This window comes from Ursus americanus, chromosome 10 (assembly GCF_024610735.1).
Source record: "Ursus americanus isolate L20-20 chromosome 10, mUrsAme1.1.p, whole genome shotgun sequence".
Lineage (NCBI taxonomy): Eukaryota > Metazoa > Chordata > Mammalia > Carnivora > Ursidae > Ursus > Ursus americanus.
In genome coordinates this window covers 3,162,370-3,234,252 of record NC_142136.1, presented here as the reverse complement: position 1 = coordinate 3,234,252, position 71,883 = coordinate 3,162,370, and the positions used below count along the sequence as shown (strand labels likewise).

The window sequence follows — 71,883 nt, the reverse complement described above, 5'->3', positions numbered from 1 at the left end:
GTGATGGGCTTGCTGGTGGCTTCTGGCAGGAACCCCCAGTCACGCCAGCGCACCTCCAGGCTGATTAGAGCAGGGGTAGGGAGGGCTGAGGCAGGGCCCCACCACCCCACCCAGCTGCCCGCTGCCCCTCCCAAGGAAAACAGGGGGGGTCGACCTTGCCTGATGCAACCTCTACAATTCCTGTGGTGCTTAAAATCAGAGGTGGACCCACACAGGGATTACCTGAGGTCACCTTTGTGCTAACAAAGACATCTCTTCAGTGTGCTGAATCGGGGCGATGGCCCTGGGCCCAGAGCAGGGATCGGAGAAAATCACCCGTGGCAACAGCTAGGCAGTGAGTCCTCGGCGACTGCCAGAACTCTCATGAACATTGGATGGAGAGGGAATTCATACGTCATCCAATTTAGAGCAACAACATCAACATCAACAGCTCGATGTTCCAAGGGCTGCAGGGAACAGCCCCTCCCAGTTCTGGGGCGAGCAGCAGCAGGAGGTCAGCGTTCACAGCCCCAGCCCGCGCCCCCCGGAGCCAGTGCGTGGCTCTCCAGCCGTGTCGCTGCACCTTGTGAGGCGGGCCCCGCGGACGAGGCAGCTTTCCCACCAAGCCTGGGCCTGCTCGTCTGAAATTCAGCATCTTCCTCATAGGCTTTGCAAGGGTTCGATGCCAGCGCATAGTAAGTGCCCAGTAAATAACATTCCCCAGCACCATCCCCCTCCAGGCTGCTGTCTGTGCGAGAGCGGAGTCCGTAGCTGAGAAGCAAAGGGCACGGAACAAGGCAACTCATCCCGCCGTGCACTCCGCTGGGTGCCCCAGTGACCGGAGCGTAGACCCCACGGCGGGCCGCTCTGTGCTGGAGCTCCGCGGAGAGGCCAGCTACCCCAGCAGGGGAGTTCTCACCGCACAGCACCCTTGCACACCCAGGAACACCCAGGCAGGGAGAGGCTTCAGCAAGAAACAAACGGCGAGAGCCGCGCAAAAACGAAGCTAGCAGCAGCCCCAGCCCCTTTGCGCCCCAGCATCTCTGCCCAAAGGGATGCAGACACCCAAGGGGCGCTACCGGGACAAGTGTTTCTCACACTCAGGCCTCCTCTTCCAGTGGAGAAGCTCAGCCTCACACGCATGGCCGGAGGCCGTCCGGTCCCTGCTCGAGGAGCAAGAGATGGGCGAGGACCAATGATAGACGGGCTCCTCATTCGTCCCCGGGCCCTGTTAGCAGGCCTGTGATGAGCCAGCTGCACCGGCAGGGGCTGGAGTTCCGGACAAAGCACACGCCCTTCGCATCTCACCGTCTTTATGTGGTAGGCAGTGCGCTGGTTATTTGAAGCAGGTGGTGTTTCTAGCGCCCACAGCGATCCTGACATGCGGGTACCATTGAACCAGTTACCTAGAGAAGAACAATGCGGTTCAGAGAGGTTGAAGGCCTTGCCCAGCTCCATACACAGTGGTACTTAGAACATTCTGTTGGCCCTCCATCCCTTCCCGCAAGGACTCTGAGGGCGGGCGGACGGGCGATGTGGCTATGCACAGAGAGAGCAGCAACTCCTGGGGTTGTTGTCAGGGGAGGCGCTGGGCTGTAGCTCCCACCCCATGTTAGCTGCACCAGCCCCTCAAGCCCCCCCTCCCCCGCCTCCGCCCAGACACGTAGTCAATATAAGTCAGAACATTGTCCTCTATGAAAGTCAGCTTCAAAACAGGTGCCCTCCCCGGGTCATCACCTCCTTGTAGGTCACGGTGTTCCCTGCGGAAATCAGGGGCTGACCCTGCCCTGGGAGCTTGAGACACGAGGACGCAGGAGACAGAACCTGTGCAGAAGCTCAGAGTCAAGCGAAGGAGACACTCAGTCAGCCGGGACCACACTGAGCTGGGCCGCATGTGCTTAGGGAGGTGAACCAGGGGACTCCCGGTAGATACCAGGATGTAAAGGATTCCATCAAAGGAACAAGGAGTGTTCCCCGGGGGAGTGAGCGTAGCGTGAGCATGCCAGCACATGCATGAGCTAACCTGCAGGAGGAACGCTGGGGCCTTAAGAACACAGCCAGCGGGTGTCCTGGCGGGAAGCAAGAGGGCGCAGGTTCCGGAAAACCCGAAGCCCTGGCTTGCCCCGAGGGAGACCCAAACTCCCCGGAAGATGTGATGCCGAGCTAGTGTTTGGGCTTTCCTCCTGAGGCCCTGGGGGCGCCCTTGGGAATGCGGAAGGACAACCCACCAGCGTGATGGACGGAAGGAGCGCGCTAGACACTGGGGGGTTAGAGACCATCCAGGCATGAAGCCGGGGTGCGTGGAACTCCAAACGGAGGCAGCAGCAAGGGGCTGATTCTAGACGAGATCTCTTAACCACGCCAGAGGGGACGTGTGCAAAAACCCCTGAAAATGCGTGCAAACCTTGCATATGTGTGCAAACACGCTTTTCCTCCTAGGGTGAAGCTTAGTTCTTAAAGAAGCGTGTGACCCAAGAATGTGTCCTTATCTGATTTTGGAGACGCTTGGGCGTTTCACGGCTAGGCCTGGGCATTTATTGGATGACGCCAAAGGGGTAGGAGGGATACGACATTGCTCCAAGCTTCTGGGTCCCCTACGGGGTGTCTAAGGACCAGAAGCCGATGCTGCTCTAGTTATCTGAGCCTTGGAGAAGGCGGGAGTCAGGAGGTGCCCCGGTGCGCCCCCGTCACAGCTCGGCAAGTCTTTACGCGGCTTTATTTGGGTTAATGGTTCAAGCACTGAGCAAAGCCATTTGAGTCCGATCTAGGGAAGACTCGTCGGCCCTGTTCCTTCACACACCTCCCCTTGGAGGATCCAGGTTTCAGCCAGAGGCCGGTCCTGGCACCGCGAGAATGTGATGCAGTCTTCCCAGGTCAGGGTCGGAGACCTCGGCCCAGGAAATGAGGCACAGTCTCAGCCCCAGGCAGCACCGAGCAGCTTCTGAGCAGCAAGATGGCCTGCTCCCGGCATTCCAGAGGTAGCCTGCAGTGGGGACAAAGGAAGCACAAGAAAGCCAGGCAGCCAGCAACTCCCCTGTCTACACTGCTTTCAGCTGCTCCTAGCTGGCCCCAAACTACTGCCTGCCAGCCACCGGGAGCCCCGGGGTGGTTTCGCAGCACGGAGGGTGCATTGCAAATTGAAAACAACAGCCTGCCAGTCAAAGGCAATGTTTTGAAGCACAGAAAGAGGAATACCACTGTGGGGGGCAGATAAAAGGGCTTTTGAGCACCTTCCGAGCTGCTCCCACACAAAAGCGCCTCTGTGCCTTTAAACACGCGCTCCTGTGAGCGTCCGGGGTTTCATAACCTGAATGCTGCCCGCAGTGATGTGGTTTGGAAATTAACCTAGCTTTTCTTCCCACCGCTGTTTTACATATTAATTAAAGTGTTTTCCTCGGATTCAGGAATGCCTGCAGGCTGGCTGGGTGCTGCGCGGCCCGCGTTCCGCCCCTCCCGACGCGGTTGCACAGTTCAAGGATCAGGGTCTTTGCAAGCCGGCGGCCCCCCTCCCCGCCCCCTCCCTGGCGCTGTTCTAGGGAGCACATGCTTTCCGACGGCCTTTAGAAATCATTGCTTCTGCCCCACAACGACCGTGCAGAGCTAACTGAGGGAAGCCAACCCGGGGAAGAAACCAGGGACAAGGCATCTGACTGTTTCCTCCACTCCCCTTCCCTCCCTCGGGAGCCTGTTTCTGTCTCTCTTTCCTTTTTCCCCTCCGCCCCCGCAGTGCTGAGAAAACGTGCAAACTCACATGCTCTGAAAGAGTTGTTGTCATTCATGTATTTTTGGAGAGAGCTGGTGGCCTCACGCTGAGGACCCCCAAAAGGTCTGGCCCACCGTGGGGAATTGTTCAAGAGCTCAGATGCGGGCGGCCTGGTCCCCCTTCCAACTCTGCATCCTGATTTGCAGCTCTGAATATCGTTTTTAAACACTGAAGCATCCTAGCGGTACGTAGGATATTCTATAATGCCAAGATCAATTTTCTAGCTGAGTACCTGGGGTTAGTCTATCTGAGACCCAAGATAATAACATTAAGTCATAGTTACTTCCGTAGGTTTTGGTCATTTTGGTTCAGTGCACGCTTTTCAATTTTGCATTGTAATTTGGACTGTATCCATGAAGTTCTTGGATTATGCCAAATAAATATATTTCTTCGGGATTTTAGGCAACCTGTTTATTTCCTAGAAATTCAAGTGTGTGGTGATTTAAACTAGAAAATGCAAAACGTAGGGACATTTGCTAATCCATAGTGAAGGCAATTAAGTTGATATACCAAAGGGCAGTTTATTCCAAAACTTATACAACAGATTTTTTACAGGTGGAGGTAGATACCGGTATAAAGAAGTAAATCCAGCTGATCTGTTGAAAATAAGACCAAGCTACTCTATTTCCCGACTTAGCATTTATCTATAAGATCTAAAACATATCATTGCAAGGGGAGCTTCGCGCGTGCCCGGGGAAGGTGGCCCCCGCACCTTTGATCAGCTGTATCATCAGGAATACCGTCCTTGTCTCCTTGCTCCTTGGAAGTGTATCTCCGGTCCTCCCCTCCTGAAAGTTGCATGTGTGTCCAGCTAGCATGGCCGGAGTCCTGGGTTGAACTCGCTCAATGACAGGGCACGCGGTGTCCCCTCTGACCGTGAGCCCCAAGGCAGAGCCTGCTTCAGGGCTGGAGGCATCAGGGTCCACTGATGTCTCTGCGCTGAGAAGGAAACGGGACTCATCCTGACCGGGGCTTCTTCCAGCTGCAGGATTCTGGAATGTCAGTCCTGTGTGTAACAGAAATGTCCCAGGGGGTCACGACAAAGGGTTCGCAGTAGATGTTCTGAATGCCCACCGCACACCAGCCACTCTTCCGGGGCCTGAATCCCCAGGAGCGGGCAGAGCGGACATCCCTGGCCCACCTCACGTACATTCTGGGAGCAAAGATGGGCAACACCCAGGATAAATCAGCCAGAGGCATGGCGCTGCAGCGGCGGGCACGTAGGAAAAAGAGACGACATAGGAAAGGCGCGTGTGAACTCTTGAGGCAACGGCTGGAGTTTCTGTGTGAACAGGACAGTAGCCACTGAGCAAGTATGCACCTTACCATCCCCGGGACAGTCCCTGCAGCAAGGACTTGGTCTCAGGTGGGGGATCTGGGAGGCAGCCAGGGGGCAAGATCAGCAGGGAGGGGGGAGGCGAATGCAGAGAAACGCAGGAAGGGTGTGTGGATGGGTGAGGGAGCCTGAGGACCCGGGAGGGGTCAGCGGTGGGGAGCTCAGGCCAGGGCTCCCTGGACCGCACACAGGGAGCCACCCCTGGGGAAGGTTTTCAGGACACAGACATTTGCTCTGAGTGAAGTTGGGACACATCTGACCTCTTCAATTCCAAATAGAGAATCAAGGTAAGGCACAGGGTGGGACCCGGTGAGGAAGGAAGCCAAAATCCAGCAAGGGAAGCGGGCCGGGGGCCCCAGGGGCATCACGCCTGCAAAGAGAGCCTCGGGCTCACTGCTGCAGGCCAGCAGGAGGAGCCACCTCTGCTGTCGCCAGCACCTGAAGGATGGAGCCGCCGTAAAGTGGGCTGGGGCGGTGGCAGGACAGTACGGCAGAGGGAGGGGGCTCAGCTTGGACACGTTAAATTCCCGATGCTTGCCCGCCATACGGAGCGTGTTCCAGGAGGCTGCGGGTAGCGGCGTTGGTGGGTGTAGGCAGAGGGCAAGTATGGCTGAGGCCCAAGGCTTACAGAGTGAGGCTGGAGGTGCTGTCAACAAAGGGACAAGCCAAACAGACTAAGTGCAGTGGGCAGAGCTGAGGCAGAAAGAGCAACGAGTGTGTTCTGGAAACCAAGTGCAGACTTGTGTAAGGAGGAAAGGTCGGTGGTGTCAGAGGAAGCCACCAGGTCAAAGCTACCTGACTGGGACATTGAATGGAGGGAGACACATGGGAGGGAGGGAGATGAGATGGAGAGAGATGGGGAGAGATGGAGAGAGATGGGGAGAGATGGAGATAGAGATGGAGAGAGAGATGGGGAGATGGGGAGAGATGGAGACAGATGGAGACAGATGGGGAGAGAGATGGAGAGAGATGGGGAGAGATGGAGACAGATAGGGAGAGATGGAGAGAGATGGGGAGAGATGGAGAGAGAGATGGGGGAGATGGAGAGAGATGGAGAGAGATGGGGAGAGATGGAGAGAGATGGAGAGAGATGGGGAGAGATGGAGAGAGATGGAGAGAGATGGGGAGAGATGGACAGAGATGGAGAGAGAGATGGGGGAGATGGAGAGAGATGGAGAGAGATGGGGAGAGATGGAGAGAGAGATGGGGGGAGATGGAGAGAGATGGAGAGAGATGGAGAGAGATGGGGAGAGATGGGAGAAGGGAGAGAAGGGGGCAAAAGGAGAAAAGGAAGTCAAAGGAATCTCCTTTTGGTTCCCTGTTCATGTGTTTGCCTTCACGACACGGAGCGGAAGTTCACATACAGGGTGGGAATGTGGGACATCCCCCTTCTTGGAGAGAGGATATCTTTGTATCTGCTGCTATTGGGGTAGGAAGTGTGGCTTTGGGGGCTGATTTTCTTTTTCCTGAAGTTATCTTGGCCTTGAGGAGGGAAGGCTGGACCTGCATCCCCCAACTTAAACTGTTACCATATTTCTTGTAAAGTCTTCACATGTTCACAATAATGCGTGCACGTCGTATGAAGTTTCACGTAATTTTCAGGGAATGAAGGAATGCAGGTGGATAGTTTCTCAAAGTGCCCGTAGCATCCGTTAGTTAGGTCTTCTAAAGACAGACCCAAGGCCCCCCGATGAATAGGTTTATTAAATCCAAGCGGCCAGAAAAAAAGTGACCCACACTTTTGATATATTTGCTGGTGTTACCTGTCATCATATCTTGGAAGAACAGACCTGCCAAAACATACAGAACAGAGTATAGCTAGGTTCCCCAAACTGGCCGCAAAAGTCATTTATCAAAATCCAAACTCAGTTCTCTGCAGTGCGGCCTTTTCATACCAACCCACGATTCCACGAACATATGATTGCAAAGACCCAAACATTCACATTCTTGGAGAAATCCTGAAGCATTGGTACAAACACTTTCATCAGCGAGAGGCCGCCACCCCACCAGATTTAAGCTCCCCGAAAGCTGTTGGCCCCTTAGTAACCACGTGGCATAGCTCCCCTGCTACTCTTTCGGATATTTGCACATTTCTGCAAGGATTATCCCCGAGTTATAAAACCATAGCTACCACCGTGCTCCTAATCATAACATATTATTGTGAGTCCATGTTCTGAATATTTGCAACCCATGAGAGTCAAGGTTCGTGGCAGGGGGGACAGTCACTCCTTCCTGCTCTCAGAGCAGAGGGATAAAACAGGTGCCCCAGTTCAGAGGCAAGTGTGGGCCAAAAAAGTGCCAAGTGTCAGTAATGGGTTCAAGGACACCGGGGAAGTCTTCGTGGAGGAGGTAACAGTGGCGGAGGGTCTGGGAGGACGGGCCAGCTAGCTTTCACCAAGCAGAGCTAGGGGACCGGGGACACGGGAGCCTGCAGACATGGGGTCGGATTGGTGGCCGGCTGCTGTGGCTCAGGGCTGGGCCATCGGGCCATCACGTACCAGGCTGCCATGAAGTCTCTCGGCTGGAAACACTGAAGTGTGGGGTTGGGACTCTATTCAGCAATAGGGGGATCTGAGGTTTTGTATATGAAGCAGTGACGTAATCCAAGCTGAGCAGCGGGAGCTGGCCACGTGGCAGAGGTAACCCCCTCGCCAGAGACTCCGACAGGAAGGCCCGCCTCGTAAGCAATGTGTTACCAGTGGGAATGGTGGGGGCGGGGGGGGGGATGTTGCAGGGACTCCTCCAAGACCCAACTCGATGGCTGTGGGGAGGCCCCGGGGGGCTGCAGGAAAAAGCCGGGCCCTCTAAGTTTTAGCCTCACTGACTCAGGGAAAGTGGTCGGGAGGTGGAATTCGTTTCCAGGGATGACAACACTCCGTTTCTGGACCTGTCAGATCTACGATGCCGCTAGGGACAGCAAATTCACGCATGCCACAGGCAATGGCAAGGGCAGGGTCAGGCTTCTGGGACTGGAGAGGCCGCTGCAGGGGGGCTGAAACAGCAGCCACAGAAGGTGCTCACAGAGCAGGAAGTGGAGGGCCCAGAAGGTCCTTGCTGGAGTCTCGGGGGCCATGAGATTTCAGGAGCAGAGGCAGCAAGGGGTGAAGGATGAGGGTAGCTCAGCCCCCGGAGGCCCAGCAGAGAGGGCGGGGAGCTGTGCTCGCAGGTCAGAAGGGCACAGACTGGGCTATAAGCCCTGCCTCTGCTCTGCCCTGCCCCCCCCGCAGCCCTGCCCCTGCCCCTCCCAGTTCCCAGCACTCCTACCCCTGCCCCGCCTTGCCCCCTGCACCCCTGCCCCTGCCCCGCCCTGCCGCGCCCCTTCACCCTGGGGCTGGTGTGGCTCTCAGGCAGCATTCCCTCCTGCACTGGCTGCAGGCTGTGTCGCGGGAGGCATGGGATGCCAGGGGTCTGATGCGGGGCCTGACCCGCGCTGGCGTCCGAAACGCTTCTGTGACTTCACCAAGCAGGGATGGACGGGTCCTCCTCCAGAGCGAGCTGCTCAGGGGGCGTGAGCTACTGTCTGGGTGATTCCCAGGCTGTCATCACAGCCACGTCAGGGCCGAAGCCAGATTGCAGAGGGGTAGACAGTGACGGCGAGGAAACGGACAGATGGACGGGGCTGCCTCCCCCACCTGGACAACGCCTTTCTGCGCCTCGCAAGTTGCAGCGGGCAGCGGATGTCTCGGACGCTTTCCTGGGCTCTTCAGGGCAGAGTTCATGGCTGCAGCCTCCAGGGTCTCCTGGCCTTTGTTCTTTATGCGAGGTCCCAGTGACACAATCCAGTCATGGGTTTGCCACAACGCCGCCTGCAGGGTGAGACTGGGGGCCCCTCGGCAGGAAGATGCCCTTGTGCTTGTGCTGAGACCAGGGTGCAGACCAGGGCAGAGGAACAGAGCAGGGCTGAGGAGCAGGAGGAGGAGAGGTGTGGCCAGGAGGAGGGGTGGGGAGGGAGCACAGGCCTGCAGAGGTGAGGACCAGCAGCACGGAGCCGGGTTAGGACCACGAGACAAACGTGCTGGGGTGTCAACAAAAGAGAGGACTAAGAAAGCATCGGTTAAGGTCTACACTGAGAGTAGAAACTACAGATTTGACGGGGGGGGGGTTATCTCGGGTGGGGGAACAGGGTCATCTGGGTCACCTTTCCCAGCTTTGGTGGCTGTGCCCATTTGCCTCAGGATAACTGTGGATAGAAGACAGGTGAAGCCCTGGACGGAGAGCAGAGGGCAGGTCCCACTGGCTGGGGTACAAGTTCAAAGGCGTGCCCGCGGCCACAGGAGGGGGCAGGCCGACAGCTCCAGCATCGAGGGGCAGAGACCCATAAATCTTTGCCTTTGCTCTGAAGGGTTTGCTTTGAGTCTGTGAGTCAGCTGGGTGACTGCTAACCTGGACGGGCTCTCTTACAGTTTGAGAGGACCGGACTGGCTGGTGTCAGCTCCGCGTGGCCCAAACACGCACCTGGGCTTCCTCCCCGTGGGGGCGGGGTGCTGGGAGACCAAGGCTCCTTGGCGACGAGGTCTGGGACATCCCTGTCACTCCTTCCTCATTCCACTTGCCACAGCAAGTCACAGCCCGGACACACGCAGGGCAGGAGCCTCACCGCACGGACTGGGGGCTGGTTGCGGGGCAGGGCCGGAGGCTGGGCACAGGGAAGAATGGGGGGTGGCCAGGCAGGGGGCTTCCGAGTTTGGAACCTTGGCAATGGGTCACCTCCGTCTCCTGATGAGGCCTAAGGAGCGGATCTTGAAGTTGCCAGTTAATACAGAATGTCACTTAGTGAACGGCATACAGGATCTCCAGGGCTTCGCATGCAATTTAATGCTTGTCACTTCTGATCAAATGAATGAATTTTATGAAAGACCGGTGGCCCGATACAAGGTGATTAGTATGGATATTTGCTGAATGAACCTAATTCCATTATTTAGGAGACAATTCACACATGAGGAAAGCGAGGCCCAGAGAGGCCAGCTAATCTGCTCAACGTCACACAGGACGAGAATCTTCTTCTTGAATCCTGGTCTGTCCTTCCTCCTTTTTATTCTTCGTTTATTACTTTTTTTTTTTAATAAGTGATGGAGAAAGAAGACTGATTGAAGACACAGTAACTTTAAGTCACATAATAATTTTTACTTAACTTACCTTCCCCCTGAAGTATTGTGGCTCCGAGTCAACCTCTACTGCATGAAACGGAGTAGCCCGTAAGATCAGGAACCAGATTCTACGCCACTTACTTAACTCAGTGGTTTGGGAAATCAAACCAAGAAAGCTGTGCATTTATTTTATAACAAATCATACGCAATTTATTTCAGCCTCAGAATGTCCCGTAACAGCCAAGTCTGTATTTCCTTCAGATCTTCTCTCTAGTTCCAGTCGTCAAGAAAGACTTCAGTAAAAGAGGATCCTGCGGTTTGACTCTTAACCTGCTTATCGGTATTTTCTTTCGTCAGGAAACAAGTGGGGATCCCTTCCCCAAACTGCACGATGGCCCTTGGCTAAGAACAACCCCAGGCCACAGACGAAGGGGGTTGCAGGAGGCAGCCAGGACAGACGCAGGGGCTCCAAGAGCAGCTTCCTGCATATGAGCAGAAGCCACAGGTGATCTGATGAGAAGACACCTGTCACAGCCAGCAGGAGTGACAGCAAGGGACAACTGGAACTGGATTTACAGGTATCACATTATAAAGGAAAATGTGGGTCCTGTCCACCTTCTAAAGGATCCCATTCTCATTGGTTATATAAATTCACAAGTTGATTGTATTTAAAACTTTCATGTCTGTGTGAACGTTGAGATATGTACGTACACATTTTAATTCAAATAAACGGGTAAACATTAATTATCTAATAAGTAATTATTTTTTCCTTTCCCATTTTCAATTGCTTCCGTGACTCCAAAACATTTAAAGGGAAATTAACGTATTGATATATTGACCTGTATTGGTGTGGATGGGCATGGCGGAGGGTCAGCCACTTGTCAGCCGTGGGAAGGCACGTGGATGCTGCCTCAGCCACTGTGAGTGGTCCGGCCTGGTTTACCTTGTGTGCCTCTCACTCAGGTGTCCAGAGAAGGGGGTGGGAGGGGGGAAGAGCTCGAGGGGAGACACGTGAACTACGGGGGGAGGTGGTGAGGAGGCGTCGGATTAGGGGCAGGTGAAAACACCAGGATTTGCTGAAGGATGTACTGTGGGTGCGGATGGAGGTGGTTCCCAGGTTCTTGGCCTGTGTGTTTGGTGGGCAGGGTGCCCCGTGGTGCGGCAGGGAAGACGGGTGGGCAGGACGGGCTCTGCTAAATAAAGAGTTCTTTTCTGATCATGTTGCCTCCCAGGCCTGTGCAAGACAACCAGGTGGAGATGTTCATGAGATCTGTCCTCGGCGTATAGATGGAATTTGGGACCCCATGACCTTGTGAGATGGCCATCCCAGATTTCATGCTGCGGAGGTGGGGGCAGTGAGGAGGCTGGAGAGAATGTTGGGCGAGAACAGCTGAATGGAGGGTGCCGGGGGAATTGCCGGTCCAGGCACGAATACGATTGGCTCTTCCGATCCATGGAGCATGCGGTGTCTGTGGTGCGCTCAGCACCTCAGTGTGAGCTCACCAGTCACGGTTCCCTCACTACCGTGTCACGGGTTATCTTGTCATTCGGGTTCATTAGCCCTATTCCTAGGGAAGGAGGGTTTGAGGAAGAACGGAGAAGGGAGGAGACCCTGACGTGAAGAGTTAGCTCCTCGTCCTACACGCTATGCTTTGTATCCTGTGCCCCTTGCTGCCCCAAGGATGGGCCCTACAGCATCAGAATCCCCCCCCCACCGGGGGCTGTTAGACATGCGGGGACCAGGCCAAGCTCAGACCCGTCCAGTCAGATTCTGCATTTTAACACGTTCCCGAGGGAGTCTGTGCACACTAACAGTTGAAAACCAGTATCATGCATTATTAAAACACATTCACGTGGGTCTTTCCAAAGAGAAGCTTTCAAAGGAGCTGACCAGCGCCTCACCTTTCAGGGAAAGGCTCACTGACCTAGTTCAGGTGTGCACCGAACCCCGAAGGGAACACGTGCACACAGCCCCTTAGTGGCTGATGCGGCTTTGCTCACCCTTCAAAGAGCACCTGCAGGCCCGTTCACGGGGCTCTGGGCACCGCAGGGACCCTCAGAGCTCTTCCCTCCACCTGCTGCTCAGGAAGGGGGTCATGCCCCTCGCCACCGCCGGCAGCCCACCGCCATGCACGATGCGGACCGAGGCTTTGGGTTGGCACCCTGCACTCCGGGATAGTCCCCTGCAACCTCCGCGTGTCAGAGACCGCGTGTCTCCGTGTCCTGGCTGTGACCGCCACGTGGATGCTTGTGGCTCAGCACCTCACGCACTTGTCATGGGGACACTTTACAAACGTGGCCTTCTGCTCCGATGGCCACAAACTGAGCAGCCTCAGGACCGCAGAACTCTGCCGCCCACAGCTCTGGAGGCCGGCATCCCGACATCGGGGTGCTGGCCCCACTGGGCTGTGCTAGGGCCCCCTCTGGGTCACAGACCACGTCTGTCCTCATGCAGGGGGACTGGCAAGGGAGCCCTCCAAGCCCGTTTGACAAGGAACTAGTCCCACTCGGGACCTCATAACCTCATAACCTGTTGAGGTCTCAACAAATTAATCTGGGGGTACACACATGTTCAGTCTACAGCAGCAAATACAGATTAGAAGTTGTTTGATAGGAAATAACACAAGAACTATTTCAATAGATATTTTAAATTTACTTACATGGGCACTTTGGTGCCGATCAATAATTACAAGTCATGCCTTGCCTACCTGACCTTGAATGCAAGGGAAACATAGTGAAAATTTTTCTTTGCTTCCCCAAGAGAGTAGTTTAGAGAGCCGGGTAATGGAGTGTGGGCCTACAGACGGGGTGAGGGCAGGAGATCCCCTTTCCGGAGAACTGCTCTTAAGCCATCACATGAAAGTGCACCTTGCATCCATCTGGCCTCTGCATCCCGGCTGAGTCACCAGGTACACAGCGGTGGGTGGCCGCGAGCCTTCACGCCACGCATGGGCCTCCTCGCGCAGCCGTGCGCGGCCCTTAGTGTAGACACTTACTCCCGGGGCTGAGCGTGGTTGCAGCCACACCTGGATGCCTCCAGGTAATCAGGAGAAAACTTTTAGTGGAAGGGAAACAACATACCTTTGAAGAATCGGAATGTGTGTGCAGAAGGAGGCGATCACCCTCTTTGGAATGAATCAGCTTTGCTTCCTGTTGGGAAAGTGTGCAGGGGAAGGGAAAAGTCTCTCGTGACGGCTTCCTGCTGTATTCAATTAGCTTTCTCGAGGACGCCGAAAAGAAGGCTCCATGAGCGGAGCCAGGATTTAGGAGATCCTGGAGGAAAAGCCCCGGGGGAAGTGCCACCCTGCAAACGTGGTGGAACCCGAAGTAGGGTATGACATGATCACCTGAACTACATGCAGGGGTCCTATTTTAATTTTATGTCGCCGGGGCCAGAGTTAGAACACCGCCCTTCATGTGCAGTCTTTGAAAGTGCACTAACTTTGAGTAACTCCTAGGGGATTGTGATGAGAAAAGGGAGTGCACGGCTCTCTGAAGGCTGAGCCTCCGGGGCCTCTGTGCCCTCGGTGGGGCGGGGACGGTGGTATTGGCCACACGGGGCTGGCTCAGGCGGCCCACCGGACCAGCACGTGAAAGCAGGAAACGGTGACTTAGAGCCAAGAGCTTTGTGTTTTCAGAATATGGACCGGACGGCAGGGAGGAGTACGAGTTGCTCTGAGAGCAGAAAACAAAGTCTGGGCTGCCTGCCAGGGAGGAGCGGACATCTCCAGCGGGTCCTCGAAAGCTCCGGCGGCTGGTGGGAGCGGGCTTCGCATAGCCCATCCCTTCTCGTGCCCCGCGGGGAGGAAGGGCCGAGGGTGGGTTCCGTGCTGGGGTAAACCGGATGCGGCGGGGCAACCCTAATGGAGAACCGCAGGACGGAGGAGCGAGCCAGGCGGCACCGTCCAGGGCTCTTGCCAGCAGATGCCCTGGCGGCCAGGAGCTCCTTCTTGTCCGGGTTCCCTCACCGCTCATGCTCATTAGGGAGGGCCTGGCTCACTCTCAGCCTGAGGCTTCCCTCCTCCTTTGCAAGGAGTCTGACAGGTGCGTGATAGAGCTTTGCAGAGAGGGACCCCGTGTATGTCGTCTATGCCATTGCAAGTTCACTGGCCTCTGTTGCTTTTTAGGGGAAACCTGCCCACCCACACCCAGCTCGACATGGCTAAAAACCAAACCTCTCACCTTACAAAGTTGCTGTGGGACTGACTGTTTCTGGACTTCCTCTGGCATTGCTGGGTGGTGGAGTGAGATGCCCTACAAAAAAAATACACAGCCAGAGAGAAGACACTTTCCTAAAATCTTATCTTTGCTTGTTTTAGCAGGACATGCCCACCTGCGTTCCTCACATGGCAGTGACTCTTCCTCATCCTGCGAGAACGGGTGAGATCGTGACAATGTTTTATGCTTTGCTTTCTTGGGACAGCATGGATGTTTGTAACAGATGTCACTAACGATGATAACACACAAGACCCCAACAATGTGAACCAGTAACTGCATCCGTGGAGAAAGAAACTATGAAGCCTGGTAGTTTTCGATTATGCTGACTCATGAAATTAACCCTCTGAGACATGCGGTGATGGACACAGAAGATCAGGACCCCGCTGGCATGGGGCCTGCCTCATTTCAGCTCTGGACCTCACTGGAAGCCCTCTGGGTGACTGGCCAGTGATGACATGGCTGCAGGTGCTGTCCTGCAGTGGAAACCAGCGCAGCCGCTGCGGACGCAGACAGCGGCTCATAGCACATGCCCACGTGCAGTGACCGTGCTCGTCAGCCCCGACAGCCTCGGCTCCCACACGCTACCTCTGGCCATGTCGGTGAGAAGGGGGTCACTGCACCAGCAGCTCTGCTTCCCGCGGAAGCTCAGGGGCCCAGGGAAACTGAGGGCTTTGTTGAGATGGCAGAACCGAGGGGCTTCCCCAGCAGGAACCCAGTGGCGAGGACGTCACTGCTGCCTGAGGCCTCGCTCCCAGCCCTTCTGGTGCTTCTGCGGGCGTAGCCCCCACAAGGAGACGTAGTGTTTCTGCTCATGTCCAGCCTGCCTCTGTCCTTCCCGTTCTCCTGGAATATATACTCACCCCAGATGCATAGCCCTTCGAAGCTGAGGGAGGTTTCTGTCATCTGCTTAATGCTGTTCATTCTCCTATTCTGCCCATTCTCTGCGTGAGGCAGTAAAGCAAAGCTCTTAACCACCATAATAAACCTTGATAGATTATTTGCATAACTGGTTCTCATCTAAACAAGAGAATTAAATAGTTCACTGAAAACCTGAACAGGTAGAGCAGGGCCCGAGACTTTGGCCTCCTTGTTTCTCCAGTATGCCAAGCATGTTTCAGCCCCAAGGCCTTTGCACATGCTGGTGCCTCAGACTTTGACGCCCTTGCTCTGAATCTCCACACAGAGGGCCTCCTCAGGGCTTTGTTCAAGGGTCACCTTCTAAAAGAGGCCTTTTCTAGCCACCACAGACGATAACGCTCCCGCCATTTCCCCCAAGCTAGCCCTCTCCATATTATTCCCTGTCTTGTCTGTCTCCATGGTTGGTGACATGTTTGTCACCAGAAGCTCTGCGAGCGCTAGCAGCAGGTTTCCTCCCCACACGGCCTCCAGCGCCTAGAAGAGCGCCCGACAAGAAGATGCACAACGAACCTTGTTGAAGAAACAGATGGTGGAGAAAGGAAAGGTTCTCAGCGACGTGTTTCAAATACACAGGCACGTATAGTCACCTGGCTTTTCAGTCACTTGAAGGCAAACCCCTTCACAGCCGGATGGGGATGGTCATGCTTCTCTATGTCTTCTGAGTGGGAAAAACTGGGTGAATTTTCTGGTCTAGTGATTTCTCGTCATGAATTCGTGTCGAACGGATTTTCCCGCAGCTGAGTGAGGGACCAGAGCTGAGGGTGTCCTACCAGAATGGAGGTCCGTGTGTCATCTTAGTCATTTTAAGCGCGTGCATTTTTCCCTGAGAAAGTGGAGGTGTTCTCACGACATGAGATTACACAATTGTTAACAGACGTATCCCTGTGTATATGTCCTTTCCAGCACCGCGTAGGGCACAGCAAACACGTGTTAGTTAAACCGTTACTCTGCTATGGGTGATGATTTTGGCGCTTGTCCACAAGCAGCACGAGCCTTTGGACTAAGCCCTTCGTGCAGTTTAGAGCCATGTGATTTTAAAAATCCTTGATACCTAATAAAAGGTATATATTGTAAAAATCAAACCACATGATCAATACAAAGGAATTAATTAATACAAAGGAAGCAGGTGTTTTTGAAGTCAGATGTACATACATGATGTGTCTCCCCCTCTTTCTCAGACTGAGAGCCCCATTACATTTTGGGGTGCAATGGCCCCAGTTCAAAATCTGTTCCCCAGCTTCTCCGGAAGCTTCTACATACGTCTAAAGTCCAGCCTGTGAGACTCAAGCAGAAGGTTCACTTATAAAGCAGCTGACTTTTTTTTTGCATGTCCCCTTCATCATTCTTGTTGCAAAAGCACTTGTGATGGCTGGAGCTGCAGAAGCCACATTGGACCATGAAGAAAACCTGAAGACAGAAGACATGGGCTAGGGGTGGCAAAGCTTAATGACAGAAGGAGCTGTGATCCTGGGGAAATTCATGAAAACACCATACCAGCCTTGAAATGTCCACATGGGGTCTCATTTTACCTGAGAGAATAAACCCTTCTTTGTTTGAACCATTGGTGTTTTGGCTTTTCTGTTCTAGGGTGCTAAATGTAATTCCTACACATGCTAGGTATTGAGGGAATACTGGGATTGAATATCAGTCACTTACTATAATTCAGAAGATATATTTTAATTCCCTGAGTAATGTTATGCATTCATAAAGCCAATACACAAGGTAAACTTTGAGAAATAATGCAAGTATACAGTATAATCATTCAAAACCCGTGAGCTCGCTTAGACTGGTACTGCTTCAGTAGTGCACAAGACAAAAGTGTTCATTCCAAATATCCAGCAAACACTCGTTGAGCCTACTACGTACCATGCGTTGCATTAGCTTGACCGAAGCACAGTGGAAAAGGCTGGCACTTGGAATGAGTGCCTTGGATTCTGACTCATTGCTTATGAGCTGTGTGACCCTGACAGGTTGTGCAGTCTCTCTGAGGTTCCGTGCTCTGGATCCTACTAAGCCCTTGGGGGTTTGTGAATCCAGAGATGTGAGTAACTAGCTCTGCTTAGGTAAGTTGAAAATAGGTTGTGCTGTCAATAAGACTGCTCACCCAATATTTCTGGATTTCCTCCTTCTGATAACATGGTGGTGCTGCTTCCCATCCCCTTTGAAGATGTGGCCATAGCATGCACTTTGGTCAATGGCAAATGAACAGAAGTGATCTGTCTCACTTCTGACTGCTAATTTTAAAAAGCGGCAGGCAATCTGCATTGTTTCCTCTGTGCGGTGATGCTGGGAGCCAATCCGTGTGCCTCCATCCACCCTGGTCTCCTGTGACTACCGTAAGCTAGACCTCGTTCCTCCCTCCACCCACTCACAGTGGAGATGTTCCTCTGAGAAGTAAGCCTCTGAGATTTGGGGCTTGCTTATCACCACAGCATCACCCAGCTTATCCTGACTGATCCAGGTGATGCTATCTGTCTTGAAGCCTGAGCACCAGTTTCCAGGGAAAGAAGGAGCCCTCAACGCTCTAGGATAAAGGGAACAGAATCTTAAAAGGATCCATGTTGGTAATGAGTTCTGCGTAACTGTTAGCAGAGAAGCAGAAGCTGAGTCTGGTTAGGTGGATGGGGGCGGGCAGAGTGTGTCGTCTAAGGCACCTTTCTCGAGGCCAGGTCCCCAAAAGTGATTCAAACTCAGACACCATTCAGCCAGATGTCTGGATTCAATAAATTAAGAGCTCAAAAATGAATCTGTAAACAAAAGTCAGAATACGATCGAAAGGGGAAGGAAGTCCTAAAGCAACGAAATAGGGCCAAGCAACACGGCTGCAGCACTAATGCGTTAGAGACGTAAGGATCGGGTTAGACACGGCTGAAATAGAGTAACTGACACGGAGCAAACCCTAACTAACCGCAATGAACACAGACCGATTAAAAAGGAGAACAGGATGAAGTCATTTACGGGGACGCTAATGATTGGTTATGAACATGCATCAGAGCTAAAGCCCATCCAATAATCGTTGCCCCTAAAGGAGAAAACTCAATACATTTCAAAATAGGAAGTTTTGAAAGGATAATACAAGAGCGCTTTCAGCATGTTTTCCAGTACGGCCATTCTTTTCGGCGTCACTCTGTCTCCATCGCTGTGTGAGCTGGAGTAGCTCCCGGACCCTGGAGAGGCTCGGGCGCCCACGCGTGGAAGGGGTGGCCCGCGGTGGGGGCCGATGGGCCCATCGAAGGCCTCTGTGTCTACCAGGCTCAGGAAGCTCGACTTCTCCGGTCAGGTAATGGGCTGGGGGAGGGGCAGAGGACCTTTAACCAAGACGGAGAGATGGTCACGGGTGGATTTTGTAAGGATCATTCTGTCACTTTGGCTGCACCGAGTTTTGTCATCTCTCGACGTAACAGGACTGGAGTTGCTCCGGCAGCATGATTTGGTAATGTCGGTGATGGTCAGGATTGACCTAAGATCCTGACCTTCCCCTCACGTTTATAGATCTTTACTGCAGATTCTTAAACCCTGCTTGGCTACATACTTGCGCTGCAAAGTAAACTGGGCAGACTCATTCTCTCGTTCCTGCTCAAACCCAGTGCTCGATAGAGTCCTAGTCTTTAGGACCAGAGCAGGAACGGGCTCCGTGGGCTTCCAGGCTATGCTGCCGGCAGGGGCGTCCAGGACAGCCGCCCCAGGCTCCCGGAGCTGGTGGGAAGGGCCTGTGGAGTTTGCACGGCCCACCCGCCACTCCCCCTTCCCTTCAAAGAAAGTCCTGTTTCTTCAGGCTTCCGAGAACGTCATCTAAAATTCTTTCGACGTCAATATTGGCATTCAATAATCCTCATTATCACCAAGTTATTCTTTGTGGAAAGTGAACATGTTTTTCCCACTGCCTTTCACCCCTTTCTCTGGTTATATCTTCTTTCAAGAAGGTCGGTGACAAATCTCTTTTCTTATCATAGCCTCTAACGTCACTGATGGGGATAAATCACCAGGCTTTCTCTCTCCCAACCTAAACAGTCCTTGTTTTTAATGCTCCTGCAAAGGTCCAATTTTCTGTCCTCTGTATCTTGATCTTCCATAAAATACCTTCCAATGTTGTGGAGAATCACAAACACAAGCCTATAGAAAGAACACAGTGGCGGAATTATGCTCAGGGTCTGTAAAGCAACAGCTCTCTAAACATAGACTGGCCTCACTATTATGTTTTTGACCAAGCTAAACTTATCACTTGATTCCATTTGCACTTTATTAGGAACCCCCTTTTCGAAGTCCTCTGAGATTGGGAGTATGAGCACCATGAATGGAGAGGGCCCATTTGAGGTCTACTTGCATTTGAAAGGGCTCTGCTCACAGGTGCATTCCTGCTGCAGGAGCAACCGCTGCCAGCCCCGCCCTCCGAGACATCACCCCCTTCTCCGAGCCTGTCACCAGCATCCAACTCCATTCACCGTATAGCAGCCTGGCGGGTCCCCGGATGCTGACTGCTCCCAGGCTCCGGGCGAGCCTCGTTCGGGGCAAACCAACCGCAGGAGACTCCCTCCCCAGGGACCTGGTCCTGGTCCGTGGGAGTGAGGCCCGGCTGGCTGGGGTAGGTGGCTCCAGGACCATTTGCATCTCTTCGCAAAGTATCCAAGGAATACAGACTGTCTTCACTGGATGTTATTATGGGAGAATATGCCTTATGGGGCCGCTGCTACTGTCTTATAAACACAAGGAGACAGGTCTGAGACAGAAAAACCAAGACAATGAGGGTGGCTGAGTAGAAGGTGAGAAGGTCCTGGGGCCCTGATCAGGCTGGGTAGGTGCCTGTAGCTGCCTAATTAACCCAACCCTGGACCCTTGTTATGGGAGATAATCGATCCCTTGACTGTTCAGTGGTTCTCAAAGTGCGGTCCCAGGCCGGCAGCCTCCAGTATCCCCTGACATGTTGCTAGAAACGCAAATCCTTGAGCCCCACCCCTCCAGATGACTGAAAAGAAAGTCTGGGGACGGATCGTCCCGCAATCTGGTCTCACAAGTATTCCAGGTGATTCCCATCAGCCCGCATGCTGGAGAACTGACGTCAGCCATAGCCCTGGGTTTTCTATTACCTGCGGTAAACTCTAGCCTCGTGAATACCTGTGTGGTATTGTACACCTCTTTCGTGGGAAATACAATCAATTTGACGTTTTCTGTTTCACGTGGGGGTCACCCAGGCATCTGTGATGTCTCAGACAGGAAGGCAAGAGAGGGGGCTGGGGCTGCTCAGGTGCGGTTGGTTCTTGAGGTGTCAGGAATTTTGTGCGAGTTTAGAGCTTTTAGAGTTCCCGTCCTGGGTGAAAGGAGTGGACTGTGAAAAAGAGGAAAAGAAAACCCAGGAGGCACAGCTCAGGTCAGAAGAGCCCAAAACTCTCTCTACGTGTCATGGCAAAGGCCATGAGTCACTGGAGGGCTGCGTGGTTCAAGGAAATCGTTCCAGCACGAAACCAAGGACGTGCTAAGGACAAGCAGGCACGAAACTGCCCAACAGCTAAACAGCGTCCTTTGGAGAAGCTGGGAGAGTGAAACCCCAGGCAGATCCTGGAGGGATGGTCCCGTTGCCCAGCTGTCAAGTGCGCGGCCACACAGCCCTGTCTCACGGATCACTGCCGAAGCGAGAATCGGAAACTTCACATTCCACCGATGTGTATCCATCAAAGACACGCGGGAGAGCGGCGCAGGGGGGCAGCGATGGAAAACACACACCGCACATTTCAGAGGAGCGATTACCATCCGCTCCGTCCTGCAGGCGGGGCATCAAGTGTCGCTACGGTCAGTCAGTCATGCTGGCTTCACTCAAACGCTAGCACCACCTGTCTCTGCAGATCTCCAGGCACCAGCGAATGAACCTGCTCCGTGATGTCTGAGCTGCGGCCCGGAGTCCTGCAGCTCAGCTCAGATACCGGACTCTGGCAGAGGAGGCCGGGAGACCATGAGCAAGGCGCCTCTTCCAAGCTCACGACTGTGACCATCCACGGGTCAGACTCAAACTCTTCCCCGAATCAGTAGAGTGGGAGCTCTGTCTTTCACATCATTCTGTCCTATGAGACTCAGCCCGCTCCTCAAAGTGTCTAGATCGGTTTTGAGAGAACGTTTCTGACGTTTGCGGATCTCAGCAACGGCTCCCCACTTCACTTGTGATCAGCTCTCTTGTGTAAATACATTTGCCAATTCCTACTTTATACGACTCTCCTAGAATGGCAGCCATGACCTCTCTTTCATTAAAATACAGATTTCAGAGGCATCAAACCTGGCAGGCCATCTTCCCCTTCTGTGTCTAACGGGGGCCTCCCTCGTAATCTATCCAGCCACCAACGGGCTGCCCTGCCACCTCCAAGTCCCCAAACCCCCACCCAATGTTGGCCAGTCTTGGGACTTAAAAGCCAACATTTAAAATTGTCTTCCAAACCGCTCTGGTTCTATTTGCTTGAAAGAGGTGACACCCATGTTATTGCACTCCTGTAATTTTAGGGTAAAGTGGACGGGCAGAAAAATTATTTAAAACAAGGAGGTAAAGCTGTTCTCGATAAAAATCAATAGTCATCATTTTTATATTTTCTGCCTCCCAAATTGCGCCTCCCGGACGTGGTGACTCTGCCTGGAAGCATCCAGGGTTCATCCCTCCCACGCGAGCCTCCCCAGGAGGAGGCAGGGCCAGGAGCAACGCACGCAGATGGGCTTTGACTCGGCTCCTGGGCTCAGAGCTCCATGCCCCCCCCGCCATGGGACATGTCGCCTCCCGTGCTCCAGCCGCGTCATCTGTAAAACGGGGCTGGTGACTCCTACCACCTCGGTTGTTATGGGCTATAAAGCAGTTAGTGTTGGTGCGGGACCTCAAGGAGCATCCAGCCAGCACACTGTAAGAGTCTGTGTGTTTGCAAAGGAAAGAACATCTTTGTTTTCTTAATACACTTCCTTTCATAAATTCTGTCATTTGGGGAATATGATCGGGTTTCCAGGATTAAAACATTTAAATTAAGAGGCATCAAAGTAATTTTAAGAGCTTCGTGTTTACTTTTTTACTCTCAAACACCAGGAGGAGTGTGGCTTTTTGTGAAACTCAGAATCCATGCAGAAGAAGATATCCTCAAGGCTTTATTCATTTCATAAATAATGTATTTTATTTTATTGCATATGGCTGTTAAGGAGAGCATCCATGATCAATACAGACTAAATACAATGCACTATTCTAGATCCACTTACTGTCGTCTCCAGCAGCGTCACATTGACCCTTATATACAGCGTGTTGCAGTGGAAGACAGAGCAAGATAAGGTAAGTCTTTTGTCATATCACAATAGCAAGAAATATATTTAACATCTTGATATCCAGAAACAATACGTACCCAAAAAGAAAACACTGTTTAATAACTGTTAAAGTTTATATAGCAAAAAATATTTTAAATTTAAGGTAAGTCAGGCAAAATGTACAAAGACCCAATATACATTGTGAAGTTTTAGCAAACATAACATTTATACATTTTGGTTCCATTCTGTAAACTAAATTAAAAATGTAAATATTGCATATGCCTTTTTTTTTTGAAATGTACAGGATAGAGGAAAATGTAGTACATTACCAACTTTGTATTCTGCTTGTTGCAAGCTGCGGTATGAACAGTGCCAAGACTACTGTGAGTACAGAATGCTACTTACTACGCCAAACGTACACTGTATCCAGCAGGGTCCGCACTCGGTCCCACTGCACGGGGGCCACGCAGCCAAAACCACCCATCGATTCCGCGTCCCAAAACGAAACCCAAACTTCAGGACATTTTATACATTTTCATAAAGCGTAGGTATCATACACTGAAATTGACCTTCAAACTAACATCATATGGTCTATACACTGTTGCGATGTGTAATTTTAGAAAAGTAAAACTTTGAAAGTGTTCAGGGGGATCACTTTACATTCAACTTTGTCTTGCAGTACAATCCTGTGTTTCTCAAAGTTCAGCACGGAAGCAGGAAGACTTCTGCATTGCCATTAAATATATTTTTAAGACATTGAATTTTTTGGTCTTCCTCTAAAAAGCCTCATTTTATTAATGCATTATTCTATAGTGATATATATCTATATATTTATATATATTTTTCTCCAAAAAAAAAAAAAAAAGCTCCCATCTCCAATGAATGAGTGTAACCTCTACAGGACTATCTGAGCAGACAGGCACTGCGGACGTGCCCGCGGGAGGGGGTCTGCAGCCCTCCGCCACATGTCAAGGGGGCAGCAAGGTGACATGACATTCTGCTGGTCAAGGTCAGCAGTTTTGGGTGACACCTGTGTAATCGCCACAACACTGATATCTTCAGAACACTGGAAACAGAAAATGAGGGTAGTCTCGTCAGGAACTTTCTCGACAAGTCAGATGTACTGTGAGGTTTTTGTTTTTTGTTTTTTGTCTCCTTCTTCTTCCCTTAACAACGCAGGGGCCGGAATAGCTCTTATACCAAGTTCTTTGCTTCCCTTGTCTCTTTTTGAGCTTTTGTGTTTTTTTATTGTTGCTCAGGGCAGCCTCATTGGCCAACATGATAGCATCGAGTAAAGATAACACATTTTTTTTTTAATCTGCCAAAGCTGTGACCACCCTTGGATCGCTAGCATGCCTACATGAATTTTTGGTTAAAGAAATGCAAGCTCAAGGTTAAGGATAGCAGAGACGTTTGAGCTTGTAAATAGGATCAAAGGCTTTTGCAATTTGAAGTACCTACATAAACATCTACATAGAGAAGATTAAACAAGTCTGTTAAAGGTAAAAAGAGATATTCACCCCCTGCCCCAATCCCCCCCCCACCCCCACTACCCAATATAGTTGATGATTTTTCAAAAGTAGGTTGCTTCAGTTACACATAATTATTATTATTTATTAATCCATCTTCGAAGTCCAATCCCAAATTGCATTTCCGTTGAGAAATGTCAGTCCCACACTGGGCTCTGTCTGAGTAAACACGCAGGTACCTGGATTGGAGTCCACGGAGCAGCTGCGTCCTGGGACCAGTTAATAAGGCTGCGAGGCCGCACTCGAGGCGCGCTCAGCAGAGATGCGCGTCCTGCCAGCCCCCGGCCACACAAATCCGGCTTTGCCTGGAACTGAGGTAGGACTGTGGTCGTTCTGAGTGCATGCCAGTAAATGCCAGATTTTACCACTTTCGTGGGTATTGGTAGAATCTTCTAGCATGCTGAGAGATAAATTTGCTTTGCCAAAATGAAAGTAAGAAGAAATTAAGACACTGGCCACGATTTAAAAGGCCAATGGGAACATCCAATTTTCTTGAGAATAACTTCTTCGGTGAATTTTGTCAAAAAACAAACAAAACACAGCACAAACAGCAGAATGATGAATGCCCCCCACCGAGGGAACCAGGAGAGGGACAGGTGTCCTTGCCTTGTCGGTTCGGAGTCTAATACGGTCGCAGATGTTCCAAATCCTAGTCATTGCTCAGATCCAAAAGAAAATTGTAAGCAGCTTCAGATTTAAAAAAAAAAAAAAAAAAAAAAAAACCACGCTGAGCGTCTTCTTTTAATGTCATTCTCTGATGTGTGACGTCATGGTGATAAAGCCAGACAGATCCTCACTCTGGAAAAGAAAGGAAAGAAGTCAGTGGTGACGGTCTCAGGAACAGAGCAATCTCGAGTGAGAGAACAAGTCCCTTCACGACCTGTGTCACTTCCAAGCGTGATGCACTTTGGGAAGCAACCACTTACTCATTCTGTTTTCCAGAAACGACGGGGATGGGTAACCCCCACTCCGCGTCCCTGGGAGTAGCGCTGCGGGGTTACAGTGAGTGGTGAGGGTCGTGCGTGCGCCCTGGTGAGGCCGGAGTTGGATTGGACGCAGAGGCAGGATGCCGCCCTTGCCCTCGGGGACAGAAGCCATGGAGCCAGCGGCCGGCCTGCTGCCCGGGGCCTGGTTCCTAGTGGGGACGGTGGGGGAAGCTCACGAGGGGACGGACACCAGGGCAGGGGAGTGAGTCCTGGAAACTGCGCCACCGGGGGTTGGTGGGAACATGGGACAGGCAGTGAGTCTGCACTCTGCCTCGGAAAATCCTGTATCCCATTCCCAAAACGACCAGGACCACACACGCTCCTGCAGCGACACACCTGCTGTCCCACACCGTCCTCATCTGCCCGCTGCCCCCGGCCAGGTTAGGTCACTTACTCCCACGAGCCTGGTGGTAACAGGGCCTTAGGACCCAACCCGCTCTACTGGCTTCCTGCCTTCCAGGCCCAAGGATCAAACTTCTTTAACCTGCTCCCAATTTCCATTGTTTGCAGCATGTTTTTACTTCACATGTTCTTTCTTCAACGGACAGACCGAGTTGGAAGAATGTGACATTTCATAGCAAACTGCCTTTCTTTTTAAGCTTCTTGGCTTTTTTTTTTTTAAGATTTTATTTATTTTTGCGAGCGAGACAGAGAGAGCACATGATAACGAGCACGAGCGGCGGTGGGGGGACAGAGGGAGCCTGATGCGGCACTCGAGCCCAGAATCCTGGGATCATGACCTGAGCCGAAGGCAGATGCTTCACCGACTGAGCCCCCCAGGCGCCCAAAGCTTCTTGGCTTTTTACTCAAAACCCCCAGTGGTTTGTTTACATTCCCCCCCTTCCCGTAGGGGTTCTTCCAGGCCCGGGTATTGACACCCCCCGCACTACCGAATACTGCTCTCAGATCGTTATTTGATTCCTACTTGACTCTCCCCACAGTTGTGAAGCTAACTCTCTCCTGTCCACCTTGAGCTCAGGGGCCCACTCCCAGCGCGAGAGAATTTCTGGAGCACCCTGCAGCCAAGAATGAGCGGCCGGATGCCCTGGCGCCCTGCATGCCGGGGGGCGAGGGGTGGCCTGCTACCAACTACCAGTGCTGTGTCCCATGTGCGGCCAGACAGAGAAGCTGCTCTCAATGGCCAGCGTGCAACGTAAACATCATACCTTTTCATGACTGGTTTTTTTATAAGTTCCCCACGATGTGGTTTTTTGGGGCAGTGCTACCATATTTTATTATTTTTAAAAAGCCTCATGTCCTTTAAAAACTTCATTGGTGGGGCGCCTGGGTGGCACAGCGGTTGGGCGTCTGTCTTCGGCTCAGGGCGTGATCCCGGCGTTGTGGGATCGAGCCCCACATCAGGCTCCTCCACTATGAGCCTGCTTCTTCCTCTCCCACTCCCCCTGCTTGTGTTCCCTCTCTCGCTGGCTGTCTCTCTCTCTGTCAAGTAAATAAATAAAATCTTAAAAAAAAAAAAAAAAAAAAACTTCATTGGTAAACAGTTCCCCAAAGCAGAAACAGGGGCCAAATTTTGTGCTGGGGACAGATGGGTCCCCTGCTCTTTCAGTGTTATCCCCGTGAGAGCCCGCATGAGAGCCCCAACCCAAACGTTTACGTCCCTTAAATAGCAGGTGTTTGCTAAAATCCACCTCGGACTTTCACGTCTCCCCAAAGTAAGAGTTTGCATTTTGTCACTGAGGCCCTGAGTGGGAGACGAATTCCCGGCAACCCCCGAGCCGGTGGTCGAGATGCACTGGATCCGCTGACACGAAGATCTGGGGTCACAGTTTATTTTATCTTTACTCTAATATTAGCCAGATGTGGGGGAATTGTCTCCTGTTAACCCTAAATCCGTTATCTGGAAAACAGCTAAGCAAGTAAACTCCGCAGCCCCCGAGCTAAAGCACAGTCGCAGAAACGCGGGTTAGCCGTTTCCGAGACACGCACTCCCCACTCACACTGGCCGACTCTGGGGCGCGGCGGCCGAGCGCACCCCGCGTGGGGGGCTGCTCCACGGCTACGACCCAACTCCCACAATCAGACCTTCGGGAGCGCTCATCAGGGCGAACACGGAATTTTATCTTTTCGACGTAGGACGAGTATCACCCTTCATTTCTGTGCTGCGGCGCCATGGGACGACCGCGGAGAGAGGCGGGTCCCCTTTCATTCACGCATTTGTACACGCGGGGGTTTCCAGGCCAGGGCCTCCCTGAGGCCGCAGGGTGCTGATGGGTGAGGGGGAGCCCCCAGGCAGGGAGGGGAAGCAGCCTTCCGAGCTCGGCTCCCACACACGCTAGCCACGGCCCTGAACCGCGGTCCCAGGAGGGGAGCGGCCCAAGGAAAGGGCCGGGGCTCAGAGGATCCAGGGGCAGCGGGCTCCCAACCAGGGAACCCCAGATGCGCAGGCCGCCTGGAACCCCCCTCACGCCACCCTGCTCTGCCCCACTCCCCCATCCCCGGAGCTGGCAGATCCTGGAGTGGGAGCCGGAGCCTGGGAACGCCAGCACACTTGCCCTTTCCTTTGTTTACTGACTTTCAGAGTAAGTGAAATGATTTCTCCTCCTGAAAATTAATCTGCTTCATCCAGACTAGGAAAAAAAAGTCTTCTAACACTACTCACCTGACATCCTCGCCTTTAAATATTTATGGTAATGGTGATTCCAGCAAAATGTTACGTGCTTTATTATCTACGCTAATTCTAGTAGAAGCAAAGTACAAATTATTAATTTGATGGTCACTCCACACCGGAAATTCATCGGGGTGGGGGAGGCCCCTTGCAATATTAGGTGCAGAGGCAAAACAAAAAAGAAACATCAGGAATCACACGCTGTTCGTGAATGCGACCATCGGGGTATCCGGATTCCGTCCTGCAGGTAATGATCTCAAAATAATTTAAACTTACTGACGTTCATTGAATTTGTCGTATCATCACACACAGTACTGGTCGGTAGCTTAGACACTCTTTGTAAAGAAACCCATTCACAGAAGCACTGACCTAAAGTAGTTGATTAAAGAGCAAACCTTGCATTAACAAGATTGAGGTTGCACGTGTCACACTGGCAGCTACTCCCCATCTTGCTCTGTCACATGTGACAAATGACGGCCACAGGAAGGATGTGTTTCCACCTGCCGGGTATCCTCATTCCTGGGGAGGAGGGATAATTCCATGCCTTTTCTGTTCCATTTAAAAGAGTAATCAGAATGCAAATAAGCAAGGGCACTGTCACTAAAGACCCCCTTCAATCTGCTCTACTTTACAAAAAAAAAAAGGAAGAATCAGAAATAAAAAACAAGTTATGAAAACCTCGTCATGAAAACAAGTGGGAAGGCTCCTTTGTCGTGGGCAGCAAAACGTCGAAACACGGACATGCCGTTCGCCGGTGCGCTGGCCTCCATGATTCCAAATACGTTCGTAGAAACTACAGTGGGCATTGAGCCTAGAATGTTCTCGAGATAAATCAGGGAAATCTGCACTGGCCAATAAATTCAAGCAGCATTTTCAATACACATTCTGAGTCATGATGTTTTCGCTTTGATTTCTCATGAGTACGTGGGTTTGGATGTGTCTGGCTTCACGGCCAGTATTTCCGTGTCCAGAATTCAGTACACTAGGTTGAGTGGTAGAAGTCTGCCCAGGAAGGCCCTGGTTCTCTCTGCAGGGAGCCTCGTGGGTCCCACCCCGTGTTCCACGTGGAGCCCCGGGGAGGGCTGGCTGGAGACGTGCGTGGAACCCGGAGTGTCTCCTGCAGGGCTCCGTGCAGGCCCCCGGTGGGGCCCTAGGCAGACAGCCCCACACCAGACTCCACGGTCGGGGGGCTCCCAGCACAGCAGCAGAGAGGGAGCAGGGCCTCCCAGGCTTTGGGTGAGCAGCACGGACGGACCGGACCCAGAGAGAACAGCTGCACTTAGTAAGTGAAAATGATTTAACCCTTGCCGCAGATAGTAACTTTGTGACAAACGAAACAACATACTTCTCAAAATTAAACCCTCTATTTCCAGCGGCAACTATGATTAGGAAGAAAGAAACCTACAATGAGCCCAGACATGTCCTTTGGCCCATTTAAACCTTTGATGTTAAACACAGACTTACAAGAGAAAATAAACTTTTCAGTTACATGAGAAATTCCTAGAAAAATAAACCTGATAATACAGTATCTCTTTACTTGACTAAAAGCAAAACACTCTTGAATATACCAGAAGGAAAAAAAAAAAGTAAGGTGAAGTGTGATAACAAGCCAGAGATTCTAAGAAAAACGGTTACTCGAACTTTTCATTTAAATAGGAGAAAAAAATAACTTAAAAGGAAACTAGGGAATAGTGGCTCCCCAGGACAAGTGGGGGCAGTAAATGACTTTACCAACCCTACTTGTGAAAGACTTCAAACCGTCTTCTGTATGAGATCACCGCTTCCACCCACAAGTAAAATCATTTCATCCCGAGCGCCTGCTGTTGAGGAACTGTCCCAGCACCAAGTTGTAACTTGATGGAAATGACACATCGCGGACCAGGATGAGAAGGTCCAGCCCTGGGAGAAAGCTGGGGATCAGAATAGGTGGCTTCGCCTCCTCTTTCAGCTCCTGTTTAACCCCCCCCCCCCCGAAGACCTTGTGTTAATCACCACACACTAGGGCCCTCAGGGGTCCCAGCTTGGAGGTCCCAGCACCGCACTTCCCCCCACCTCCCGAGCCACGGCCGCGCACAGGGGCCACACTCACGGCTTAGTGCAAGGTCTCAGAAGACGCACATCTCAAGTGTTTGTTTCTTTCCTGTGCCTGTGGTTAAAAAGTCTGAGCGTACATCCTTCACTACCCTTCTACGGCAAGAGCGTCCCACCATGCGTGGGCCAGCAGTGTCCAGCAGCATAGGAGAAATAGGAAGGATTATTCTTCAGCACAGATGCCCAAGGGGCAACATACCCGCTGAACTGCTGGGGGACCCTGCTCTTAAATCATGAAATGACAGACCTTTCTAGGTACAAACCAGATGAGGGAGCAGCAGTGAAGAACGGACCTTAACTCCCCCTAGAGCTCCCCTCACCACTCCACTGGGGCCATCACTGTCTGTTTCTACAAATAAGGAGAGCGGGGTGGGGCTGGAGGAGGGGAGGTCTGCAACTGTCACTTGGGTCCCGAGTTTACACTTTTACACAGGATCAGTAGCTCATTACAAAAGTCTCCCCAGTGACACAGAATACTGCCCAGGCCGTGGGCTGCTGCCACATGTACCTGTTTCCCCTGTGAATGGAGGACCCTGCCTGTCCCCAGCATCTGGCCCTACGCTTGGTAGGCCCGCTTTGAAGAATCACGTTGAAATAAAGACGCACGTACTTTATACCATTTCTCACAGGCAGTAAAGCTTTAAAAAAATCTTCTAAACGAGAATGAGATTTTAGAACTATCTGAGGCCCAAGAGAAAAGAAAACCCTCTTCACCTCACAAGAGAGAAAGAAAGAGAGAGAGGCATTCTAAGGCAGAAGTCAACAAAGTACAGCCAGAACTGACCTGTTGCCTGTTTCTGTAAATAAAGTTTTATTGGAACACAGCCATGCTGATTCATTTGTATATGGCGGCTTCTGAACTTTAACAGCTGGGGTGAGTGGTCCTGCAGAGAATGTCTGACCCTCCCCCCCCATGAGGAAGGCACCGAGAAAGGGTGAAGTAGTTAAAATAACACCATGTATTTCCATCTTTGTGTTACACCTGGAGACTAGTTGAGTCCCCCTCTGGGTATTATCTGCAAGCTTCCATCCTTTAGAAATGCAATACCATCCACTAAAAACCATGCTATCTTGTTACAGGCCCTACTGAAAATGAGGAAGCAAGTCATACAATCATTTATGAAGCCAGGACACTTTTGGGATTAATTTCCCTTGTCTATGGCTCTTCTATTTGGTTTTCCATACACAACACGGAAGTACTGAGTACATAGAATAATTATGAAATACGTCCTACGGTATTACTCTTTCAACTTTAGCAGAGGTGAAGTTATAATGTCAGTCCAAATCTTTTCTCCTTCTTGGGTCTTTTAGCAAAAGCGTTATGTTTCTTCCCTATGAAACAGTGAGAATACTTGAGCCAAACGTACAATGTGCACTAAAATTGCAAATATCCTATGAACGGTATAATTCTTTCCTTAGATTTAACGCATTCTCATGCTTATGAGTTTACGCTGATATAAAGAATGTGTATTTTACGTAGACTATAAAAATGCTTATATTGTTTATATCTGAAGTTCTCAAACCTAAATATCGTTTTTCCTTCGAAATTAAGGAATGTACAGTAACAATTTATTCAAAATATATGCACCCCAAATATCCTGTTGTTATATATCGTTTCAAACGCACCTTTCTTTCCTTCAAATATTTAAATATTTAAGAGTTGCTATGGGGGTTATTTTAGTTTTATGATTTCATTTCTTTTTTGTTTTTATTATTGAAATCGAAATAAGCATTTTCTGGAAGTCTGAAATTATACCACATACAACTCAAACCCGCTCTATAATATCACTGGATAAGAAACAGACTTAGGAGCATAGTTAAAAAAGAATGGCCTCAGGATTCTAAAATATACTCTGGTTTTCACATTTAACAATAATACTGTAATTTGGAAACATATTAAAAATAGAGCGCTTATCTTTCATTACAGGAAAAAAGAAAGAAAGAAACATTTAATGGAAACAGGGAGATTCTGGAATCCACCATCACCATGCCCCCCCCCCACCTCCCACCCCCGCCCAGCCATCTCCCTTCTACGTAAGAGCTTCCATGGCGCACAAACGCGCCCAGCGGCCTGAGCGTCCCCCGCTTCTAACCTACAGGCAACTCCCTCCCTGTCCGTAACACATCCGTATACTACAGGAGGTCAGCGCTGTCTCCTGGGGGCTCAGAACAGATCTCATTTAAAGGCTCTTGTGTGAGTGGGCAGCCAGCCTTCAGGTGCAGGACCCACCGGCAAAGTCAAGGGTGAGGGTCCATCCCTGCTGTGCCCTGGCTCATTCCCACCATCACTCATCTCGAAAGCATCCTGGGAGCTTAGGAATGACTCAGGTTAATTAAGCCATCCCCACCCCTTAGAACCCAATGCCATTCCAATGGCTCAATGGGACGTGGGTGTGGACCGCCACCGGTCCCACCGGAGTCAGGGTCCTGGGGCCCAGGATCCAGCATTGACCAATCTGCTCCTTCTTCTGAAAATGGGGACCTTATTCTCCTGCCCTGAGTTCCTCCCTGGGCCACGGCCGAAACTACCAAGTGAGATTTTATGTACGCAAGTTATAAATACACAAGTCAACACGATGGAGAGACACGCGACTCTCCGTGTGCAGAGGAGCGTATGCCACTAGGGTTACTTGCACCTTGCAGCTGGTCCCTATGCTTTCCTGAAGCTCCTTTAAACGATGCGTACGAGTAACCACATGTTGCCGTGAACTACAAAGACTTCTTAATAAGACCCGGCAGCCCTTGGCTGCCCAAGAAAGCCTGACTCCACCCACCCCGCTCTCGGGGCTCATCTGCGTGGCCGCAGTCGTGGTCTCTCTGAGCACGTTCGCCATCACAGCATCTTCCTTCATTCAAAACTCTACCCATGAATGACATCACAAACAACTGGAGCTTCAAGCAGCAAACAAACAACCGATGAATGCACAAAACAATGGCACACAGCTCCCGGAATGAAATGAATAAACTTGTTCTAATTGGATAGAAGCAGAACAGAAGTAGAATTGTTTTTCTGGGGGTAACTCCAGGCCATTTAAAGCTAATCGTTCTCCAGCGCTGCACAGAACGCCCTGCCGGGCTGCTGGCTCCCCGCCCCATGCACAGGACCAAACGTGCAGACAGGGGTCGCCCGCGCCCCGGTATGGCAGCTGCACCATACAGAGGGTGCACGAGTGCCTCTCCACGTGCAATGTGCCCCCGCAGCTAGCTGGGCTCTGGCTGGTGTGGCCCCGGGCACGAGTCTCTGTCTCTCTGGTTTACGTCCAAACGTGCAGCAAACTGTAGATCAACACTCAGCCTCTGTGGCACACGAGAAAGATTTACAGCCAGAGGAAGTACTATTACTAAAATTGCAATAACGAAAAATGTAAAGGGCTAAGTTACAAACCACCTTTATCAAGTTCATTTATGGAAAAATAAAATCAAGTAAGACAGCAGCTGCTGATGGCCAGGCCCTCCCAGGGCAGTGGGGGCAGGGAAGCGGTGGTTCCTCCTACCCAGACCCACCCCCAGCCTCCATGCCCCACCCCCCACTTCACAGCCAAGCAGCACCTACGGCAGGTTAGGGTGCTGCACGGGTTCTTTCGGCCAGAATGCCAAACAGTCTCGATGTCGCTCACAACCGGAGTCTCCGCAGAGTAAAGCCGCAGGAGACTCACTTCTCCAGCCTTGGCAGAACTTAGTGGCCACAGCTGGTGCGCACTTTATATGGTCATCTGCTGGGAGGGACCTCCCAGAGGAGGAGCTCTGGACCCTGGGACGCCTGGGTCCGGGCCTGGCCTGGGATTTCTCAAGGCCTCTTGGGAGATTCGAGAGAGCAGGCAAGTTGGACACTTTGGCCCCTGACCCCTTTGGAGGCCAGGGCCACAACTGTTATGCCCAGAGCCAGGAAGAGCACCTGCTGGGCCTCCAGCACGGGAGGTATTCACGCGCAGGGATGGAGGCGCCCCAGCTCTGGAAGACTGCGGCACACGGGCGACATGACCACACACATCTCTCTCCCTTCCCTCTTCTCTGGCAAGAAGAAAGCCCAGTGAAGGAACAAAATAGCCAACCACAGAAAGACACGGCTTCCCAAAGGGCTCAAGGCTTGGGGAGGGGGAGACAGTCCATTCAGTATGAAGACATCACTCCTTCCACGGCAAGAAGGCTGGACAGTTGGCGCTGACCGACCTGGTCACATTCCCAGTCCCTCCAAGCTGGGCACAGCCCTCTGGGACTTTTAAGAATGGATTTAAGAGACAGGTGCCTTCCTCACCACGTTTTTAGGAACCAAAATGACAAAAGAGCATTTAACACGGCAGTTACCTCCTGCACATCACACACGGGGCGCTCTCCCTTTCAGAGCGCAGCCGCCAGCCGGGATATTCCACCCACGGAAATCATTTCCGCCACTTCGCAGCTACCTGGGGTAGGATTTTGTGACGCGCAGTCTATAGGACTTAATAGAAAAATAATTGTTATTTTCTTGATTTTCCTTAGAGAGCAACAGGTCATTTTATAATGTCTACCTGTGGCACTGAACTGAACACAAACCGGCTTCGAAGGGGCCGAGACCAAGAGGAAGGGGAAGAAAAGGAGTAAGCTCGCCCTCACTCTCAGCCACGTGCAGGGCGACAGCAAGGCCCCCCGGGGGTCGGGGTGTGGGCCTGTGCGCCAACCCTCCGCCGCGGGGCGCACCTGCCCCCGCCACTGGCCGCCGTGGGGCCTCGCGCATCGGTTCTGCAGAGTCCAGGCAGCGGAGACATCCAGGAGACGCACGAGCAGAGACGTGTTGTCGAACACGCGCCCTTGGGCGTGAAGATGGACATTCCATGTTTCCGGCCTGGCTGGGGCAAGAGCATTCCCGCGCCGCGGAGCAAGTGCTGGTACCGGGAAGCGGACCGCCAGGAGGAGGCTGGGCTCACCGACGCGGAGCGGGTGACCGTTCACGTGTGCTGCCGCATTCTGCACGCCGCCCACCAAAATGAAGGAAAACCAGCTTCAATCCTATAGACAGGCCTACGCGCCACGTCAGGTCTGAAAGCCACACAAGCGACAACGAACGGCGCAGGAACCCACCTGCAGAACGCCCGCCTCCCTCACACGCAGACTGCGGCCGCGGCGGCCGGCTCACTCCTGACGTCGGCGCGGCCCTGGCGGGGACTCCGGCCAACAAGCACGCGGGAGACTGCGTTCTCCGCCAGCCGGAGGACCGAATCAATCGGCGGCACAGCCCGGATCTGGCGCTCCTCGGGAAAAGCAGCGCCGGCCCAACTCCCCGGATCGGGGGTCAGCTGTAAGCGGCCCACGAGGCACCAACCCAGCTCCAGACTCACTCACGGCCTGTCTTGTCCGGGGTGACGGTCTCCCCCCCTCCCCCAAAGATGCCACTGCATCACCTGGAAGACCCAGAACCAGGCAGCAGCAAACCTACCAAGGCAGCGCCTCCTTCTAGGCCGGGAGAGTCTGTCCAGCCCCAGGTTTTTCCTTTAAAACCTAAAAATAACAAGAACCTCCCTCCAAGGAGGTCCTGAGGACGCGACAACATTCAAAAATGTTTTATAAATTATAAGGTGCCTTGCAGATGTTTGTGTAATCAAGTATGTGAATCCTTGAGTTGGCAGGTGCTTGGCTGTTTATCTCGTTTATCATCTCCCAGCGCCACCCCCTCCCCCATGGCATCTCGGCGCCTCAACCCACTTTCAGGGCTTCTCCCATTTTTTCTGCTGGTTTGGAGAGGTCAAGTCAAGAGATTCCATCCCTCACCAGGCAAAAAAACACAGATGGCAGAATTAGAGGCCTCCAGCAGAAAGTTTTTAACTGTTCTATGTATTTTCCAAAGACTCTCTTTTTTACACTGTTAGAGATGAACTGACGTCCTTACAATGGCTGACCAGGCTCTACAGGCCACTGTCCCTTGTCACCCCCTTCACTTCACCTAATAAGCTCTGCCTTTCTCCCTCTTTGTCAGTCACATTGATCCACTTCTCATTTGGGAACAGAACAGCAATCGTCTGCCCCAGGGCCTTTGCATGGCTACTCATTCCCTTTGCATATATGGATTCCCCCCTAAATACCTACAAGACCTGCTTCCTCATCACCTTCGAGTTGTGTCACTCTTCCCTCTCTTCCTTCCCCACTTTATTTTCTGGAGCATCTATTACTACCTACAATGCTTCATCATCTGAACACATTTCAAAATTAAATTAATTTCCTAGGTCTCAAATATAGACTTGAAGATTGAGTACCTTTTGTTTTTCTTTTTAGCAGGGGAACCAAACCTATTTCTTTCTAGCCCATGCTTTAATATTTTTCAAATGAGTGAAACATTTTAAAAGAAAAACAAATAACAACAGGCATCTTTGTAATGAAAAAATATTTAACAATTTGATTAAATTTGAAAGTTGAAGGGAGACCTAAGCTTTCTGCCCCTGTTTCCACAGCCCTTCTTTCTATCCTCCCAACCAGCCATTAAGTGACGTTCCTATTGGTTTGTTTGCTCCATCCCCACCCCAAACGAGTAGTTAAAAGGTTAAAGGACAGGACATTTGCCTGGAACCAGCTCCCACATCAGCCTGACAGGTTGGTAACACAGAGCTGCCCAGCCGATGGACTCCCGCCTCCGACCACAGTGGCCATCATGGCAGAGGACAGGGGTCCAGCAGCAGCAGGTCTCAGAGTGGGAGGCCCTGCGAGCAGAGGGGGCCGCAGGTAGCCAGCGGGACCCTCCTCTGCATGGGAGGGGGAGGGGCCCTCCTGGCTAGATGGTGATGTCTATAAAAGGACAGGATCTATGCTTTCAAAAAGGGCTTTAGACCCCGCTGCACACCACGAAAGGTGTGTCAAGCACGTGTCTTAAGAAAACACAGCCCTATTTGGAAATTATTAGGACACTGACTAAAATCTACATGTTCACTCTTCACGGAAGGGCACAGTGGTGTGCAAGCAGCAACGGCAAACATTTTACATGTGAGCTTTCTACATGCGCAGCTATGAGCGCTTGGGGGTTGCCGAATAAAGGATGAGTTCACAGAAAGAACTCGCACCACCCGAACTAAAGAGAGGGAAGCCGGGAAGAATCAGAAAGAGCCGGAAAGGGAGGCCAATAACCTAGTGTCAGGAAGTTTCTGGAATATTCCGTCTGACAGCAAAGATTGGGCACAAAGAGAAATCCTGGGACCGTTACAGGGCAGAGGTTAAAGTACGCTACACCCAGCAGCTACGACCCCAGCAAAATCAAACCTATTGTTTCTGAGAAGAAAACCTCTCCAGAATCATCGGAGGTAACCCAAGAGTATGGGGGGAGGGGACTCAGTGCTGGAGTGGCTCCATCAGAACCTTCCAGCAAGGCCACCCCGTTGGGAAGGGTGGACACCTCCCGGAGCACCCTGAGCAGCTGCGCCCAGGGGCCAGAGGCTGGCTGCACATCGCCCCTGCCACGACACTGGCATTGGGGACACACTGAACCTCAATCGAGTGACTGGCTGAACCGTGTTCGACTCTAGGAAATGGCGTAAGACCCAAAGAATTCTGAACATTCCAGCTGAACAGGACAGACTCCAGAGTCGTGGAGACGAATGCTTATCACCAAGAGTTATTCTAGGAACTTAATTAAATGCTCCATGCCAGAGAAACTTGGGTATTTTACTGCTGTGGTTATTTCATTTGGAACGAAGACTACTAATAAACCAGCCCTACTGATAAGCTAAACTGCAAATAATGATAAGAAGTAAAATGGAATTAAGGTGAGTCCGTTCTACTGCATCTTTAAAATTCGGATAGGACCCTAAATACCAAAATGTCATTATATGTGGGAGCTACATAAACTTTTAAACTTGAAAAGAAAATGCTCGTTTAAAAAATTTTCAAAATAAGTAAAAGCTAAAGAATGTTTTAAAATTCATTAATGCTTATAAGTTTGTCAGGCTTTCATAACTAATATTTCCACACCATGCATTATTCAAGTTTTCACTTTTTTACTCAACCACTTGAAGTCAGTTTTCTGATGCTGACTGTAACGTAACTGTACTCTCCTGGATTTGTAATATCTTAAAAAGGAGGAAATACAGATTTTGTAGTGTTGCAACTAATATATTTTGCTAAATCCTACCTCAATATTTTCAGTTGAACTACACATTTATTAGAAGTCTACTCAGAAAACGAATAAAAGTTCTTTGAAGAAGTGTCATCGAACTTACTTGATAAATGTAACTGGAAGAGGGTCTGAGTAGCTAATGGATTTGTTTTCTGTTTCATCTGTATACACAAAGTGCTATTTTAGGTCTCGTTTATGCCAGAAAACAATATTTGAAAACAGTACTATCATATGAGAATAAACCAGAAGCATACATTGCCACCAATCACTTGAGTACTTTATCTTCTAAAAAACGCATCCAAGCTGCAGTGTTAAGAAACTGACCACCGGGCTCTCCCTTTCCAGCAATTTCTGTCTCCTTAGGAGAGCAGGAACTCCAGAATGCTGACAGTGCCCCAGGGTCCTAGTACCTCCATTTCTTATCTTCAAACAAAATCAAGCTGCCCTATATGCACACTAATCCACGTCTTGTTTAATCCTGCTTATTGCTCAGAGTTTCTAAGGCACGATCTGCATAGTTTTTAAACTTAGTAAGAACACCCTGGCCTATTTCCAAAACTTCTCCCCCACCTCTCAGTGCCCCCACCCCCGACGACTCGTCCCCGCACCAGGTGCCTGAGACCCAAGGAGGGGACAGGAAAGGAGGTGCTGGCCTGGCTGCTCTGCAGGGATAATCCCCCCAGTGGGTGTGGGTGTGGCTTCCACAACAGGCCTGGGAATTCTGGGCTTCACAGGCGGCGGGCGGGAGGGGAGGCACGGACTGCAGTCCCTACTTTCGCTGGCTTCCCACCACCGGCTCTGGGCGGGGCAGTCATGCCAGTTCCAGGGGCGCTCGTCGTCGGGGAAAGACTGCTGGGTTTATTTATGAAGATGCCCCACAGAGCGAGCCCATCAGAAGCTTTATCCGCCAGCTTTCCCATTTTTCCTGGTAAGTGCTGCACAGACCCAGAACCGGAGAGACAGGGCTCTCTGAACTCTGCTCGCCCCTCAACCGCATGACGGGGAAGGGACGGGCAGGGCGGTGTGCCCCGGTTTTGCTGAGCCCCTGCGGCAGGCGGCCGGGGACACGGCGCGGCGGGAAGACTGCTGGTGCTCACTGCTACCAGGCAGGCGCGTGGCCCCGGGGCTGCCATGTGCTAGGAAGGAAGTCGCCTCTCCGAGGATGCTGGACACGCTGGCAGTTCATGTCAACAAAACCGACTCACCCCAAGAGCACAAGCCCATGGATCCACCTTACATTTTTTAAAACTAGGGACAGCTTATGAATTTTGGTTTATGTCTTCCCTTATGCCTTTGAAAGTGGGGTGACAGTCACATCATTAGGAAGGTAGGAAAACCACTTCTCTTCTTATAAAAATTCAGTGAAAGGACGTTTTTTTCTCAGAAGAAAAAAAAAATCTTGAAAACAAACAGGCACTCATGAAGTAATCCAGTCCCCAGAAGATTACCACCTAGGAACAACTGATTAGTTGACTTATTGGTCCTTAGGCAAATTCTAAATTGGTTAGTTTTCAAATACACTCATCGTTAAAGAGGTTAATGACTCATTTCTTAGGAAACTGTTAATGGACTTATTCATAATGAGGGGAATATGCTATATTTCACTTATAGGATAAATACATTATAAAGACACCTCAAGCCATGACCAGACCGACCGTCCAGGCTGAATCCGTCACAAAGAACGAAGACGGACGTTTTCCCAGATAACAGAGGCTTTTCCATTTGAATTATGCCAAGAATTTTGTTCTTTCTTTTCTTTCTTTTTTTTTTTAACAAGTAAGCACATGATCTTGAATGTTTGCCAAACCTTCGCTCTTCTGCCTCACCAGTCAGCACGGCCCACATGGTCGCGAGCAGGCCCGTTCCCGGACTCGCAGCGCACTTCCTTACTTCGGCGCCTCTGCTTCTCTGGGGACCAGCAGGCCTTTCAGTCTACGCGTGAAGCCAAATGTCCCAAAGTAAAGAAGACAGATAGCACTTCTACAAACGCTGAGTGGTTCTGCAGAGAACAGCACAGCCCTGGGAGAAAGTTACTCCTCAGAACACAAGGGACCCACAGAGACAGAGCATACTCTATTCTTTCTTGATAATATTTACAAACATTTCTACCAACTAATCAAATGGTGACCTTGGAGAAGACGTCTGACCTCCCTCGACCTCTGTGTTCACAACCTTAAATGAGTTACATTATACCAATGGCTCCCAACTCGGCACCCTCAGACGAACTTGCATTCCCTTCTGATTCTCACCACACTGTGTGGAAGGAGTTTTAATGCATTTGGTGGAGGGAGGGCGGGCAGGTATCTTCCCAAGTCTAATACACAGCAGGCTTTGCTGAAACCAAAACAGTTGGAGGAAAAGGAGCTTTCCTCGTCACAGAGCCCTAGAACTCCAGGAAGCCAGCCTGGAAACCCCCCGAACCGATCACCAACCAACAACCTGGGACAAATGAAGCCAGAGACACAATGACGGCTATCAAAGTCCTACCAGACTCTAAGCTCTTCACACTGCCAGGCGTAAAACTGGTGTAAAAAAAATTAGGGGGCTTTCCTTCCTTGTCCTACTTCCTGCTCACCTGCCCACATTTTACTGGGAATGAATAAATACATGGAAGAAAAAAAAGAGAGAGAAATGAAGTAACTAGCACCTAAGCGAAATAAAAAACAACACAGTTACGTTGACTGTTGCCTGAGGCCGGGCTACAGTGAAATCCTTCTGTAACTAACTACTGGCTGTGAGCTCCGGAAGCAGACAACGGGAAAGAATGTAAAGAGCACTGGAGACAATGGGATAGAATGTAGAGCGCTAGGAGGCAGAACCCCAAGACGGCGAGGGTTGACGCTGCTCCACTGGCCCCATTCCTTGGTTCACCCAACAGTACTCCTTCTGGCTGGGGGAACCGGGACAAGTCCGGGGCATCACCCGCAGCGGCCGATTCCTTATTCCCAAGGAGTGGCCCTGCCTATGTCCCCGGGTTTTGGAGTATTACGTGATACCACAGGTAAGGAAATGTCTCACCACTAAGAGGTGAGAAAAAACACTTCCTGGATTTTCAATAATTCTTTTGACCTAAAGGGAACAGGGACACAAAATCCTCTTTCAGTAGTGATCAGGATAATGGTTACAATGTCACCATCTCCAGCGCCAGCTGCCTTCTTTCACTGCCCATCAAGTATTGGGATTGTTACACATAATTTGGAGGTAAAAGATGGACTGACTTAAGTAACTACTTATAAATTTGCATGGAGAAAGCACTATGTCACATTCATAAATACTAAAGATTACGCATTAATACTACGGAAAAGCATAAATCCTTCTTAGGACAAACATATGGATTTTAAGGTAATTATTAAAATCACATCATATAATGAAATCTATCATAATCCCCATTCTTACACATTGAAAAAATTGAAATTTAATCCTAGACTATAATAATTCACGCCATGATTTATACCAATACCATGCGGATAGATTAAAGCACCAGCAAGACTATAATAACACTTGAGGTTATAAAGTTTTAACACCATCAGAGAACATGTCATTATTCAGTATTTGAGTTTCAATTAAAAAAAAATTCACATCAAACCTCTTGGAGCATGACTTGCTGAAACATGGAGCCCCCCTCCCCCATACACACACACACACACAAAACACCGGTTTCTGTAAAATTGGATACTCTTTAAAATCAATACTAAAGGGGCACCTGGGTGACTCAGTCAGTTGAGCATCAGACTCTTGATTTTGACTCCGGTCATGATCTCAGGGTCGTGAGATCGGGCCCTGAGTGGGGTTCTGCACTCAGCGCAGAGTCTGCTTGTCCTTCTCCCTCTGCTCCTGCCCCCCCAATCTCTAAAATAAATAAGTAAAAACCTTAAAAATAAATAAATAAATAAATAAATAAATAAAATACTTTAAAAAACCCCAGTATTTACAAGGTGCTTTGCATACAGTCATTTATTTTTAAAGTATATTATGCACCACAGTATTTGACCAAATATTCCAAATTTCAGTAAAAGCACAGCAAGCAAAGAGTATTTTATAAATATTTTCTGTGGGCATCAATAGCATGTATGGCGTACAGAAAGAGGGCCAAATGTGAAGACATATTTACCTGGTTATGAGTTCTACAATGTCTCTGGACATGTAAAAGCTACTTTATGCAAATTTAATATGTTCCTAGTCCAATCGCCAAGAAATCAGAACCGCCAACTTGACTATTTTATCACTTGTAAACACGCAGCCTTTAAATCTTAACCCCATTCCATTTCAGCGTCCCCATGCAATAAATTCCACGAAGCAGCGAGAGCACAATGCCTAGAAGGATCTTGCATCACTCGCATGCACTGAGCAAGATGGTAGTGTACAACATACAGTCCAACTCCCTTCTCTTCAAACTTCCTTCTGTGCCTTTTATTTTCGTGCCCAGTTAACACAAGTCTACGGCTACCTAGAAAGAAATCGAATCATACTAGCAATGCTCAGCTTAGCATTTCCCCCGTCTTGAAGGATGACTCCACCAGTGCCCCTCAGAAAAAAACCTACCACTGAACCCAGTCTACAATACACATAAAAGTAACAAAGTCTCCCCGTTTCAATCTGGATAGTATGTTTTCACAAAACCCTGATCAGTAACATGCTTATAAGTGATCATTTCGGAGGCTCAGAACATTTCGTTTATTAAAATGCCAACATTGAGACGCCTTGCCCATCTTGTGTAGAAATACACATTCTCCTCGTGTCTGTAGTAGACAAAATCGGCAGCGAATTCCCCTATTATTAGCGAGCTCAGGGGAGAACCGGTTTTGGGCGGGGCTTTACTTCCCTCTGAGCTTTTCCCCACTCTACTTGGCAGTGCAGATAAAAGAGTAAAGTTACATTTTCCCTTAAGTTTCTAAGGTGAAACGGGAACACTTGATTCTGCGCTACCCAAAAAAACAAAACAAAAAGAACCCTCTCCACTTGCCAAATCTGATACCAAAAGTTAACTAGCTCTTGGAACTATGCTTCTACAGAAAACGCATTAGTGGGAATTTTAACAGAAAACCCATTATACCCATGCTGTTCGTTAAAATGCTGTAAGTTCCCCTCTCCAGAAAGACAGAAAGATTCGTTTAATCCATAGAGCTCCAAAGAAAATAAAACATTAATTATCTGTGAAAATTCCTTTTCTGGGGGAGGGGGCCTGTGAAAGGCAAACGACTCAGGCCAACTCTGGAGGTTTCCCTACTGTGCCTGACAACAACACAAATCAGAACTGCAGGAGCCGCCCTAATGAAGTCAACCCAGAAAGCAAACCCCCAGGCCCAACACGATTCTGTGGCTGAAAGTTTAAGGGTTCTGGTTTTCTTTCAATATACCCCACGTTGAGAGCCAACACTATCGGTTAAAAAAACATGTATGTTCTAATTATAAATTTTCATCTTGACAGTATCTCTTCACATATAAACAAATCATAAAAGGTAATCAAAAGGACGGTCTTAATGGAGTTTCAGCATTAGGATGCTGTTTTCCTTGATTGTTGTTTTCCTATGTAATTTAAACCGCTGCTTCATTACAATTGATAATTATCTATGAACAACATCTCAAGTTAAGCAAAGAGGGGTGAAAACATGGTTCTGAGAGACTGGAGTGGGACTAGCAAGGAAGCAAAAAAGACTTAAAAAGGATGTTAGCTCTATTTTCAGATTGTGAGTTGTTGTTGTTCTAAGAACACTCATTGTCAAGTGACTTTCCTGTCAATACCCATGACTTTAAGGGAGTATAATAGAATCGGTGGATTTATGAGCAGGATCCTTTCAAAGAGCGTTTTAACCGTTCTTGATTTTCATGATCTGCTGGACCTCCCAGTGGCCAAGGCCACGGGAGGGACAGGGTTATAATTACCCCATTTTACAGACAGAGAAAGTGAGAAAGTGGGGTTAAAAGGTTTTCCTCTGTCACACAATGACTCATTAAGATCAGCAACTAGAACCTGGTTTCCTGATTCCTGGTTTAATGTTCCACATACTATGCTTCCTTCTACGAAGTACTATTTTTGTAAAGGTTTCTCTTTCAATAAAGGAAGTAGAACAAGTCACGTGACTTTCATTCACGAAAGCCGGTGTGTTTTCATTAGCACCTTAGGTGTCTGTTCCTGGGAACAGGGCAGGAGCCGTGTTCCTTATTATCTTATTACAACAAGAGCTGGCCAACCAAAGCAGGAGAGCACGCACAACGGAAAAATAAAGGGCATGTGGTTTGTCAAGCAATCTCATTGGAGTTCTAAAAATATTCAAGTTCTTTACTTTCAGACTTCCAATAGACAATCCTTTTAAACATAAATCCTGATTATGTTGTTACTCTGGAGACATTCCTCTTATCCCCAAATTCTCTGACCATAGGATATGAATAAATAGTCCCTTTATCAAACAGAATTTAAACCCAGATGCTTACAATGGTAACTCTTATCTAAGCTGCCTTATACATACAGAAAAACCAAGTTTAGAATAAAAATCCCATTAAAGAGGAACAGAACACTAAGATAGTACCTTGTACGACATATACCAACCTCTAATCATAGCACAAAAATGTATCAGTTAATTTTTAAATGCTGCTTTAAAGCACAGTAAATTCCGTACTCTTATTTCCACTTCTGAAACAGCACCGCTCTGACAGATTGGTTCGATTTTCCTACATACACGCACGCAAAACACACAGTAAGGACCTTCCCTTGCTCCCAAGTAAGATGCATAATTTAGAGTTCAATTTTTATTTGCTCTGGATTAATACAAACTATTGTATTATATATATTATTATTATATTTTAATCCAGAGCATGCACATACACACACACACACACACACACACACACCCATAAAGTGTACTAACTTGTTCCCTGGGTTCCGGTACTGAAATCCCAGCATCCCCAATTCTATTGTAAACAGCTATCAAGCATTGCAGGAACCTTGTGTCTTTGTTACCACTTATGCAAATGCCAAACTCGACCCAAACAACCCTAAATTAATCCACTTCAGCATAATTAATGACGTATCCCCACGTGGAGCCCGAGGAGCTCAGTGTGGACACACATAAGCCACTGTGAACACCAGGCCAGTGCACACAATGGCCCAGGAAGTTCTCCTATTTCATCTTCAAAGAAATGCTTTCCAAGTCTTCCTCCCTATAAATCATTCTCTCAGAGGACGCTCATCTCCTGTGAACTTTTTACTTATAAGCACCACAAACAAATTTCTACACGCACACGTGAGTGAAATAAAAGTGGACATTCACTTTGAGCTCCCTTCCGGCTCCGCGGACCACAACTCAGGTTCCACATTAATTAAGACGACATCCTTGTCTTTCCTGTTCTACTGTTCTCCGTGTCACATCAGTTTACTAGAAATCCATTTAGCACGCAGTCCTCTTACATAAAACTGTGGTTTTGGCACAATGGGTCAATTGCTGCCCTCTGTTTTGCTTAAAAATAGTCCTTTTCCTTCTTAAAAGGGTGTTTACCATAGTGCCCACAGAGACTCTGGAAAAACAGCCAGCAAATCCAATCTCGTCTTTGTTCTGCCACCGTGGAGCGTATGAGCGGCTGTTTTGGTTTCAGAGTCCTGAGTCCTATAGGTTGAAAGGAATTTTATACTGGTGGGAACACAAACGAAACAAGCTACATCGGGTCTCCTACTAAACTTATCTCTCGCAGTTTCACGTTTTCCCTAGTCTGGAGAGGGCATTCTATCATACATGAATCACATTTCCGCGTGTATCTCCCTTATCAGAAAGGCCTTGAATCCCTTCAGGCCTGGCACCCCGGCCCACTCCTCCTGCTACTGCCGGAGCCCGCTCCCGGGGCCTGGCGCAGTCCAGTCCAGGTTTTTGCTGCCTGCTTCACCCACGGGCGTAAAAGGTGTTCTGTTCCCAGGCTGCTTTTCTGATTAGAATCAGATTTCAGCAAAATGTACTTTCATGTTCACTATGACATATACCCCATACACCCGTTTGGGCATACGGAAAACAATTCTGTGTGCATGCATTTCCCCCCCAACGCAATTCTAGTCATGCTCGTGTGCTTCTATGGTCTGTGTCCTGGACGGCAGCCCATCCTTCAACTCCCTGACACACACAAGCCATTTTTCAGAAGTACCTGTAGTGCTTCACTCAACTCCAAGCCCAGGGACCTGCAGTGGAGAGTCCCCGCTTGTGGGACACAACTGCTGTAACTAGATGCTAAAGTCCCCCCTCCTCCTCATTCTCTAGGACTCTTTTCATCTTCTCCTCTACGGTTTTAATAAAAAAGTAAAGAGCTCTTCCTCTATTATGTTAGAACAACAGGGCATTACCCTATTGCTGTACTTTTAAACCCCCGGGACTCACAGTCCCAAGCATACTCCAAACCCCGTGTTGGACTTGGATGGCATTCAGCGACTCTGTTTATTTTAAGAACAAAAGGCACACGGATCCCCACGCCAACGACAGCATCACCTGGGACCCCTGCACACTGCTGACCTTAGGCCAGCATCCACAGACCACGACTCACTGCTTCGTGCTTTGTGGTGGCCCCGAGCCTCTACCTGACTAGCAACCCCCCAACCAGAAAAATTAGGAATTGAACCCTCCCTCCCTCTCCGCCCCCCCTCCCCCCCTCCCCCCCCAGCCATGCAGAGTTGAGGTCCTCGGGATGCAGCACCTGCTGCGAGCAAGCACACCCCTCCCTCCTCAGGGATGTGTGATGAGGACCTGAGCAACGCTACGGGGCACCCTCCTGTCCAGCTGTTCTGGAAAAGACCCGGCAGGTTGCCTCCCACTTGTTTTCTCGACAGCACAGATCCTAAATCCCGCTGCACGTCCACACCCCCCGGGCCAACACTGAACAACCCCGAGCTCTGCCCGCGGGGCCTTGGCTTCCATGCATCTGCGCGAGGCCCCGTCGGTAAATTCTCAAACCTCCCCAGGGGAGCCTAACATGGGACGGGGTTCCCAAAGGATGCTCCCCGACCATCAAACCTCCCCAGGGGAGCCTAACATGGGACAGAGTTCCCAAAGGATGCTCCCCGACCAGCAGCATCGACACAACCTGGGAACTTCTTAGAAAGGCACGTTCCAGGCCACACCCTAGGCCTACTGCACCAAAGTCCCCGGGGCTTTCTACAGCCCGGCCATCCAGGCTTAACTCCAGCCAGCGGACTCCCAGGTAGGCTCGAGTGTGAGGACCACTGCTTTTATGCTGTGTGTAGGCACGGTCCCCATTTCAGAGCCTCAGGAGAAAAACAGTGTCTCTTAGGGAAAAGCCCCGACAGTTTCCGTGTAAAACTGAAATGGTTAACTGCTCCCTGTTGCACCCACCAAAATGGACGCTCATTTTCTAAATGACTTGCAGGCCTGTTTTCATAAACTTCGAGGCTCAGCAAAAATCAGGCGGGACCTGGTTCCAGGAAAACAAAGGGAAAGGCGAGGGAGCTGTCAAACTTCAGGTCAAGAACCCGTAACTGGCACTCTGGGGTGGCTGACCTGGGGAGACGGCTGCCCTGGGAACCGACGGGGAAGAGGGGGCTGTAGGAAAAGGGAAATGGGGCTGGGCCATAACAACAAATCCACGTCTCCTTAGTGGGACGCTTCCCGCTCAACTCAAAGACCACTGGACTGCTCTTGGTTTGGACAAAAGCCAGGGGAGCAAAAGGAAAACAAAGCAAGCAGGCTGGTCCAACATTTCGGCACTCAGGTCAAGGTACCAAAGGAGAGAACGGCAGTGAACCCAGAGTAGCTCACCGGCCTCCCCGCCTGCCCCCCACCCTTCCCCCCACCATCCACAAGGTGCACGGGCCTCACCTTTCACAATGGTGGCCTCCTTCAGGTGATGGGACAAGAAGTCAATGCTGGCATAGGTGTTGGCAGAGGGTAGGGCGCCAGGGCCCGGCCCCCCACATACCCCACTGCTGCCGCTGCCCCCCACAGCGCTGATGAGGCCCCCGAGGCTGCGGGTCCGGCCCCAGGCGCTCTTGTCTCCGGGCTGCGGATGAGGATGCTGCTGTGGGGCCGCTGACAGCCCAGGCTCGTCCCTCACGTCGATGGCGATGTAGTTGAGGCCGTTCTGGAAGCCGGCAGAGGTCTCCCTGCGCATTGGAGACCCACTGCCCCCAGGGCAGCCAACCAAGCCCCCAGGCTGACTTGGTACCCATGGGCGCGCCTGCTGGGGGGGCGGTGGCTGCAACTGGCGGGGGGACGTGGGGCGCTCGTCACCCCCACCCAGGACGCCGCTGCCGCCCCCTTCGCTGCTTTTCCTGAGAGAGACGTTTTCCACAGAGGCCGAGTTGTGGCGCTTAGGGTTATGGGCGAAGGATGGGGACACGGGGGTCACAGTGGTGGTCGAGGAGAAGGTCTCGGAGCTGTGGCGGCGGCGGCCCCCCTGTGGGTCTGCGCGGATGACCTTGGCTCCCCGGTGAGGGTCTGGGGGCTGGCTCGCCTGCAGGAAGGCCTCGACTCCCGACACCTGATCCATGAGACTCAGCCTCTTCAAGCCGGAGGTGGGGCTGGTCACGCGGGCACCTTCCGGCTTCGGGGGGGCCGCGATGGGTTGTGGCGGGGTGGCAGCCACGCCAAAGGCCATCTCGGTGTAGTCACCATTGTCCCCAGTCTCCGAGGACGAAGAGGAGGCAGCGCTGGGGCCCTGGGAAGTTGACGCCTGGGGCAGGCGGTACAGCTCCCCTGGGGGGGGCGGTGGGGGCGGCTGCGGCTGCAGGGAGGAGGTGGGGGCCGCAGGACGGGGGGGCAGCGGTGGGTAGGGGGACGAGGCCTCAGGGGACAGGAGGGCATCCAGGGAGCCCACAGGGTCCCCGCTCTGGGTGCCCGGCTTGGGTGACTTGGGCGAGCTGAAGTCAAGGTTCATGTAGTCGGAGAGTGGGGAGCGCTGCCTGCTGTCGCTGCTCGTGCCCGGGGTGCCCGAGCCCAGGGACGAGGCCGGGCTGCTGGCGGACAGCAGTGAGGACGATGAGGCCGCCGAAGCCAGCAGCGGAGGCGCGGGCGGAGACAGGCGAGTTCCGGCTTCACCAAAGTCAATGTTGATGTACTCGCCCGGGCTCTTGGGCTCAGGCGGCAGAGGGTACTCGTGCATGCTGGGCAGGGTCTGAAGCCCCTCCAGGGACAGGCGTGTGGGCCGCACTAACCGGCAGCGCTGGTTCAGGAAGCCCTCTGGGCGGCCACCGCTGCTGCCACTCGGCCTGCTGGGCGAAGGCACTACTGGGTGAGGAGGTTGGATGTGGCCGCCTCCGGCCGCGAAAGCGCTAGTGGATGGTGCGCCAGGGCCGGCAGGCGGTTCTAGCCTCTCCTCTTCCAGGATGCGCCCCACGGGGGAGCTCATGAGCACATACTGGTCGTTGTCCCCGTTGCACGTGTAGGGAGCCTTGTAGGAGCGAGGCAGGGAGCTATAGCAATAGCCAGGGACTCCCCTGAGCATCTCCCCGCTGCCATGCAAGGCAGCCGAGAAGAAGTCGGGAGGCGTCCCTGAGGTACCCGCGTCGCTGGGGGACATATTGAGGTAGTCCCCGTTGGGTAGCAGCTTGGTGTCAGTGTTCTCCATGGACAGCTTGGAGCCACACCACATACGCATGTACCCACTGTCCTCAGGGGAGCTCTCGGCTGGGGAGCTCGTCTTGTAGCTGCCCCCGTTCGCTGGAAAGGCCCTACTGGCCGTAGGGGTGGGTGCGGGCACTGCGGCTCCTGTGGGGGGCAGGGCTGCGGCCGCGGCCCGAGGCTGCAGGATCTGCTTCGGGGCAGACACGCTAGTGGGGCTCATGGGCATGTAGTCATCACTCTTACAGCTGCCACTGCCACCACCCAGGAGGGCCACGCCAGGGGTCATGGGCATGTAGCCATCGTCGGCACCCAGGTTACTGCTAGAGCTCCTATGGGACCCGATCTCGATGTCGCCATAGTCCTCAGGATAGGGGTGGTAGGCCACTTTGGGAGATGACGCGGGACAGGATGGGCAGAGGCGGCCGGAGCTGCCGGAGAACGTGGCCCGCATCAGGGTGTATTCATCCAGGGATGCAGAGGAGGGCTGGGGCACTGGCCGCTGCCGGGCAGGTGTGGTCAGGGAGTAAGTCCTCTTCCTCAGCCCTCGGTCCAAGTCCTGGCCCCCGTCCCCAGAGACTCTGCGGTAGGGGCGACCACAGTGGCTCAGGGGCCTGTCCATAGTCATGTACCCGTACAGCTCGCCCCCGCTGCCGTCTCTGGCCGGAGGTGTCTCAGCGATGGACTCGGGCGTGTTGCTCCTGTGGCTGCAGAAGGCTCTCAGGTCCCCAGGGCTGGAGCCATACTCATCCAGAGACATGAAGCCAGGGTCGCTGGGGGAGCCGGAGGCCGAGGCGCTGCCGCTGGAGGGCCGCTGGCCCGCGGGGTGGTGCAGGGCGTGCTGCAGGTGCGGATGCGGGCCTGGCGGCGGCGGGTAAGAACCGGAGCCATGCCCGCTGCTGGACGACAGGCTGCTGGGGCTGGTGGCGGCTGGGGGCGAGTGCGCCACCGGCATGGACATGGAGCGGCTGTGTTGCAGGGCGCCCCCTGCCGGCGCCAGCGCCACCTTGCTCGCGCGGGCGCCGCAGCCGCCGCTTAGGGTGTGTGAGCGGCTCAGGGGCGCGCGCACCGGCCCGGGGCTCAGGGGACTCCCGGCTACAGACACAGGCCTGCCGCCCGCCGCCCCCGCCCCCGCCGCCGCGCCGCCGTCTCCCTCGCTGGCCGTGCGCACCCGACAAGAGCTGCACTTGGCGGCCGGCGGGGTGGCGGCCAGGCTGTCGGTGCGCGAGCGGCGCACCAGGCCCGTCTGGCTGGGGGGCAGGTTGACCAGGTGGTGGTGGCGGCGCGCGCCGGGGACGCTGATGGGGTGTGTGGAGGACGAGCCCGACGACTGGCTCTTACTGCGCGGCCGGAACTCGAAGAGCTCCTTGAGTGCCTTCATGGCCTCCAGGATGGTCTCGTGGATGTTCTGCGCCACCACCGAGTCGTCGGCCTGCATCCACAGCTCACCTGGGCCCGTGACAGCCGACCGGCCCACCTCGATGAAGAAGAAGCTGTCCGAGTGGCCGCAGCGGCGGATGTTCATGAGCTGCAGCGTCACCGACGGCTGCTCACAGTTGAGCTTCACGAAGCCGATGGTGCGCGCCGACAGGCACAGGCGGTACACGCCCGTCAGGTTCTTGCTCTGGCCCAGGCCCTTGGGCTTCAGGTTCACCTGCCACACCTCGCGGTAGGCGGCCGTGGCGGGCGCCACCAGCCCGTAGCTGTCATCGGCCGCGGCGGCGCCGGCCGAGCCGCCCAGGGCGCCGGGCAGGGAGGCGCTGCAGGACGCGGCGGTGGCGGCGGCGGGGGGCCCGTCGCCGGCGCGGCCCTCGCTGACCAGGTCGGTGAGCGCGCGGTACCAGCCCTCCTGCTCCTGCTCGTTCTCGGCCGCCACCGCGAAGTACTCGTCCTTGGTGTAGAGCGCGATCAGGTACTTGTGTTTGGCGTCGGCGCGCTTGTTGATGTTTAGGCAGCAGTCGAGCGCGATGACCCGCTTCGGGGCGCCCGCCTTGCTCCGCCACTTCTTCTCGCTCTCATAGTACTCGAGCCGCGGCGGCTGCGGCGCCGGCCCCCCGCCCGCTGTCGCCGTCGCCTCGTCGCCGGGCCCGCGCAGCACGAAGAAACGCTTGTGGCCGTGCTTCTGCTTGCGCAGGTAGCCGCACTTGCGCACGCTGTGGTTGTTGTTGTTGTTGTTGTTGAGGTTGGGGCCGTCGCCGCCCGCCGGCCCGGGGGGCCCATGCAGCGGTGGGCTCGCCATCGCCGGCGTTTCAGGCCGCGCCGCGGGGCCCGGCGTGAAGGAGCTGGGGGAGAGCGGTGGGGGGCGCGGGCGGGGGCGGCACCCTCCCCCCCTGCTCGCCCGCCGGAACCCGCGTCCCTCGGGCCCAGGAGGTGGGGAAGGTTGGGGGAGGCCCGCGGGGGCCGGCACCGCGCGGTGGCGCAGCGCCCTCCGCGCTCCCGGGCCCCGGAGGATGCCCGGCGCGGGCGGTGGCCGCCCCCTGGCCCGGCTGCCCGCGGCCGCTGCCTCCCGGGCTCTCGGGCGGCGCCTGGGGACTCGCTGGCTGGGCCGAGTGTCGGGGTCCCCGAGCCGCGGGGCCGAGCCTAAGACGCGCGCGGCCGCACCGGTCCCGCCGCTGCGCCGCGCTCCGGGGTGCCGGGGTGCGCCCGGGCACTCGGGGTCCGCGCCGCCACCGGGACTGCTGCTGCTGCTGCCAACGGCGACCCGGGCTCGTCGCGGTCCCCGCCGCACAGTGAGTAACACATCGCGCACCGAGTGACTGAACTAAGAAGAGCAAAACAACATGTGACTCGGCGTTACGCAGGCACACACGGCGCGGCCGCCCCGCCCCGCCGCCCGCATTGGCGCCGCGCCCCCCGACGGACGGCCCGCACAGCCAATGGGAGCGGGCCGTTGGGGGACGGGCCGCGCGCCCCCGCCCCGCCCCCCTTTCTCCCCGGGCTGCGTTTCCCGCCGTCCCCTCCCCCTCCCGCGGAGGCCGGGGCCCGGGCGGGGTGGGGGCCGGCCCGAGCCTCATTAATCAGAGGCTCGTTGTGGATGCCGGCGGAGGAGATGCCACCCAGGGCGGGAAAAGGGGCGCGCAGGAGGGGCGGGGGCCGGCCTCCGCGCGGAGGGCCCTTCCCTCCCGCCTTTGACTCAATTAATTGGGCTCCGAGCTTCCGCCGGGGAGGGGACCGGGGGAGGGGACACTGCAGGGGGCGGGGGCCGGCGGAGATCAAGGGCCGAGACCGCCAGCCAGGGCTGGGCGCCGGGGGGCGGGGGGTGGGGGGCCGGCAACACCCTTCCTCGGGCCCCGCATCGCCCTGCTGCCGCCCCACTCGCGGGGGCCAGAAGGGGCAGTGAACTTGGCTGCCCTCTCGTAACCCCCTCCCACCATCAAACACACTTGGGCGAGCGGATCTGTCGCCCAAACTCGGGGTGGGCGCGCGCCCGCACGCCGCGGCGGGTTTGCGCCTGGGTGGTTCCCGGGTGCCCGGCCCGCGCCTTGTTTACGAGCATCACATTAGTCACCGGTGAGCGCTGGATCGATAGCAGCTGGGTGCCCTTTTCCTGGAAGGAGGGGAGGGGCGCGGGCGCGGCTCCCCCGAGCCCGGACCATGCTCGCCTCGGGCGGCTCCCAGGGTCCCACCGGGTCGGGGGCGCCCTTCCCCCGCACCCAGGTCGTGGGCTCTTCCGGGGCGTCATCAGTGCCATTCACTTGTCAGGTTCTCGGGAAGTTGAAATCTTCTGTTTGGGATGTAATAAGAGAAAGAGAAGGAGGACGAGCAGGCGTAGAAAAATGCAGTTTCCATAGCGCCGGAAAGAGGGCGGGCTCCAGCAAGAACGCCGCCAGGAGCCCGGGTCCCCGCGGCGGGGTGCCCTCCTCCCCACCAGACCCTCTCGGCCCCGCGCGCGTAGGCGCGGAGGTGGGCGGCTCCAGACCTGCGCGCCCTTTGCGGGCGGCGACTGCTTCGTCGAAAATGCCCTTGAAGAAGTGCTTCCAGTGTTTACATCTACAGGGCTTTTGTGATGGCTTTTGTGACTTTCGAAGTAGGTTACAACTTAGTGCCCCTGCCGTCGCATCTCCAAAATGTCACCGTGGGGGCCACGGGTGAGGACGGGTGTCCCTGAGTTGAGACCAGAGCAGGCTCCGGGTCTTGCAGAAACTAAGCTAACAAAACAAGCCCTTGTCCATTTTCTTGCTTTAATTTGTGTGTCTTCGTGAAATAATTTGAAACAATAATGTTAGTTATTTTCTATTAAGTCCTGGAAGTTTGCCTTTGAATGTCCTCTATAGTTTATAAAGGTCTTTATTTTAAATATAATGAAATCTTAAGTCTAAGGATAATAACTTAAGATTGTAATTTTTGAAAGGGCAATAAATATTTTCGCAAATTTGTCAGCATGTGACTTAAAGATTCTGCCAGTTGATATTATGTGCGAAAAGAACCCCATTTCCACAAAGATAACAGCTTTTTAGCCCGTATACAGTTATGATTATTGTGCAGTAGCATGAATTTGGGAAGAAGAATCAGTGAGGCGTGTGCCATAGTAGAGTTTGCCTCAAGGAGGTATATTTAAAGTGGATTTTCCATTTGAAGTCATGCTTAAAAAAATCATACCTTTTGGAATGTCGTTTTAAGTGTGTGTGCCTGTATGCGTGTGTGCGTGTGTGTGTGTGTGTGTGTGTGTAAGACTGTGTGTGTGTGTCCTGGGCACCTTTATAGACATGCCGCTTATGGTTTTCTATTCTTTTTAGATCTTGTTGTCCTTTCAGTGTTAACAAATGTTGCCTAGCAATATGTTTACTCAGAAAGGAGTGATGAAGGGATTCTTGGAATTTGAAGAAAATGTGGCCCAATTTTGTCGGCTTTGTGATGATTTCCATCTCACTTTGTGAGGGATCTAAATGGGCCTGCCTCTATGCTCAGCAATGCTAACTAGCCAACAGCGATGGGGGGAACCTCCTCTCAGCCTCAGGGGATTATGATCTCCTCTGAAAGTATTCTTTGCAATTGTGTCATTCTTTTCTTTCCTACAAAATTAGATTTTCATATATTCACCGAATCCTTATTTGCCATGCCCCTCAGATGTTGACAAGTGTCATCTTTGGAGCGTTTGTTTTTCTCCTGGGGCTATTCTAGTGTTAAATGCCATATTCAAGTTAAGGTGTTAGAAGCTCTAAGTTGGCACTTGGCACTTTCCCCACGTGCTGCCTCAGTCACCAAGGGAGAAGGGTGAGGAACTCTCACCTACAGCAGTGGCATTCTCCTACCACAAAGATCACAAATCTCCTGGAGCAAAACTGCAAACTAATTGTCATTCTGAAGTCCTAGAACCTCTAAATACAAGTGTGGGAGGTACAATTTCCATTCTCATTAAGAAGTCAGTCCATGAAACCAACAGTAAGGAACTCTGTAATTAGAAGTATCCCTGTCTTCTTCCTCAACGAAGGAGCTCATTGTCTTTCTCTCTTTCTACTGCCAAATAAGCTATTTATTTATTTAAAGCTTGTCCGACACCTTGTGATTTTCCAACTGTTCTCCCATACTTTTTCAGCAAAAGTCAGCTAATAACATCTGCCAGCCTGCTCTCCACACAGGGCTGGGTGCTGCTTTGCATGGCCTGTTGCCAGCCAGCAGCCTGGATGAAATTTTTTCTCATGGTCCAAGATCTTTCGTTTTGGAAGTTCTCTTTGGTTTTATGGATAACTAAATGGCCATATCTTTTAGCAAAGAGTGCTTTTGTTTGTTTGTTTTGTTTCGTTTACGTAGAATCATACCCAATGATTCTTTGATTAAAAAAAAGTCCTTTCTGGAATCATTTAATTACCTTTCATAAAGTAGTCAATTTCATAAAAATGTGGACACTGTAAATGCATCACAAGTCCATAATAGAACAATAATACAAATAAGAGTAAGCATCATTAATTCTCTTCTCTGTTTCATGGAAGGAAGGCACACACAGGAGGACAAAAGTAGATAACATTTTAGTGCTTCTGAGGTTTTTTTTTTTTTTCTTTTTAATTCTTAACCCCTTGGTTGTTTGACAGTGTTTCCTGTCTGGATGAACTGTACCTAAAAACGGACTGAGTGGATAGTGAAGTGGAGCACTATACAACCAGTTAGAATAGCTTCAATTGAAAATGTGCTTCAGGAGGAAAAAAAATAACATAAAATAACAGAACATAAAATAAGATATGCTTTAGGAGAAGGCATAGTTTCGAACCTCAGAGCCTTCTGTCAGAAGACCTAGCTAGTCTTTAAAAAAGGGGACAACATTCCATCACATTTTGCTTTATTAAATAATGTATTTCAGCAGCTCATTTAATACGTTTCTCTTTCTCTGATGAATGAGCCACGCAAAGACAGACTTTTTCCTCATCTAGAATTCAGAAGAGGACTTCCTGGACTTTCATAGCTGCTTTTTTTTTTTCACCAATATATTTGCTAATATGTTTCAACTGAAATTTCACAAGAATTTTGTAACATGCTAATTGTGTGCAACAAAATGATTGACATGAGCGAATGTAACTACTGTTTGGATAGCTTACTATCCATGCGTGGCATTCCAGATGTCTGAGGAATCAGGATTTGTTAATAGATCATATTGGTTCCTTGGAAATTGTAAAAAGCTTTCCACTTTAGCACTTATTTTGCGCATTACAAATACGTATGTGTTTTAAATGGTCCCTTTCTTAAATTTTCATTAGGAAGGAGGGATTTTGTAAAGGAGGGATTTTCTAAAATCAATGACTATTTCATGTGCATATATGGTGGAGCAAAGTACCATAACTTTAAATATGACTTAAAAATAGGAATTCTTCTGAAAAATGTATGCGCTGAATTAATACTCTTTATAAAAATACTCATTTATGTTGTAGGAACAAGTACAGCTCACCCAATACTCAAAACATTTTCATTTTAAGTACAATGATGTTGAGGAAATTTAAACATATAAACAACCCATTACAAAGTGACTATAGTTAGTAACTTAACATTTTTATTAATTCAACTCTGGATTTTATTGTTTGAATTTTGAGAATGTATTTCTAAATTAAAAAAAAAAAAAACCTTTTTCCCCCCAGACTTTCCATGATAGAAATAAAAATTTTACATCAATGACTGTATAACATTACTGAACTGTAAAAAAAAACAAAAGGGTTCCTTCTTAGAATATCCTTCTTGGAATGCTTGGCCCTGTAATGTAATACACTCACGTTTTGCACCACCAGATCGGTGCCCTGGGTAGTGCTGGCTGTCAGTGTCCCAGCTGCTGGATTAAAACGTTGTTCCTTTGTTGTTATTGTGGCTTTCTGTCAGAGCAGAACAACATTGTCTGCTTCTCAATCTGTAGATCATAAGCAGGTGACATGAAAAAGAAGTCTCTAAAATGACACAGCTATATTTTCTCGGAGGGAGGGGGAACGAGCGGTGAGGAGAGCTGCGTGTCCTTGAACGGAGCAAATGTTAGGAAGGAAAGATCAGCCCGCGTTCATTGATCCCACTGTTTGCTCTAGGAGAGAGCTTTCGCCCTGTTTGTAAACTGCTCGGGAGGTAAGTAGGACACAAGCCACCCTACTTTTTGCCAGATGCTCTGGTGTTTTGTGGAAATGGATTATAGTCAGAAACCTTCGACTTTTCTGCAGTTCACGTGCTGTTTCTGGGCTTGCCTTTGAGTCTGTTTTCTAGAGTTGTTTTGAAATCCAACCTAAAGATAACAGCGAAATGTGACCCGCTCTTGTGAATGGTGCCACCAACTGGCAATGCTTCTTCCTAAGGCAGAACAGGCTTTTTTTGCAAGACGTTGCAGCCAGAGTGGTGGCAGAAAGTTGGTTACAACCTAACATACATTTGCTTTACACAAATCTTTAAATAAGCTGATAGAAACAATTTGAGAGAAAACAAAGAAATATCAACAATGAGTGACTCAGGGCATCGTCAGATGACAAACGAGTGGATACATTCAGTTTAAAAACTTATTTTTTTGTGCTTGGGCAATTATCAAGCTAATACATTCACATTTTCATATATATTTTGTATCTCAATTTGCATATTTATTTACCAAGAGCGGTTAGCATATAAAAAAAATGAATATCAATGTTCGTTTAAGAGTTTAGAAAGCTACATAACCAACAAAATTAAAACAAGGATGTAAACTCAGGATTATTTTGGGGTAAACATGAGTTTACAATCAATATTTGCTTGTCTTACAAGCAAACTTTTTATCATATTTCTTCACTAAATTGACCCACCAGTCTCAATTTTTTTTGAATAAGCCAGTCATCTTCAGAGATATTGAAGAACAAAATTTGACAAAGTATGGATGGGAAAGAAAATATACCTTAAAAGCTAAGAATAACAAAAGCATTTTTAAACTATAAATAATAAATGGCAGTTAATAAAAGTCCAATGTGGCTATTTTTTTATTGAAATAATTTGAACTTATACACTCATGACTTATTTATCAACTCTAAATGTATAAATTGCATCTTCTTTTTAATCGTTTTAGTCTGTCCTCAGGCAATGCAAATTATAGAGATTACTAACTCAAGTTAGTAACAGCACTTAGAGGTAAGTTATCTAAATAGAGTGAAGAGATCAGAAGACTTGATTTCTTTGTACCAAGCATGTCCTTCAGGTACCTTCACCTGTGGATGAAAAAAAATGCTGATATAGAAAAAAGCAATAATAATATCTGGTAAGGGTAGTTTATCAGTATATGCATATATGTTATGGCATTTGATTCTTACCAGCCTATGGGCAAGTAAAATATACATAATTCTCCCATAATGCTGATACCGTAAATACATGATTCCCATGCAAGTGGGACTAGAACCTCCATCTTTCAATCCCACTCACTCATGCTGTGCGCCCACATAATGTTTAAGAAGAACGATTAACTACTCACAAATTTACTATGCTTTTTGCCTTGTCTAGGACATTTCTAGCAAATGATATTGACTAAACTGGCTTGAGGAAATACGAGTTAGTGAGGTTCGCAAGAAAATAATAAAGATGCTCTCAGTGCCATTTCCTGCTGGCCGTTGAGTGTTGAGTGGAGATGTCAGTTCAGATAAGCTCGTTCTAAGAATGCCCACTTCGACTGTAAACACCGGGCAGTATTTCACCTTTGCTAGTTCTTTATCAAGATGTCGGCCTCTCATCTTGCTAAAAGAGGGGAAAAATAAGAATTCTATATAAATTCTAGAATTACATTTTATACTGCAAGAATGCCTTTTTAGGTGATAAATAGTAAGAATTAAAAAGCCGTATTTACCACTGCTACTGAAAAGCAAACAGAAAACGAAGTATATTGCTATTTTGAGAGTTGATGTTTTTCTGTTTTTATTTTGGCAAACTTGTACCTGATTTTAAAATTTCTGCACACAAAGAGTATATTACAGTTTCAACATGGCACCCATATCCCTTATAGTATGAATCAAAGGGAAATCAATAGGCATGTAGCCATTTGGTTCCATTGGTTAAAGTCGTATTATTTTTTGTTACAGAATAATTAAAAGAAGAGGAATATCCTTTACTTCTCAGGTGAATTCCTATCTTCCTCAATCCAAAATATAAAAATCACTAAACATATATTCAGTATTTGTTAAGCATCAAACATATTTTAGGAATTTTCTAGAATGTAAGTCTTTGCCTTTTTGGTTTTCTATCTAAATAATAAGGCACTGTTTCCTTAAATGGTTAATGTTTAAGCGGTTTCTTTTTTTCTTGTACCTTTTATTCAATATTGTCTCATAATTTGGAAACAAAAATTATTATATGTTATTATGACCATCATCTGGCATGGTCTTAATTTTCTTAACAGTTGATATTAACTCCTAATGCTGCTATTTTAGCCTCTTCTTGCCAGTAAAATATGGCAGGGAAAGTGATTTTTCATCTCTGAGCGCGAAAGTTTTACAAACCATCTCCCATCACATCAAATTACGTGTTCAGAAAAATTGCAGGACAAGGTGGTATGAAAATAATAATAAAAAAAAAAAGACCCGAACTTCACCTTGCTAAGTAGAACTACCGTCCGATTATAATTTTGTTTGCGCTTACAAGAACAAGTACGAGGTACACTAAGGCAACTTTAAAAGTAATCTTTTTTAAGGTGTCTTTTGATTTGAGGTGATTGGTGTTAAGTGTTGAGCAGTTAACATGGAAATTGCTTTGTGTGTGACCCTGAGAGCTTTGGTCAGGACCAGGGTTCTGGGAGGCCTCTGACGCATGCACCTGTCGGGCAGGGGGCCCCCTCACTCCCACAGAAGCGTCTCTGCGGTTCCCCCATTCTGATTCCGCGCTCAGGTAGAGAGCCAGAGCTCCATAGTCACTCGGGATGCGGAAGTCCCCATCATGCATTTCGAACCGCTCCTTAGATACAATGAAACGATGTGCTATTGCGTCTCGCCGCTGTTCCCATTGGTTCTTCTCTTCCCTTTCCATTCTTAATCCCGTTCCCTTTTCTGCCTTCCGAATGGTGTTCGCGATCTGTAGCTAATTCCATAGGAGGGCAAACCCTTTTGTGTCTCCCAGCTTTGTTTACCAGGTGGTGTTCCTAGTCATGACTGGATTACAATTTCGAACACGGAAGTGCATAATTAAAACATTTTAGTATAATAACCAAGTGCCCATTTTATAAATAAGGCATATCCATCTAAAATAGATTAAGGGCACTTAAACCCAGGGCTCGCTTTCCAAGTTATCGGCTCAACATCTCCCAGGGAATGAAACTAGTAAATACAGTCTCCAAATTTTGTTTCATGGAAATTAGTTTTAATTAGGCAAACATTACTAATTCTATTTAGTCCGGAGTTAGGTTAATCTTTAAAAAGCCAATGTTCTGATCGCGCCCCAGCCTACAGGCTAAGGAGCTATTTGCACAGCGTAGAATAATACGGAATACCTGCTTTCTGGTTATGTTATCCGGTGATAAATTCATACTAACCCAATGAAATATTGGATTCTAGCAAATTTATCAATATATTTCAGGCATTCACTTTGTGCGAGAACCATGTGTGGTCCTGTGGGCACAAAAATGCAAACCTACCGCAAGCACCCAGTGGTGCCTGGTGGGAGGGACAGTCTTCCCAGGCTCTCTCCGGCTCCCACACCTCTTGCTGGGAAGTGGATGACGCACAGTGGCCACCCTTCATGTAAGCCTTTCTAGGGATGGGTTTGCAGACAACCGCCCTAGTAGAGAAAGCAGTGGCTCCTTCCAGGATGAAAGGCAGGCTTGCTTATTCCCTGCTACAGAAGAGGTGGATTCTCCCAGCCCCAGCGAGTCAGCTGTGACAACCCCCTGCCAAGGCAGCACGCACGGGGCTTCTCCGAGCTGTCCCCATGGTGCTGGGGCTGGAGCAGAAGCAGGCATGCTGTTTTCTGTGCCCCGAGTCCCTGACCCAAGAAGTTCACATCCTCACCTAGCATGCATGTCACAAGGCAGGCTAACCAATTACCTTGTGAGGAAGACGGAACGAAATTTCCGACCCTGACAGCACCCTCAGGAAGCTCACAGTCTAGTGGGAAGACGAGAACTTATATGCAAATAGCTAAAGGCCAGCTGTGCTGAGTACAGAGATAGACCGACCACACGGGGGGAAAGAGCACATTACCAAGTGGGCAGTTCCCTCACTGCGGGGGAAGACAGGTTACCGATACGGTAAATGGGGTTGGTGTACTGGGAAAATAGATCTGAAGACATGTTAAATTTGAATGCCTGTCTGCTTTCGCTGAAATGTCAGTTGAATCAAAGATTTAAATATTAAAACATGAAACCATAAATTTTAGGAGAAAATGAAAGAAATATGGATGAATTTGACTTTCTAAAACAGAATTCTGTGGGGGGACGTAATCACAGCCAGTATCTCAGATAATGTGCTAATTCTGTCTTTATTTAATACCTTAGGGGCCCCTGTGAGACAATAATACAGATCCAAAAACGGGTGAAGGATCTGAGCACAAATGTCACAATAATATAAATAGTGCCAGAAAGGCAAACGTATCCAAGTGTGCTTAACCTTTCCCATAATAAGATACATGCAAATTAACCCCACAAAGTGGTGTGATCATCACCTATCAGATTGGCTCAGATTAAGAAGTTTGATAACAGCGTGTTTGCCAGAATGTCGGGGGCGGTTCCCACACAGGGCTGCGGGGGGACCAACCGGTGCACGTACGCGGAGCCGTTTGACTCTGTCTATCAGGATGGCAAACGCCCACGGTCCTTGACCCACAATCTAACTTCTAGGAATTACTCGTGCATATATGAAGGGATTTCTTTACAAGGGTATTTATCGCATTAATGATTGTACTAGAAACAAATACACCTATGTGAAATCATGTGTATTGAAGTGTCTTCGTTTCAGGCTTGCCTAGGAGAGCAAAAATTTGGAAGCAAGTTGAATGCCAACAGTTTGGGACTGATCAAACTTTGTCTACTCATCTATCTATCTATCTATCTATATTAGCTTATAAGGAAATATACAAACAGTGTTCCTAATCAAGACTGGATTACAATTTCAAACATAATCATCATTGAAACATTTTAATGTTAATAACCAAGTGCCCATTACATAAACAGGGCACATCCATGTAAAGCCTAGCCGGGGTAAGGGTGGTATAAATGCATACCAGGATGCTATGCGATAGGAACGGGCCAACTCCATCTACACTGACCCACAATCAACGTCTGAGGATACACTGTCAGGTGGGAAGACAAGTCACAGAACAGTGTGTTTAATAGAACGCTGCTGTTTTTATAAAAAGGAAATGTGTGTATATACGCACAGACATTCTAGAAGCTTTCTCACAAAGCTGGCAACAGTGCAGACCTGGGTTAGAGGGGATGGGAAATGGGGAGAGGACTCCCATTTTACCAAGTTATTTTTTGGGTTTTCTGAATTTTGTAACACAAGAATCTATTACATAGTCAAAAGTGTGAAAATAATTAATTTTAGCTTTAACTAATGGCTCAGTCGACCTTCGTGGTGGTTCGGGTGTGTGGAAAGAGGGGAAGAGTCAGAAAGTCTTGCACAGTGAGAGGTCGGGGAGGGAGAATGGAGCGAGTGATTCTAGACGCCAGGGGTGTGACAGAGCTGTCGGCAGCCCCAGGGAAGATGTCAGCAGACTGTCAGACGGGTTTGGACAGGAGATCATTTTGGGGGGCCGGGACACAGAGCGGCATTTAACTGGGAGGACTCGCTGGAAGTGTGCCGGGAAGGTGAGCGAGAGGAGGGCACGGCTGCCCAGACCACGCTGGCACTCAGGAGCGTCAGAGAGGAGCCCCCAGAGGGCCCTGAGAAGGAGCAGTCTTTGAAGGGGAGGAAACCAGCCGGGTGAGGGGTCACGGGAGTGAGCAGAGGGCAGTGTGGCAGCAGGCACGGCCATGGACAACGGTGAGGTGGGACTTGATCTCCACGGCGGGAGCACTTTGCTCCTGGGCATCTGTGGAGACGAGGAGGCTGGACTGCAGCCCAGAGACACATGGAAGACGGGCCAGGGTCCCTGAGGAGGAAATGCCATGGGTGGAGCGCGTCCCTTCCCTGTGCTGGCAAAGCCCTGAGGGTCAACAGGGACACCAGAGAGCAGAGATGGGGATCACGCCGGTCCTGGGGGCAAAGCGCAGCAGCGTCCTCAGGATGGGACTGGCGTTCCCACAGGACAGACTCCGGTTTACAGTGGGATGACACGTAGAAGAATGTACTAGAAGTGTTTGGGAAGCAAAGGAGGGAAACGGGGCTGGTTGAAAGACATGGGCCACTTCGCACAACCGTGTGGGAGCAGCTGGATGGCAGGAGGGCTTTGCTGTGGGCGGGAGCCTGATGCGTGCGGCGGGTCGGGTTTTAACAGCGTCGTGAAGGGGCTCACTGAGCTGTGGCCAGCCCTCATAAATGCCAGGGCACTGGAGACCCCTTCTTTCAGTTTTGCTTGTGTTGGCATCCATGGTGGGTGACCAGAGAGGCTCCAGCCGGGGGGTCCCTAGTGTGGGACGGGGACGAGGAGAGATCTCCGTGTGCCCCTGATTGTTCTGGGTGAGTCCCTGGCACAGAGCTGCTGGGGGCCTCCTGACATATCTGGACAGTGGGTCTCCATCGTTCCTCTCAATCTCCTGGTTCTGCTGTGTTGTAAATCGTAGAACCCCCACTACCAATTTCCCCCCAAGACAAGTATCATCTTGCTATCTCTCTTCAGCTTTCGCATTTTTGGAACATGGGTCAGAATCCCTTTCCTTGACTCTCAAGCTGACAGCTTGTTAGAACTTGTTCACGTCATACCTGGAGTGGATGCAGCGTATTTTCACCAGCAGCTCCCTGTGAAAGCTCAGGTCAAGAATTTCCAGACATTGTGCCATTAGACGACTGTCAGGTGCCACCAACCACGCGGGACGAGTGTTGACGTCACTCTGGAACAGACATAGACACCGTGCCCGACCTTTCCTCCTGGCCCAGTGCTGCAGGCTGGCAGGCTTTCCTCACGGTACATCTCGAAGAGCTCCCGTCGTGGCCCCTCGAACCTGCCCTGGGCGTTTGTTGATTCCCGCTTTACTCCTGACCCGCTTTCTTAGTGGGTGCTCAATCCGTTCTTTTCGGGATTGTTCTTCTACTGTTGTAGATTATACTTGTATACTCTGTCCTCTACTTGGACATTTTTGTAATTATAGAAAAACTCAAAGTGATATATTAAGCCCTTTAAATGATAAAGGGCCGACACATTATAAATAGTCAATAAATGTTTGTTATTACTTTGTGCTCTGCACCATACCATCTGTGGGCCACAAACATGGAGACCTTATGGACCTTCTGTTCAGGGGGTGGAGGGCTGACGCCTGAGGATATAGAGGCTTGTTTCTTGAGGTCGAAATACGGGAATTCCAGAGGGTACAACAAATGACCCGGAAGGAAGGGAAACAGTGGGTGTTGGGGGCAGGGAGGGGGGTGTGTGGAGGGGAAAGAGGTGACCCAGGAAACCGACATTGTGAATGTGACCATGAGTTACGGAGCTCTGAGCCATAGAGGAATTCACTGGCCTCAAGGTTTCTAGAAGAATCCATCCTAGTGCCTCCTGGTGAAGGGACTAGGTGAGGTAGGGAAATTGGGAGTCCTCTGTTGGGGGGGGGGTCAGACAAGGTTTACACCTAAAAAAATGACTAGGTCTTGTGCCATATTGCGTATTCTGGAAGAATATATATGAACTGGATATATAGTATAAATTAGTAGATATTTAATAGATATTTCTATATTTAGTTCTAGAAAAGTGATGGGAAAAAATGAGTAAAGCCAATCAGAAAAAACTGAAGTTTTCTAGGGAAAAAAGGAAAGAGGATTAATATATAAAATCTTAGTCTATTTCTCATGTGCTGTTACGGTGATCTAGGATTTGTTTATTCTAATTTTTAATCCCAGAAACCTATCACGATGACGAGTGTATGTATTTTTTAAGTTTTTATTTACATTCCAGTTAGTGAACGTGTGTATATTTTTTAGTGCTCGGGAGAAATCTGTGATCTGGGGGTGAGTTGGAAGAGAGAGGCTCGCTCGCCCTACCTGCCACTCTACCGTAGACTGACCCCCGTGTCTCTGTAGCAGGTAGCCCTTATTTCAGTGCAAACATAGCTTTCATATTTTGAAATCTTCTTTCCAAGATGCACCCGTGGTAAAAATTGTACCATCCTGGTGAGTGACAGTAACAGTCGGGGAGGCTGCGCGTGCAGACGTCCCAGTGAGGGGTGGGGGGTGGGGCAGAACGCCACCCCTTCCTCTCAGTGTTGCTGTGACCTTAAACTGCTCTAAAACCATAAAGCCTCAAAACGTTTTCCAAACAAATCTACCATGAGATAGTCTATGAAACGTCACCAAGTTGCATGTTTTAACATGGCTATTTTGTATTATGTGAATTTTATTTGATAAAATCTGCCATGATTGAAGCATTTCAGCTCTGCAGAGAGGCCTCAAGTAGCCCCACGGTTCCCCTATGGTAGTAGACACCCCAACATGTAATATTTATTCCGGAAGATGCTCTTGTTTCCAAAAGCAGAAAAGTAGGAGAGCAGAAGAGAAGGATAGAGAACATGATGGAAAAAGGGCAAGGCAGGGAGGAGCATGCCAAACTCTGACATTCCAGAATGAAGGAGGAGAGGAAGCCCGCCTAGGGCCTGTAATCCCACCTGGTGAAAAGAAATTGTCTCTGAGAACTCGACCCGCCTTCGGTCTGGAGATGGTGCCGTGCTAAGCACTCCCTCGGCGTCGCCCTGGGACGCACTCGAGAAGAGGGTGTTAGGATCGTGCGGTACAAGTGTCTGAGTGAAAGCTGGAATCTGATGCCCAGAGAGATTTCTAACCCCCCCGGCACATAATTATTTCATCACAAACATACATTTCTCTTCCCCGTGGGTCTCCCGTGCGGCTTCGCAGCGCGTCTCACATCACCTGTCTTAACAGACGCTCCAAGAGACTGAAAACGACTGCAGTTACGATGTTAATGCCACATGTGTGTTCTGATTATGGAAGTCACCATCACTTATTGTAGAAAATTTTTTGACTCCAGGAAAGTGAGTAAAAGAAAATTTACATGAGCTCTAATTGTACCAGCCAGGGACCACTATTGCTAGCACTGTTGGAGGTTTAAGTGCATCTATATAAAGATACACCTATTGTATACATACATAGAACTACACAAATTATATATATATATATTATTGTGCAGAGTGGAAACTATAGTGCCTGTGCAGACATTAATCTGCTTTTAAAATTTGAAATGTCATCTGTTTTTGAACCATGAATTTTTATGCATGCCATTCCTCTGTGCAAATGCACCATGATTCATTCAACTACTGTCTTACACTTGCCCGTTTTTGTTGTTTCTAATCTCTTACTGTTAAACATTGAGCTGCGGTGACTAAACACAATTTTGTGGTGTTCTTTATCTTGGCAAGTGGGTCAGGACACATCCAGTTACGCAGGCTGGAGACCTACGAGCACTTCCTCCCATGCTCGCTCCCAGCCCCAGTCCAGGACCAGGGCCTGTCGGCTTGCACCCAAAATACCCTGCAGACCTGTCACTCTTTTCCGCCCCCCCCCACCCCCGTGTGGATACCTTGCTCTTGATTTTCTGCGTTCCTTATGGGGAGTCATACGCCAGGGACTTGTTATCTCTTACTTGTTGCACTTACTCTAGGAGGTAAATCCTGTTTCTCCTCTTCCAACTGTTCTCACATGTTTTCAATGGGGTTTTGTTTTGTTTACCTTAAGAAACGTTTTTTTTTTTCACATTATGCAACCTAACACTCACGTACATGTAACATATATGCCAATTATAAATAATTTGACATCAGTATACTCGACTCCAAACTTAATTAAGAGAACATTATCAATATTTTGAAGTCCAGCAACTGGCCTTACCACCATCCTAAACTGTGTTCTGTTATTCTTCCATTGTCATTATGATTTCACCACATACATATGTAAGCCTACGTAATAAATTTCTGCATTATGCTTATATTTAAGCATTATAGAAACATCATCACACTATTTGTATTCTTCTGAGACTTACTTTTTTTTACACAACATTCTATATCTTGAGATATAATTCATATTCCATAAAAATGTACAATTCAATGGTTTTTAGTATAATCATGAAGTTGGGAAACCATTACCACGATCTAAACCTGGAACATTTTCATGACATTGAAGAGAAACCGTGCACCCACAGAGAATCAGCCCGACCCGCCCTCTCCATCCCCAGCCCACCACGAAGCCTTCCGTCTCTAGTCAACAAGATGTCCTTGACGGTGGTCTAGTTTGAGCAGCATGGCTGCCAAATAATAGATTAATGTAATACGTGTATATACTGTAACACATGTATAATGTTTCACTTCTGCCAGTGGAAATCTCGACTATTTGTACTTGAAAAAAAATTATTTTAAAATTACTTGCTTTAAAAAATGTACGTTTAACAACGAAGTGATTCTTAGCAATTAAACACTGCATAGAAATCACTTGCACATGCGTGCATAGTCTCGTGCACACTGATCTGGACACAGGAATGGAATTTCTATTCTTAATTCTGACCCTTCTTAGTTGTAATACTTAGTTAAAAATTATTTGCCCAAGTAAGTATACGGATTAAAAATTCCACTAGCAAGGTATCGTTGATTCTAAAACTTTCCTTGCATGCAGGGGCGCAAAACAGCATCTCGTGACTTTACCTTGTATTTCCTGTGACTGCTGCCGAGGGGAGCGGCTCTTAGGAGGGAGGGTCACCGGCCATCCACAATTCTTCCTCTGTAAAGTGCGAATCAAGTTCGTGCTCATTTCAGCCCCCGGGTCATTGGTCCTTCCTCCCTAGTTTGTAGGAGTCGTTTACCTACTCTGTTCACTGACCCTTTATAAAAATGAATTTTCCTGATTTGTTGTCGTCTCCTCGTTTTCCTTATGTTGTCTTTTGAGTGAGCAGAGATTCTAAATTTTAATGGAGTCAAATGTATCAAACTTCCTTTTGAGTTTTGTGCTGTTCTTTTTTTTTTTTTTTAATTCCCTACCCTAAAAGTCACAAGCATTTATTCCTTCCTTCTTTCTTTTCCTTTTTCATTTTGACATTTATTCACCTGCTTATGTATGGCACGTGATAGGGGCTCAGTTCCATTTTTTCTTATTCTTTTGGAAGCATGTTTTGGATATTTGGCTTTTCTCTACTGCTTGAATGAGCAGATCTCCTTGTTTGCGTGGATACACGTGCTCTCCTCTCTTGTGCTGTTCTATTTACCACGTCAACGTCACGCCATTGCGGTACTCTAGTCTATTAATACATCTCACTGTCTGGTGAAACATTTACTTCACCTTCTTCTGCAAGAACATGTGAATACCCGTAACCCTATTCCTTACGCGTTTTAGAATCAGCTTGACGAGCTTAATAAACCACGTTGTTAAAATTTAGGTAAGTTTGGAAAGATTGGACATCTTTAACATACTGAGTTCTTCCATCCGTGAATGTGGCATATCTCCCAATCTATTCAGGGGAATTTGAAGATGTCTTTTAATAAAGTTCTGGTATTTTCCCTATAGAGACCTTACACATATTTGGTGACATTTATCCCTAGTACCTTGTATATTTTGTTGCTATTGTAAATAACACCTGTATATAAAAATTCCGTTTTTCTCTTCACTGCTTGGGTATAGAAATCAAATTGATCTTATTGTTATCTTGTATCCAGCAATTGTGTTCAAACTTGTTATTAATCTGAATAACTCGGAGAGGTTTAGAGGGAGATTTTTTGCAGATAGTGTGCAAGTCGTGGGATTTTTGTGTTTTCCTTTCAAATTCTCATTCCCTCTTTTTTCTCCTCTCCCTGAACTCTCTAGAACCAATAGTACATAATGTCAGGACAACCTTGTCTTAATGATTTTTGAAAGGAAACATTTTAAATTCTACCATTTGGTATCATGCTTTCTCGAAGAATTCAGTAGATCCCGTTTTCCCAGTTCAAAGTTCTCTTGAACCCTAGTGTGCTCATGGTTTTAAGGGGATGGGATATGAACGTTTACCAAATATTTTCAGCACCTACTGCCATGATCTTTGGATTTTCTGGTTTAATTTACTCATATGGCGAACAACACTAGTTGATTTTCAAATGTTAGACCAAATCTGTGTTTCTGGAATAAATTTAATTTTGTCACTCTTTTACTTTGGGCCCCCTAGACACAGACTTTGACAGACACATACTGTGTCTCATAGTCCTAGCATCTGATTTTGTGTCTGTGCGTGTCCGAATCATCGCCTGTTTGTTTGCTGTCAGTCTCCGTGTCTGGATGTTCCAGTGACCTTCTGTCCCTTTGAAGGACAGGTAGTTTCTTGCATTCATCCTCTTGCTGAGAGTGACTCTTGGAGTTTCTGGCTGCAGGAGAAGTTCCAGCCAGACTCTAGCCTTCCAAGAGCCCTAGCTATTTTCTTCTGCTTCTTTGTGGATCTTAGAACCAGAGCACAAGGATTGGGGGCACAGGCATTTGCCTCCAGTGAGTCATTCGTAGCTGGATCACCACTAGAGTCCTGCACCATTGTGTTTTATCCCTTGAGGATTTCTCTTAACTTTCTTACAAATTTGTTATGAACTTAAAAAGATGTGGTTTTTACTTGATAACTTATGGGTACTCTACAGCAGAAAATTTTCAAGATATCAAATCTCTAAGTTTGCCCAAAAGGGAAAACCAGAGGCTTCCAAATGTTTTAATTCAATCTAGAGAATTTCTTGTGGTTTATCTTTTTGTTTTTATACTTTAAAGAACTTCTAACTATTTTTATACATATTCTTTCAGCGGCACTTGGTTTGACTACTGTATCACACCAATAGATAGCAATACTAAATAAAATATATTTGGACAAATTCGCTTAACATTTTAAAGATACTGAACCCTAAGAGGATGACTTATTTCTTGAGTACATTGTATATGAATGGAAACTTACTTGCAACATAAATTATGTTTTGTAATAGGGGAAGACAAAGGGTAGAACAGAAATCTTCCTTCCCTTACAGATTTAAGAAGGTGATACCCTGGAACGAGCTGACCCATAACCTAGTTTTGAGCACCTCCTTTTACCAGTTATTCTGGTTGGTGGGGGCTGTCGCAGAGAGCCACCCGCAACTTCAGGGCCATTGCACGTTCTGAACAGTGATCCCTGGAATTGGGCAGAGTGGTGGCTCGTCTTGTGGTGGATGACATTTCCAAACATTAGTTACTCGCCGATGAAATGAGAATCATGGTAGGGGTCGCGCACTGGATAAAGAGGGTGACCCACCTGAAATGACTACGAATGGTGTTCCTACCTTGGCTCACATCTTTCAAGAGCCTACAAAACTGCTACGAGGTCTGCCAGATTTTTGTCTCCAACTCAACTCTGCAAAGAACTTTGAGGGACATACTCAAGTCATGCCAGCAGCCTGGTTCAAGCCAGGGGCACCCACAGGGACGCGGGGTAGCCCCGGTTTCCTGCTGTTCCCTTTCAATCTCACTGAGAGTTACTAAGCACTGTTCTTTCCATGCTCTCTCTCCTGGGTACCAAGAACATTTTCTATCTCAGTGCAATATGAAGTTAAAGAGAGAATTGGAAGCACAGAACCTACCCAATACTTTGCTTCCAATTCTCCTACCTGCCAAAGAATAATGTCCAGCCCTTCGCTGTGTTTGGTCCGACACTTTTGTTTCTTTGTTTGTCTTGTAAGGACTTTATCTGTTGATATTGACCGTGTCTTTGTCCAGCTCTTCCTGCCCCAGCAGGTGTGACCCACAAGCACTACACACCTACCTCAAGTCGATGAACCCACAGCAAATTTCACTGCCTGGGAAACAGCAAGAGGCTTCCCCGTGTCAAGTGCAGGCGGCACGACCGCCGCCCACTGGTTCCTAGGCCACCCCAGGATCGTCACGGTTCTGAAGACACCACAGCACTGCTTCTCCAGTTCTGTGGTTTAAAGGTGCGTGCGGGCCAGACCGCTTCTCCTGCTCGGGAGTGTGATGGACGGACGGTGCGGCCCCGCGGAGCACCTGCTGTCCCCAGTCTGTCCTGCCCAGTGAGGCCGCTCACACCGGTCCCGAGGGTGCAGTGGATGTGCCCTTGCTCTGCACAACAGCGTCACTGAACGCCTTATCCTCCCTGAGGTCACCGTAAGATCACACGGTCCTTTATCTTTTTCTGATTGACAAGTATCACTTTTCCCCTTATATTTTTGTAATGCCAAATAATCTTTTGATGAATGTGTTAGACACACATTTTTGTTTCTATTTTGCATTATTCCCAAGGGATGGATTCCTGAACATAGAAATACAAGTTCAAAGGGACTAAATGTTAAAGTGTTGTACAAATCTTGTGAGTTGCTTCCCGGAGAAGCCGTCCCCAGAAGCTCAGCGGAAGGGCGCTCTCTGCTTTCTCTCCAGCCTCAGTGTTAAGACGGCTAAATATTTGTGCCTTGTGATGTGTGAAAAGTGATGCCCCCATGTTTTCATTTGCTCTTTTTTGATTACCAGTAAAGTTGGAATGTTTTCATGTTCAGTAAACACATGTATTTTATTTTTTATAAATCCATTCCTACAGTTTCGTGAACTCTTTTCTTGGGTCGCTAATGTTTTTCTCACCAAATTTTATGTGAACTCTACTTACAGGAACATTATTAACCCTTTATGATGTACTTGCTATAAATATTATTCTGAAATATTATGTGAGTTGTAATTTAGTTTATGTTGTGTCTGGATCTTCAGAGGTTTAAAATCCCCATGTGCCCAAACATTTTCTTTATTTTCCATTGTGGTTTATTTAATAAATGTTCACTTTTAGGAATTCTTTCCTTGCCCAAACATAAGTATTGCTTATGTTTTCTTATACTCTATTATGGTTTTATTTATTTATTTGATGCTTTCATTTTGGTAAATGGTGTGAATAAAAATAAAAATTGGCATTTATCCACATATAAGTACTAGTTCCCAAGACTACATATTTAAT

At 49.7% G+C, this 71,883-nt stretch overlaps 1 protein-coding gene across 1 annotated transcript; it reads right to left on the bottom strand.

Annotated features, from left to right (window-relative positions):
- Positions 1-22,415: 22,415 nt before the first annotated feature.
- Positions 22,416-52,188, bottom strand: IRS2 (insulin receptor substrate 2). Its single transcript, XM_045772896.2, has 2 exons — positions 47,674-52,188; positions 22,416-24,885 (listed from the first exon to the last, which is right to left on the bottom strand). The coding sequence occupies exons 1-2, from the start codon at positions 51,650-51,652 to the stop codon at positions 24,881-24,883; spliced, it is 3,984 nt and encodes a 1,327-aa protein (XP_045628852.2). The 5' UTR covers positions 51,653-52,188; the 3' UTR covers positions 22,416-24,880.
- Positions 52,189-71,883: the final 19,695 nt, after the last annotated feature.

Excerpts from the sequence above, each read along its gene's own strand:
- IRS2 (XM_045772896.2), bottom strand. The coding sequence starts at position 51,652 with ATGGCGAGCCCACCGCTGCATGGGCCCCCCGGGCCGGCGGGCGGCGAC.